The 66,972-nt window shown below is 46.6% G+C and overlaps 3 pseudogenes; 2 read left to right on the top strand and 1 right to left on the bottom strand.

The window, feature by feature from the left end:
* Positions 1 to 8,471: 8,471 nt before the first annotated feature.
* LOC144112926 (collagen alpha-1(V) chain-like) lies at positions 8,472 to 31,388 on the bottom strand (annotated as a pseudogene).
* A 14,394-nt stretch (positions 31,389 to 45,782) lies between these two features.
* Positions 45,783 to 63,672, top strand: LOC144112923 (collagen alpha-1(V) chain-like; annotated as a pseudogene).
* A 2,744-nt stretch (positions 63,673 to 66,416) lies between these two features.
* On the top strand, positions 66,417 to 66,923 carry LOC144112915 (uncharacterized; annotated as a pseudogene).
* The last annotated feature ends 49 nt before the right edge of the window (positions 66,924 to 66,972 follow it).

Genomic DNA, 66,972 nt, shown 5'->3' with positions numbered 1-66,972 from the left:
CATGCAACGACGCATGCCTTTGACTTTCTAGATGATAGCGATAATGATGATGCTAGCAGTGTATCTTTATGAACGCCCGGGGAAGTCTGATATACCGCTACCAATTGAAAAGTTGTCATAATATTTATTAAATATTGTATATTAACCAGCAACCGAAGACAGTTAATGTGCGGGAAAGTAGAAATACCTGCAGCTAATAAATAGGGAAGATGATGTTGATGTTCCTGTGAGGGCAATACCCTCCCCTGTTTCCGCCACATTCATCCAGGTGGTGATAGCAATGGTTCCGAAATCCTGGGAATTCTCCGATGACTCGGTGATCCCACGGCATTTTGAAAGAAAGGGCTAGATCACATCTTTGAACACTGTGCCAACTATTAAAATCGCACGGGTCGAAACAACTGGCGTAGAGTGGGCAGCGTAGACCGCTCTCTGTGTCATGAGTACCACGGCTCTCGGCTCAAATTTTTCCGCAGCGAAATCTGTTTTCGAACCCCCCCACCCCTCAAGGAAGAAAAAAATCGCTGAAATACTCACACGCCTCAACAGAATTCTGAGACAAGCTGCTTTAAGTCAATCACTTGCTTACCTCCCAAACTGAACTAATCAATTACACGCCAGCATCCTGGACGTCTTTTAACCGTAGGCACCGCTTGAGCATTCTGCGAAGCCTTTTAAAGTGAACGATGGGCCTCTGCAAAATAGTTAAAGGAAAGATAATGTTTAGCGCCTGGTCGTCTGCAAGGCAGGCCGCCAACCTAACTGATCCCCCACGAGAAAAGAAAAAAAAGAATGATTAGAAATAAACAAAAATCGAACATTAAAAACAGAAGACAACACTGTGCCCCATTCAACGTCATATTAGAAGGTTTGAAACAGTGACTCAGCAGCACAGCGCGAGCATGTAATCAGTTCTATTCACATATCTTCATTACAAAAAAGGAAAAAGAATCAGCTACCACATCACCATACCTTCATTATAGTTTTGCATATTTTACCGCTTTAACACCGCTATGCTGGTGTGTTCGCCTCGTGTTGCGGTGTTTCGGCATAATAAGCAAATTTCCGAGAAGGAATAAGGAACCGGAGACTAAAAGAGAGGTTGCTCGGAAGGATAAAAATGGAAATTACGTTTGCATCTGATTTCATTACCGAACGGAAATATACAGAATTAGAGTGAGATTCGAAAGGGGAAGTCACTGATAAAAAGCTTCGACGGTGTTTACAGGTTTTTCTGGCTTCGGGCGTTTTTAATAAAATCAGCACATGTCGTCGTCAAGAACAGTATGAATCATATTCTGTCGCCTGTGCTGACTACTGTATTTTATGTTAAGTCAGCTTGTGATAATAATAATAATAATAATAATAATAATAATAATAATAATAATAATAATAATAATAATAATAATAATAATAATAATAATAATAATAATAATAATCAATCTTTATTTTTTTCGGTGCCCAGGAACAACCCAAAGGTCTTTGTGCTGGTACATCATTCACACGCACAAAATGTACATTTATTTCACTACAAAGGAAGACACTCAGGGGAGGTAATGCAGCAGTCAAGGCGATAGAAAAAAAAGACACATAAACTAGGCGTGACAGCAAGCATGAAGCAAAAAAGCGAAAACAAGCAAACAGCGAGAACAGCGGTAAATGAAAACAGCTAGAACACGCAACAGACATATAAATAACTAATAAAACAATAAACAAAGAGAATGAACACAAGAACGACCGATAACAGCTAAGTACAGCATATATCAAAATACAAACAAGAATAAAGCCAATACTATTATGAACGAATAAGAGATATCTGAAATAGAAGCTAGAAATACAATCATACACAATAAGAAATGTAATTAGTGAACGCGTTACAGACAATCAGGCGTGAGTACACAGTATTAAAGAAATAATATTAATGAAAACAAGTACACGTGATATACAATTAAGGAGAGAAAAAAACAATATAATACCGGTGCAAACGCACAAGTGTAGTAAAGACAAAATGCATGAAAGGGGAATTTATGTATGAGAAAAAGAGTGCTCAAAGTGGAACGTCACGGACATTCAATATAAAGGAAGGGAGAGAATTTTCGAATATATCAAGGTGAGGACAAAGAGAATTAAACAACTTTTGCATTCTGTCCAGAGGGGAGAGGGAGTGCAGGAGCACAGAAACTTGGAATGGTCTGAATTCCCTTATGCTCTGTCGCGGTACACGCAAAAGGATACGCGCTAGGAGCTGAGGGCATAGAATGTGTTCATGAAGAAGTTTATACAAGAAAATTATATCTGCCCTCACGCGACGGCAGCTAAGAGAAGGAAGCTGCAGTGAGTTTCTCCGTCTGGGACGAGAGCTGGAAGTTTTGCAAGAAAACCGATGTTGAAATATGCGTAAAAACTTTAGCTGAACTCTGTCGATTTTTTCACAGTTCGACTGGCAAGTGCCGTTCCAAACAACAGACGCATATTCCAAAAGCGGCAAGCATATGAAGAGGTAGAGCTTTAAGAAAGGAAGTTGGGATCGAAACTCTCTCGAAAGCCTGCAGATGAAGCCGAGTGTACGCATAGCCCGTAGAGCAATGCGTTTTGTATGAGAGGAGAAGCTGAGGCTACGGTCGAAAAGTACGCCGAGGTCATTAATTTCATCAACCCTGGGCAGCGGCCTACCATTCACAGAATAAGAGTAGAGAAGACTGTGCGTTTTACGCGTAAATGAGTCAACCTTGGTTTTAGATGAATTGAGAGTGAGCCCATTATTCAAGCACCAATCAGAGAAGGCGGATATGTCCGATTGCAATGACAAGCAATCATGAAGAGTATGTATTGCCTTGAACATTTTTATATCGTCCGCATAAAGGAGAAACGAGGAGTTTTTGACCACGGAGGAAACGTCATTGATAAAAACAGAGAACAGAAGCGGGCCTAATACCGAGCCCTGAGGAACTCCGCTGGTTGGAGTGTAAACAAATGAGGTCTGTCCATTTACACTGACAAAGCAGGACCGATCAAGAAGATAGTTGCGTAAGAGGGCTACAATTGAAACGTCGATCTCAAGCAGCAGAAGCTTTTGAAGAAGTAATGAGTGAGTAACAACGTCGAAAGCTTTGCTCAAATCACAGTACACAGCGTCTACCTGACTCCTCTGAAGGACTTCAGCTGATGTATACGTCATAAAAGTCACAAGGTTAGTTGTAGTAGAACGACCTTTTATGAAACCATGCTGATTATGTATGATTACATGTTTGAGGTGGAAGGAAAGTACTTTGTGCAAAGCTAATTCAAAAAGCTTAGAGGTTGCACAAAGAAGAGAAATGGGGCGGTAGTTCGAAACATCAGATTTGTTTCCTGATTTGAAGACAGGGAAAACACGCGCCGCTTTCCACACGCGGGGAAAGGCAGAATTTTTCAAACAGTTATTAAATATCGTGGTTAAAACAGGGACGAAGGTACTATTGAAGGCTTTTATTATGGCGGCTGGAATGCCATCAGGTCCAGGGGACAAAGATGGTTTCAAACACTTAAGACTCTCACTTACTAACTTCTCGTCAAGAAGAACGGAATTAGGTGCACCAGCTGGAAGGCATACGGAATCGCAACGTGGAGATTTGTACACGGAGGAAAAGTGTTGAGCAAAGCCGTCAGCGACGTTCCGAATTTCATTCCCATGAGAGTCAACTAAGTGAATATGACTATCAGATTTATTCGAGCGTTTGCGAACGTATCTCCAGAATTCAGTAGGACGATTAGAGGCACTATTCTCTAAATATTCAAGATAGGACTCATGATCACACTTGTTTATTCTGAGCATGGCTAGACAGTACAGTTGTTGACTTAATTCTAAGAGATACCTTTTTAACTACTACATTTATATGTGTGTTGGTATTTAGAGATTTGGCGTTACCAATAGCCACAAGCTGTAACTATACCACAACTGGATTTTGTGAGGCGCTGTTGCAGAAATAATATTGGCTCTCCGTACGCATCGAAGCCATATTGCTTGCCGTTATAGATGTGCATACAGCCACACACACACGAGTACAGATCACACTCGATACCTATGGCCAGATGGCGCGCGGCAGTAACCATGGCAGTCGATCAAGCGAATGCGTTGAGCACGCGGTTATCACCGTGCGCCTTGGGCATGACACTTATCACCATTCCTGTTATCGCTGCTCAGCATGCACGAGTTGCTCTCTCACCGTGCCGGGTGTCTTGGCGTGTTTCATGTTGCTTTTGTCCTTACGGTCCTTCTTCCTCTGCCTTCCAAAGCTTTAGCGGGGCGTGAGAGCGGGGGAAGAACCGACAGAATAGTGGCAATAACGCAACTGCTCGCCGAATGCAGGCTAACTGCTTTAGCTGAATATTACCCATAGCAACAATGCGCCGGCGTTTGCGCAGATATTGAATGTTGACAGGAATATAAAAGTAGGGAAGATGGCATATTTGCATTCTCCGCTCTCTGCGACCAGGAATGCCACATGCAATCGCGAAGGCAACAGTCAGGGTGTTTCATCTAAGATTTTACACAATTTTTTAAAATAGGTTTCCTGAGTTATAAGAGCGCTTGTTTCGGCATAGTATTGTCATTGGCAGTGCAGTACATAAAATATAGCTAAGAAGTGCTATCTAGCAGGATGGTTAAGTAACGTTGAATAGTTAACTTTTTAACTATTACAGTTAGGCTCCTTCATTACTGAGAGGCGTGTAGCCCACCACAAGCAATATCCATATAAGTTTTTAGAATTTCGAAAACGCGGTTACCCTCGGCGCTGTGAGCCAACAAAATTTGGCGACATCGAGCCAAAATACATGTGCTTTCTGGAAGATTACAGGCAAAGCAACCTCTCCAGTGCATGTAACTCATCGAAATGGCCAAATTTGTTGGGCTATACAGCCGAGGGTAACAGCGCTTTCGAAATTCTAAAGACTTATATGAATATAAATTACGGTGGGCGATCTCCTCCCAGTAATTAAGAAGCCTAACAGTAATAAATAAAAAATTAACAATTCAATATTAGTTCACCACCTTGCTTGCTGGCACGTAATTATGATGTACTACACCGCTGACAATGCTATGCCGAAAAGAAAAGCGCTCTTCTAACTCAAAAAGCCTATTTTTGTTGTTGTTATTGTTGTTGTTGTTGTTGTTATTGTTGTTGTGCGCTGGCGGCCGTGTGTCCTCGCAATTTGCCCATGATCTTGAACTTCCCCTTTACTTCCTGCAGCAGGCATGACTGCAGCACGCCGGAGTTGGTGCCCAGGAAGCCGGCGCCGTTGCCGCGGCCATGGTTGTAGAAGTCCGTTTGCTTGAAGCCCTCCTCGACCCGCTGGCCCTGGGTCTGCCGGAAGCCGCCGCACTCGCAGAACTGGCCGCCGCCGCCTCCTGGCAGAGGGCCGCCATCCGCATCCAAGGGACCGGCTACAGCGGGGCTTCCGCCGTGCTTCCCTCTGCCCTGGCCGTGACCCTAGCCTTGACCGCGACCTTGGCCGTGACCCTGTCCTCTCCCGCGACCGAGGCTCTTGCCCTGGCCTTGGCCGCTGGTGTTGCGCAATCCCAGCGCCAGCAGAAGCAACAAGGCTATCGCCTGCTCCGGATGAGAGATCAGAACAGGGCGGGCGGTCTTTAAAACTCACAAGTCGCATGTGGCGCGGCAATCGCCTGTAAGAATGACTTTCCGGGTTACTCGTCGACGTCTGCCCCAGGAGGAGGCATTGTTGGGGCATTCGACACAGCCACAATGGTACAAATCGCTGCTTCATGCAGTCGGCCGCAAAATGAACTTGAGTATAGAGTGTTGGATAAGGGGCTCATATCTCATGATCGTGCTGGTTTCTTATAGCGTTTGCTTCGTCCATCACGTCTGTTGCAGGCTCCATCTCTTTATGTCTGTATATCAACAGCACTTCATTGACTTATTATTATTGCTTGACAAGAACGCCGCTTGGAAAATCACAACGATAGTAATTCCAGCTGGTGAATCCCCGTTCTGCACATCAGGAATGCAATATACGTATACACAAACAAAATGAACAAAGGAAGGGGAAACCTCACGGAGCTTGCCAACGTTTCGCATATATGTTAAGCAGAAGCGTTCGGTTACTACAACAGACGTGTATGCATAATGCGGACCGTCCATTCGTCCTCTTCTATCGTGCGCATTCTCTGATCAGTATGCTCAGTTTGGAACAAAAGCCAATTTTGCAAAGTGCAGCGGAGGTGCTCGAAGCGCGTGGGCACGGCACGAAGCTGTAATCAGAGCACAAGCAGTCCTCCTCCATCAAAGCCTCTATGGCGCAATCACAGAGGTTGGGTGAAGAGATTGTTGAGAAGTAAAAATCCGTGTCATGGAGTCATCCAACGTCCCGTTCTGGCTAAAATTTGGTACCATGCAGAATTTCTACAACTCAGCCATTCCCTCATCACAAATTGCAACCCCAGCTCAAACTGGAAGGGACTGCTGACGGTGTAGGCTGATTCAGTAAAAAAATAATAATGGTAGTGATTTCACGACTTTACGTGACTTTATCTTGCGGTGGCCTCTTACCGTACTGTGAACAAAATTATTTCACAGTATTTAGATCGGATGCAAGCGTCTGGCCCTTTAGAATAAACGATCCGGGGAACATTAACATTACAAGTCCATTTCTGTCGTCATTCTATGCACACCTCTACTTCGTTTTTTTTTCGCTTGCGTAATCCTGTGCCGCCATAGTCAATGTTGTGTGTGTGCCCTTGTAGGTAAAACGTGACTGCTACAGACCCAGAAAAATAAACCTGGGCAGGGTTATGGGTGTCGCCATGGGTCACACACAATCGCTCATCCATCCGAGGGCGTCCGACGTGGCAGGCGCAAATACAGAATGTGTGAGGGTGGGGTGCGGCGATGTAGCGGCCACCGTGGTGGAGGATCGAGTTTGAAAGTTTGGAGCAGGGTGGTTCCAGATAAGATCAACCAAAGGGTGCCTGGTCGAGCTTGTACATTTACTTTGATATTTTTGTTTGTCGTTGCCTGATGACTAAGTAATCTTTCGTGTCAGAAGGCAGCAGAAGAAATTTGGATGAATTAGTACACAGTAAGGCAGTGACATAATAAAACATACCTCGAATAATGTTCTAAAATTTTCCTGCGACCCCTAGTGTAAATTGTTTCCCAGATTTCTTTAAGGACTTAGGAAGTGCAAGTATAAAACTAATTATGAAACGGCCAACGCACAGAGATGCATAAAAGCTGAAATGCAGGCTTATGTCTGTTATTTGAACTCTAATTGGTGTTAATAAGAGATAAAAGGTAATTTATCGCCACTTGAAATGCAAGTGAATTCCCTTGCTTCTTTTTTTTTACCGCCACTACAAAGCAATCATGCACTGTCTTCCACCTTTCCGACGGCGGCAGCAGCACAAGTATGAAATTAACTGAACATGGGATTCTTAAGGAAATAAACCTCGTTCCATGGCTGCGGCGTATGTGATACTCTTCCTCAATGTAATGGAGAAATTTTTCAATCCCAGGTCTCAGAAGGATGTAAACACAGCAGTGTTCAAAACAGAAAAACTATGAATTCATTACATTAAGATATAAAAAAAAACATGAAGCCGCTGCAGCACTAATAGGCCTGTCAGAATGTTTGCACCCTACAGGAATTTAAAATGCACTGTGCATTTCTAATGTTTTGGTATATTTGGATGAGATCATTGCCAACTTTCGCCGCGCTGTAGCTGCCAACAATTGTTTTGTTGTCAGAGTAAAAAATGGCACCAAGAGATTTATAGAGAGTTCGCCACAATCCATATTGTGTGCTTTAAAATATGCCTTTCGCTCGAAGAACGAGAATCGCAAGAAGTAGGTTGTTGACAGTGCCCGATCCCGGAATTGCGTTCGAATTGGGAGGATACTAATTTGCACAGGTAAAAGAAAGAATTTCTTTCTCGGACTAGTAATATGAATGCAATGAAAGGGTCTTGATTTAATTGCAAGAAGTGAACACGAGACTTGAGAAAATTACCAAACGCATGAGCCATATTTCAAGAACTGCGCTGGTTCCGCTCACACAATTTTACTGACACGCCCAACCTTTCAGGCGCAGCCAAGAAGTGCCTTTTCTAAAGCTTTTTAGGCGTGTACTTGCTTTTCAGGTTTACATTGGCTGAAAAACACACCGACCACATCTGGGCCTTTTCTTACCTTCGGGAATTAAGGAAATATGTGATCTTGCTGTCTAGAATCTAGGATGAGAGAGCAGGCATAATAATAAAAAACTGCATGTGAAAAACAAAATAAGAATTCTCCCTCCTTGAACATACTGCTGCCGATAACACCAGCAAGCACTAATCCGGAGTCATGTTCTTCAGCATGGTTTCTAGCGATATATATTTATTTCAATGAGCATATGTCATGTGCATATTAAGGTCTTATTTTTTCCCGGAACACGTTAACAGAAGAAGAAAAAAATAAACATGACTTTATTCATTGAAAACAAACGGGTCCAATCTCGAAACCAAAGGATTGTTGTTCTCCGCCGAAGTCGAATGACTGGAAATCTACAATTGGCAGTGTGGCTGTATGCTTGGTCTTGAACACGAACACGGTCTTGCCGTCGCGAAACTGAAACAAAGGCAAACAAAGCAAATCAAAAGCAGGTTATAAACCTCGGTGGGCAGAGCTTCTGCCACATGAACAGTATCTCTCACCAACGTCTGAATTTGCGTCAGCTCGAATTATATGCCACAGCTCGACGCGCCTCTTTTAACTCTAACGTGTGACCCCATATTGGACGCGCATAGACATATGTCGCTTTGCTGCCTCGCAAAAATTGTTTTTCCTCTGATGGTGCCTGCAACCAGAGTTGTGTGTAACGCGTTAGAAGTATTTGATTACTTGTAACCAATTATAATTTCTTGTAAATTTGCAATTAATCAATTATGTTTTCAAACAGTAACGTTCCGGATAATTCAGTTACTTTTTTCTGTGAATGATTGCCGGCAATCACTTACTTTTTCTTTAAGTGTTAGTAACCAACGGCACAGTATTGAGAACCTCAACATGACGGCAAACACTGGTGCTAGCGGGGATGTGGGATGTTTCCTTCGTGAAAGAGCGAGAACGAACTGGCTGCGGAGGAGGATCGTGAAAGATCATGTCCCTACCACAGCCGGGTGACCACCGTCCTCTACGGCAATTCTCGCCCCAGGAAGTATCACGTGCACACTCTGTAGGCACGCCCCGTCCTGTCACATGGCACCGCAACTTCCCTCCCACTAAACCGAACTCGGCGGCTTCTTACAATTTTTTCTTAAAGTTGTTAATTTTCAAGAGGAGTTGTTTTTTGAAGTTGTCTTCTCTAGTACAACTTCAAAAAACAACTCGTCTTGAAAATTAACTTGTAAAAAAATTGGAGGGGCACTGAAGCTCCTCCTTAAGGGTATGACGCGATAGCGTTAAGGGGGCGTTAATTCTCATGTGTGCGGGATTAGTCATTCTCGACTTTACATTCATAGATCACTGGGAATGCGCATACCTCTCGCGGCGCAGGGATTGCAGCGGTTAAGTGATGCACCACTGCCCTGATTTGGCAGGTGCTTCCACCGGTGGCGCTTTTGCGACACGGGCCGGTCTTTCTGAGCAACCTCTCGCGACCTATCATTAATTTAACTGCCATCTGCCGCGGTTGTCGTGGGTTGGTTCACAATCCAGTGGGCAGGTGGAGATAACACGACAAGGTCACGTGACCTAGGTGGCCAATTTAGGTTGCTTCTCCGGTGAGTTTTCGCTCACAGCGCCGACGGTGATGACGCCAGATTTCCTGCAGGAACCGGAGCTTTAACGGTATCGCGTTACCAAACTGAGCAATTAGGTTCAGTAGTTCATTGAAGTCTCAGTAAATATGTGCTATGGCAATAACCGTTCGAAGGCAAATAACGCAACAATAATCAATTAATTTTCTGTAGTTTTTCAGTTACTATTTTGTGGCTGTAATTGACCACTGTAATCATTAATAACTCAGGTGGAGTAACGGTAATCGCCATCGGTTGCTTATTTTCTGTAATGTGTACAAGACTACCTACGACTAGCACCAAAAACTTCTAAATGTTTGCTTATACTGAGTTCGTAATACCGGTCTTGAGTATGCAAACATTGTTTAGTTCCCACAATCAGTTACTAACAAACACCATGTGCCTGGAGAGGTTTCAACGAAAAGTAGTAAGGTTCAACCATGACAAATACAAATATTCTGATTCTTTTACCAACCTTGCAGGCTTCTGTAATCATCATCTAAGGCGAGGAAAGATTGCCTTAAGTTTTTATTCTAGTTGCTACACAATATTTACAACATAAACCCGCTAAAATATGTGTCTCTTTCAAAGTCATGGCAAACAGAGCCTAAACACGAGCATACACTGAACGAATACACATGTCGTACCGACGCCTTCAAGAATTAATTTTCAGCTTTAGTCATTCGCAAATTGAACCAACTGGATTCATACATCACCAGCTCAAGTTCCCTTTTTAACCTCAAGGCAATGGAATCTGTCCCAAAGCGGTAACCCGGTGATCGTCGTCCATCCTTCCAGCCGGTAGTGCAACCTGTTCACGTTCCATCCCCATATGGCCTTTTCTTTTTGTTTTCGTGCATGTGGGTGTGCTGCTCGAAGTGGCTCTTTTTTATTTTTGTTGTCTTATTCATAGATACAGGCGTAAAATATAATACCTGCAGGACTAATTGCTACCATCAACCACCATTATTACATTATCAGTTTACGATTGTTTTCCCACGCAGGGTTTTGAGTTTGATGTTATTGAATGTTAACCTGCTAATTAGTTTGTTATAGTTCTTGACTAGATTATTGCTAATATATAATTATGATGCATTTTTGGTTATTCTCAACTCAAAGTAGGACTCAGTATCGACTTGTGAGGGCCTCATAATTATACTTGCAGTATTGGAAATAAAAAGAAATAATAATGTAATTTAGATGTCTGACGGTTCTCACTGCTCATGTTTGCAGATACATTTCGAGCGAGGGAACGCAAAGCAGTGATCAGGGAGACTACAGCGATTGTCTAGCACCGCCATACAGAAATACACACATTCAACGAACGCACACAGCGCTATGAGCAGCTGAACGCGGGGCATACATTTGCTCGAAGTGGCCTTGTGAGACACCGTCTCAACTCCCCTCCCCCTCCCCCAGCCATCGCCTTTCATACCTTCACCATTTTAAAATGCGACTTCCTCCACAGCTAGCAGACAAATGGCCGTCATCATGACGGACATCACATATGTGTAGGACGAGAGCACGCACCCCATGTATAGGGGGAACTCACAACGCTCCTCGTGTGGCTATATTTTGGATTTCTCTAATCTTTAAATTCAGGTGCAACGAGGCACTGTTGTATGAATTTTCTCAGTGATGACTAATCACTAGCACGAAAAAGTTCATCTTCATCATTTCTGTCACTTCTTACTGCGACAAGAAGGCCTTTTTTTCGATGTCGCCTTGGTTATTCCCTAAATGCCATGTAGTGAAAGGTCAAGCCGGATTTGTAGCGGACGTAGCGCATGTCCTCGATGTGTGTGTCTTATTCTTTATTGTCCGCGTCTTCCCATTCTCCAGAGAAGGCTCTGCCAATGGACATTCCATATCCACGCCATGTACAAACTCCGCCGCACATCATCGCAGCCGTAAGGGCAAAAACTCTCCCTAACAGCTCGAAAGATAATTGCACCGTACGAGGTATAATATCATGCATGCACCATTGTATTGTGGCTCAAGATAGCGTTTTGTTTTGATGTCCCAGGCGCATAATTCTGTCTTTTTGAAAATGCGTTTGGGGATTTTCCGGACGGTGCTAAATGATAACAGCGCATTCATATCTATCAATGCAGGTCTCCACCATTCTGAGCGGGCATGTACCTATCTCTATCGTTGCGAGCAGTCAGAGTACAAGTCGAAACTTACAGCCTTTGCATTGCCTAATACTTTTAAATGTCCAGGAAAGAAAATAACAACTCTGTTCACGCCTTTCACTGACTCCTTTCGGAGCACGACGGAACGTTCACAGAAAGCGCCAGCCATCGCTGATGAGCACGCGTATACATCCTGCCGCGTTTCGTTAAACTTCGTCGCATGTTCGGAATAAAACGGCGCCTTGAAGAGGCATCCAAAAAAGCAGCGTCTTGAAGTCCGCGTCAAGCGTTCCCACCTGGCAATCGTCCACGGGCACCGTGGGACTGTCCTTCGCGAAGCTCATCTGCGCCTCGTTGCGGCCCCGGAAGCGAAGAGCGCGTGCGTGGTCTTTGGTACGCTGGCTGTACCAGGCGTTCACGTTGTTGCACACGAAGGTAAAGTTTTGGTACGCGCCGGTGCTCAGGAGACTGAGGAAGCGCAGCTGCACGTGCCCCACGGTTCAGTAGCGCAGCCGGAAGCCGCCTTTAAGGCTGCTGAACCACGAGGACGCGTTGCTGGCAGCGGAGGCGGACTCTGGCTTCTCCCACCGGCGCGCCTTGGTAACATGGAGGAGACATTGCAATCATACGCGCTGCCTTCAGAGACTCTGATAAGTTGTCCGTGCAACGTTAGCCGCTGAAGTATTGTCGTTTTTTTTTCAACTATCGCCATTTAGCTGGCATCACTCGGGCTTCGCTTCCCTCTGCAGGCAGGGGGCCTAATATTTTTTATTCCCTTTGTTTTGCTCAACAGATTCTTTGTACATACAGGGCGATTTTATTAACCATTGGATGTGTATATATATATATATATATATATATATATATATATATATATATATATATATATTTATATATATTTGGGGGGGTGTTTAAAAACTGAGAAAGATACATCGGTGCGGTCTGTTGAGCTAGACTGTACAGCAAGGTGGATATTGTGTACCTCACAAGGATCCATAGTTAGACAATTAATTGGCTCAAATATAATCATAATCTTCTTGTTTTCTTTTATTTTAGGAGCCAAGATTAAGCTGCGAAATTTATGGCTATCAGCATCAAAGGTGAGCCCTGTTTTTTCATATTTTTATTCGGTAACGTGGTTTGAAATATCCAACGTGAAAATATTCATTTGAAAACCCGTTGAGTTGGCATTCCCGCATTTCCTACTTATATAATGGCGGCGCTGCGCGTGGTATATCGTCATCGAAAAGTTAACTTCTTCTACATCATGAAATACGCAAAATGCGGCTGTTTTGATGCATAAGAAGTGCAAGAGACGCAAATTTATCAGTTTGCAATGCGCAAAAGCCAACTCAACACGCTTTCGAATGCGTATTTTCGACAAACTATTTCGAAAGACGCAGCCTATCAAGAAAATTTTAAAACGCAGCTCCCTTCGATGTTGACGGACATCAATTTCGCAATATAATCTTGGCTCCTAAAATCAAAAATAAAAGTTTATTCGTTAGTGTTATTTAACTAATATGTTATATACTGAGATCTACGCTCTCACGGAAACCCTTTTGGTGGGGAATGTCTAGTCGGGAATAATGAACCACTTCACACATTCTATCCATTTTTTTAGGGGCCAGCCATAGCTCTAAATGACTGTCTTTTCTGCTTATCGCCTTTTCCTGTCACCGTTTTCTTTGCACCTTCTTTGTGACCAATACCAAAGAAAAGGGACCAAGATGAAACCTTTGTATTTTTGTTATCTTGGTCTCCTTGTGATGAAAATGCTATCTTGTAATACCACAACGTTCCGTCCGGCTATATGAGGCACATTCGTTTATCTCGCACACCGAAACAATATCGCATCACACATATAGCGCCAGAAGAAAATTAAACAAGCTGTTCGTCATTCTGAAATAAAGAGCCTATGGATAGAAGGCGAAGGAAAAATAACCTTATTAAACTAATCCAAGAAAGGCCAGGGTAATGCGGCGCTGCACTGGCCAACTCTATTCTCCGGCCGACCTACCTGGACAAGCGCGCCGAGTCCGTGTCCCCGTCGGCGAACACGCAGGTCTCTCCGCCAGCGCGCATGCCGCAGAAGACGCGCACTGCGTCGTCTGGCACGTCCCAGTTGGGGTCCACCCAGTACCAACCATCAGGGGAGTCTGGATGCGCGAGCCACAGGTCGCGGCACGATCGAGACGGGTTGGGCCGGGAGCCCACGGGGCGCCGGATCTGCTCTATCTCGCGCCGCAAGATGTACACTTTAGCGAAGATGTGCGTCAACGTTCGGCTGATTTTTTCGTACGCCACTTCATCGACTGGCTCCGCGGCGGCCGTAGAGTTCTTGTCATCGTCGTCATTGCCGTCGTCTCCGATAATGACCACGTAGTCTTCTTTCGTGCAGGCGTTGTCTACTCTTTCGAGGCTACGTTTGAACCTGTTGTGCAGGTCCCTCTGGAACAGCATCTCTGGGGGAAACTGAAGGCCTTAGCCCGGCGGACCCTGGGAATCACGCACGCAATGCGAGTTAAGAAGAAATCAATTCACCTTGTTTGACTAACCTGTCCGTTACACTGAGTGCCGTACAGAGTGCCTGTTCAGGGCTCTTTGTTCGTACCCCCAAACTTCTCCCCATGCTTGCAAACAACAGTAGTTTCCATAGGATTTGACTCCTGCATGCTGTAACGTTCGTGAAGAAAGTGACATAGTTCTTACAGACGCACCGTATTCACTGATTCACAGCGCTGATTAATGAAAGATGTGTGAACAACCCTGAGACCAGGTCGATTATTTTCATGCTCCGACAAGAACGCGGATCCTGGGCACATATTCCCACAGTGCAGCATGCTGCACCGGGGCGTTTGTCCGGTGCTCTGGACTTCACGTTCTCCAGGAAAGTGCGCTCTCTTCACAGCATTATATGTTCATGACCTTCATGAAGTTTGGTCTCAGGATTACTTTCAAGGTTTGCCGACACAAGCTTCAGCATAATAAGGCTATTTTCTTATTTGCATCCTACAGGTGACACTGCTTGTCTCATATGATTGGGATCATCACCGAGACAAATATAAAGCGGTAACCGCACGAATCGGTGTTCCTGGCGACGTGACATACCATGGCGACGGCTGTCGCCTACCGCGGCCCCAGGTACGCCCGCACGAAGCGACGAGACTTAGCAACAGAGCGGCGCATTTTCAGTGTCGCTATGTTGCCGCCGCCTCACCGTTGTCACCTCGTGTCATCAGGGGACTATTACGATGCTAGTACCCCCCCCCCCCCCCCCCTTTAAGTCTAAACTACGTTAAAAGCCCCGATGAGAATTCCTCTGGCAACACATTGTATTTCTAAGAGACAGGGTGCTGTGGTGTCAAACTACATTCCGCGGTGCTGAGACTTGCAATAAGTGACGGTTCTCTTTTCATTATAGATAACAATGCATACGACACAACAGGCTTTCTTTTTCTATTCTTAAAAATCATTCACTGAACTATTTTCATGCATGGCTCAGACGTAGTAGGCGTCAGCGGCTTCTCCGCTGAAACAATGCTAGAAAAACAAACTTTACTCTCAAAATAGCTAGATTGAAACTTACATACCCTCAAAGCATTCTGTTATTAGCTAGTCTCGCGAGCTGGCTTCGGGCTATAAGCGAAATTTTCTGCAAAGACAGAAACTGAGCGACGCGATGAGTGACAGTGTCGCCAACAATTATTGCCACACGCGGTTAGCGCTTCGCAGCTCTCCCGATATTCTTCTCGTTCCCACTCTACACAATGCTTCTTGAAGAAAAAGCACGGCAAACACTGAGATTGAAACGCTTAGAAAATTCAAGCTATATAGTCATACATCGCTATAACGAAACTGTTTATAACGAAATAATGGATATAACAAAAGAATACCTGTTCCCCTTCGAAGCTCCCTTAGGAGACCATGTATTCAATACCTCGTTTTTACGAAGCGAAATATCCTACGACGTGACATCATGAATAGAAACTGAACATCACTGCCCATTTCATGCTGAGTTTATCCATTTGTAACGATACGCCGCAGTTCGGTAGCCATGCGATGCGCAAAATTGAAATGGCTGCGCATAAAGGGCTCGCTACAACGCCGTACAAGCGTACGGAAAACTTTTCGCATGAGGCCCGCATGAGCGTTTCTCCGGACCCTTCGTCGCCTTCGGCGCGAGATGCCCAGGCACCCATTTTTACTAAAACTCGAGCCCGCAGCCCACTCAAAAATGCCACTTAACACGGCACGAATTGCATGCTGCATCTCGACAGAGTAGCCAAGGTTATTGGCGCACCTCCGCTCTCCAACCCACTCGATGTGCATGGCTCGCTGGGAGCGCGCTGTACTTCTTAGGTGCCGTGTGCAGACCAGTTTCGGTTTTCGCGGCCTGACAATATCAACACGCCGCTTGTTTCAAAAGGTCAATATTAGTGACAACGGCGGAATACAAAAGGCCTAAGACTATTTCCGTTCACCAGAACGCGGCCACAATCAAAACGGTCGCATCGGGTACAAATTGTCAGCTAGCGAGGGGCTTTGATGTCGCTGCGCGCCAGCCGTCTGCAATATTCGGCAACAAAGGGCCAATCACTAGCACCGTCACCCGCAGTGTGCAAGGAACAGGAAAGAAGGTAAGAGACATATGTCTCCGAAGCAATTGTGGGAGCTTTCAGAAATTATAAAAGGTTCTGCGGTAGACCTCAGTCTAGTGTACCCGTCCCCTGCTATACACTTCTGTCATGCAGTGAAGCCAGCAAGGTCATGCGTCATGCAGGGAAGAAAACCACCTCGGCTACTACAGCCGCGGAATCGCCGCCGGGCCCTCTTACACCTGTGTCCGTATCTGCTTCAGAACCGAGAAAGTTGGGCCAAATATTCTGGATGAGTTTCATCCCGTCCTCGATGACAACATTCCTTCAAGACTGATTTGCTAAGCCCGGCGGGAAAAAAAATGCGCCTGCGATTGCACGGCTGATATGTTTATTCGAAGGTTTGACGGCATACCGTCTGGTCAGGAATCATGGTGATGCAGATTGCTGGTCACTGTGCCAAACTCAAAAGATGAAAAGACGTTTCGGGAGCACTACGGCTCCGTTGTTCGCTATATTTATGCAGATTTCTGGTCACTGGCCAAAGTCAAAAGATGAAAAGACGTTTCGGGGCACTACGGCTCCCTTGTCACTATATCTATACGATATAGTGAACAAGGGAGCCGTAGCCTCACGCTGATATGTTTAGATCGTCTACCTATAATGAGCCGCGTCGGGAGCGTTTGGTGCGAGTGTTGGAGACTGCCCAAATACAGATCGGCGGCAGACTAAACACCACACATTTTTCCCTCGGTCAACACGGTGCCTGGATACCCGTTGACATGTGACAGCTGTGGCCAATGTTAATGCGGCTGTAATGAAGTAGCGGTTGTAACGAAATGATCTTGGACCCCCTTCGACTTAGCCATAGTGAAATTCTGCTGCATACCAAAAAAAAAAATTGTTGCCTTCACAGAAAAGGGCTGACGTCATAAAATAAAGGTGGCAGCGGTTATTGACCTTGCACAAGATGTTTTAGTTGCCACCGCAGTGGCTCAGTGGTTTTACCGTTCAAGTTCTGAGCCTACGATCGCGGGATAGTATCCCGGCTGCTGCGTCTATATTCCGGCGGCAGGTAAATGCAAAAATAGTGTTGTGTGGCACACATGGGCAATGAAGGGACGCCGAAGTTGAGGGCCGAGACTTAATTTCGACCACATTGGTCTGTTTAACATGCACTCTCATCGCACAGCGCGCGGGCGCTGTTGCATTTCGCCTTCATTATAGCCAGGTTAGGACTCCAACCCGCTGTTTCGGGCACAGCTGCCGATCACCATAACCACTGAGCCACCGTGGCGGGTCGAAATGCAAGCTCGTGTGGTTTGCGATTTCATGTCTGGTCAAAAGCTTCGGGACGTTAAAGGAATACTGAGTAGGTGCTTTCCTTAGCCGCGAGAGCCCAGAGATTGTCGCTTTAAGCTATGCTCTAGCTCCTGACCTTTCAAAGAGCAGGAGTGATTAGTTGTGTATAAAGAGTTTTCATTATGGTCGTCTACTGACTACTATGTAATGTTTGTCTCGTTATACCACAAATGCAACCAGTATACATCTCTCCTCTTCACGCTTCCACTTTCAGCTCAAGTCAAAAGCTTCCGGCACCCACAGTTTCCAATTGGAAGAAAGGCAACGGCTTGAACCAGTGCTACCTTTCGACGAACAGTTGAATTTTGTAATAATACGGTTTGCATTTTGTAATGATATGGCCTAGTGTTTAAGCGAGCTCCAGGAGTCTAGAATTAATAGCCGCTTAGGTATCTTTAGAAGTAAACTTCGGCGAGTTTACCAGGTCCAATTGGTCCTGCAATGGGCGAAAAGATTTGCAGAGCTATTTCTTTGAATGCCCTGTCCGCTTCCAGATGTTACGTTAGTATAACCTTCAATATACTATTTACGTAACCGTTCTCTTATCCGAGATACGTTTTCTTATGAGGACATATATTATCAGCGCGCCTAAATAATAGATTTTGCCGTTCGGTTATTGTCAGCATCATGCTAAATCTTTTGAGCGAAGTCCATCATTGGTGACAATGACCATGCACACATATAAGAACAAAAAGCAGATAAAAGCAAAAAAAGGTACTTCACTTGGCAACCGTAAGAATTCTTATCACGCATAGCTAACTTGCAAATAGACATTTCTTAAACGGTATATCCACAGGGGACCTCCGGGTCCCTGTAACAAATAAAGAAAGCAGGAAGTTCAAGTTACCGGTTATGGCCGGAGAACCATTGGGGTATTTTTTCGCTAAGATATTATACTTCCTTACGTGAGGCCCAGTTTCACCTTTCATTCCGGCTAGCCCCTGCATCAAAAAAGAAAATGGTAACATTATTTTGCGCCCCAATGCCTGCTGTGCTGCAGTGCCAGCTGTGGAAAATGGTATTTATTTAGAATAACAGCCTGAGGGGTGGGTTGGTGCATGATGAAATGAACGGCGGCGCTAACAATGACAGGAACAAGAAAGAGAGAAATCGCTAGAAAACGGAGGCGGGTCGAATTTGCCTCCCCATTGTAAAGAATGCAAGTGTGAGCCAAGGCTTAACGGAATAAGGATTCTGGGCTGGAGTCGCGATCAGGTGCCACGGGAAATTCTTGAGGCTTTTATGATTAAAAATAAGGGAAGCACTTGTTTTAGCGACCCTTCGGTATCCCTCCGTAGAATTGAAGTATCATTTCTTGATAACTTTTTGTGACATCTTGTACTGTGCGACTTTTCAGCCCTCAATTTCTAGCGGCCGTCTGTTGTGTTTGTTTGTTGTTGTTCCTTACGAGAATGTTATTGGTTTTATCCTTTTTAGTGTTTGTCGTTTTTCGGTTTCTGACTGCTTTTGCTTCTCATGTATGACTGCTTTTGGTACGATTGTTTGACACTGCTTTTGCTAAGAAATGCCCCCTCCTTTTATTTTTTTATTTTTTTATCGTTTTATTATTTTTAGTTTTTTTATTTCTTATCTGTTACTTTATCTGCGGGGATTATATTTTCTTGTTCGTTATCCTGATGTTGCCACTTTTCTCTTCGATAAACAGTTGAGATTTTTTTACCTGAATGCCTTTAGGTCCCGAATTCCTTCGGGTCCCTGCAGTCCCTTGCCCCCCAAACAAATAAATATATATTACCTGCTCGAAAAACCAACGGCATTTGCACACAAGACCCAGCACGCGTACGAAAAAAAAAGCCCAGACGAATATCTGCATTTGAGTAATGGAAATTCAGAGCGACAAATTTACTGAGATATTTATTTGTGCACTGCAAAAACTAGGTCAATGAAATTTTTTTTGTCTTCTTGCTTTTATTATTCGCCTTGTCATTTCAAAACAGAATGATACACGCTACAATTCTCTGGAACCAATATTTACTGAACCTCCTTTCCACAGCCTCATGGAATGTTACGCGATTCCGAGCAGGGGGGGGGGGGGTGAGGGATGAGAAGGGGCACAACCAATTATAATAGCGGGCTTCTTGGATTCGAGAAACCGAAACCATTCACGTCATACTCACGTCATACCCGCCTCTATCCACCATATTGGATCGTGACGTCATCATTGGCACGCGGCAGGTGGTTGTTTCTAGAATGCTATTTTAGATGGCGCTAAAGGTCTCAATGTGAGATGTGCTGTTTTCTAGTTGCAGCCACAGATGGCGCTTTCATCTCGGGGTCGTAGGAGACCTCACGAAAACTCGAATTGTCATGAATAGTTGCTGCCACAGATGGCGCTGGGATCAAGGGTGGTAGCGGACTCCACGAAATCTCGAAACGTGATGAGTAAGAGCTATGGCTCTTTATACGTTTAACGTCGGCTCGAACTGACAGCGAAGACTATAGTCAACATTAAAAACTGACAGAATTAGCTGTTTAATACATACCGGCTCTCCCTTTGGTCCATCCGATCCTTTGGGCCCTTCCATGTAACAGGACTCTGTAAAAGCAAGTTGGACTGATCTGAAACCTTTGCCTGCCTCTCTTTGTTGATAGCCCGACTTTCAGCCACAGCGGTATAAAAAAAGAAAAATATTATTGTGCCAACTCATTCGGATCGAAGGCACGTCTGGTAGCAATGTACACTGTAAAGATCATTTATGCAAATAGAAATGTACTTAGAGAAATATACTACGAAAGAAGAAAAGAGAGTTCTGCTTAACTGGTGAATGAAGGTATATGAAGAAATCTCAATTATGATGCGAAAATTGCATAAAGGCAACAACCTGGCTGGGCTTGCGAGTGCTTGCGATGTCGACGTTAAAGCCGCTCTAAATACTTCAACATTTTTCGGAGTACCCGCCAAAGCGGCAGTGAAATATCTGCAGCGCACAACCCCCGCCCCACCTCTGAACTCGCTTCCTCGTGCACCTATATCACGTGACCGAAGCCGCCGCAATCCCAAGAGCTCCCTCTCCCAGGCTCACAAGGCCTCGTTGCCCGAGTCCACAGGGATAATATTGTCTTTCCGCGAACGCCAGATTTATTGGTTACGCTTTTCTATGACGCAAATGCCGCAGCTATTTACCCTGCAGAAATTACCGCACACAGCTGCCGCTAAAAAATAAAGAGAATAATAGTTCTTCTTTCTGTTTTAATAACCGAAGTGCCCGTTAGGGTATTACATAGGAGGGGGGGACGCATCATGAAAAACTCGTCAAAGCATTGCATCGTCGTCGCAAGTTAACAATACTAGTTATTTAAAAAACAAATAAAAATTATTAGCTTTCCTTAGGCAACACTGCAGAAAACATACGGTAAGTGCGGTATACACTGCAGTATATACAGCGATGCGCATGCAGCCGGGTTACGATAAACACACAAAAAATAAATGATGTATTCAGGGCAAAAGGAAAAAGTATGGATAAAAACAACGAGAGAGAGAGAGAGAAAGAGAGAGAGAAATAAACTGAGGGCGGGGAAACTTCTCTCATTGAAGTCAGTTATCCTGCCTTAACCACTTACTCATAGTAGCGTGACTAAACTGTCTTTTTCATTGCTCGCGAAGCAAACAATGTCTTCATTAAGGTCATTTCATTCATTAAGCCGCAGATAAAGAAATGAAAACCATAATAAATACGCTCGCGCAAATGCATGGCTCCACCTCACCTCACCTCACGCAAATGTATGGTTCCACTTCACGCTGATCTCACAAAAGGTGAGATCAGCGGCTGAATCTCACGCTGAAACTGTATCTACATAGCTACAAAACCAAAAGCAATAAGAACAACTGAATCCAGATGCACTAATCACACATTAGCTGTCATGTATTTTCGTAGAGTATGATTTCAGCAAGAAGTTTCATGGGAACTGCCGATCCAGCACGCGGACTACTGGAAGAATGCAGAAACATTGAAGGTGTTACTATAATCAACAGCCAGTTTCTATACAGTGAAAAGAAATGCGTAAACTCTACCCTCGGCCCAGTAGATCCCCCATATGTCCTGAAAGGCCGGGAACGCTCTTTACCCTTGTGGAGAAAAACATAAAAATGTCAGTGAATTTTTAAGAACTTCTAAAAATACTGAAAAATCATAAATAAAACGTTGTGTACATTATACTCAAGGCATGTTCTCAGCAATCCACAAGTGCCGGCTGAAAGTAAAAGAGTGGAATGGAGACCATACAGATACTGATTTTCTTTCTTAACATACATCCCAGCGTAATCAAAGCTGCGCTGCCGATATAGTTTCTTTTCTTTTCAATACTTCTTTCTCGCTTTATGTAGCTCTGATATTGCTACGGTTGTGCTTGTGCTTGGAACGCTCGTGCTTGGTGCGCTCGCGCTTGGAACGCGAAGAGGACGAAGTGCATTTCTGCTGCTGGGCTTCGCGTGCCCGGTTGTTCGGCTGCGTGGCTGTAAGCTGTTTCCCTGTAAATATATTTTTCCCTTTTGGTGTGCACATCTTCACGTTACATTATTGGTGGAGGTGCTGGGTACAGCCACAGCAAGCACGGAACTTCGCAGCGGTCGTCAGCTCGCCGGCTCTTCAACCATGACCGGCGAAGGGGCCGCTCCGTCGGCGTCCGCCAACCCGGCGTTCATCATTGCCCATCCGAGAGATCCTGGGACCTTCAACGGAACGGACGGCGTCGACGTGGAGGACTGGCTCGCAATGTACGAGCGCGTGAGCACACACAACAGGTGGGACCCGACCCTAAAGTTGGCCAACGTCATCTTCTACCTGACGGGCACTGCCAGGGTATGGTTCGAGACCCACGAGGATGAACTCACCAGCTGGGATCTCTGCAAGCGCAAGCTTTGTGACCTGTTTGGTAAGCCATTCGGGCGTCAGCTCGCTGCGAAGAAGGAGCTCGCATGCCGTGCACAAACGTCCACAGAGTCCTATGTATCATACATTCAGGACATATTAGCTCTCTGCATGAAAGTCGACGCCACTATGTCAGAGTGCGACAAAGTAGGTCACGTGCTCAAAGGCATCGCAGATGACGCCTTTAACCTTCTTGTATACAAGGACTGCGGAACGGTTGACGCAATCATCAAGGAATGCCGCCGGTTCGAACAAGCGAAGAGCCGCCGAATTTCTCCGCAGTTCACGCGGTTGCCGAATACGACTGCGACGTCGTCCTGTGTAGACTCGACTCCACCGAGCCGTCTGCCGACATCTGAGAGCCTGACACGACTTGTGCGCCAAGAAGTAGAGGCAATGTCCCCCGTTGCGTTTCATCCACACGCAACAGACAGTACTCCAGCAGTATCCCTTATACAGGCTGTCGTTCGCAAAGAATTTGCCAATATTGGGATTCAACCTGTTTGCTCAGTTAGTGCCCCATATGCTCGCCGCATGTCCCCGGAGCTCGGTTCTGAACGTGCATACTACCCTCGACGCAGCCGCAATCCAGATGAATGGAGAACACCTGATGACAGGCCCATCTGCTTTAACTGCTCCCGAGTTGGCCACATATCTCGACACTGCCGAAGCCGTCCGTCCTCGACCTACAGCCGCTACCCGCCGGGTTCTGCATATTCCCGCCGCTCTCCCTCGCCCTCGGAAACGACCTCTTCTGGCCACAACGCTCAGACCCCGCTTACCAACCGTTCGTCGTCACCTCAGCGCCGTCGATCTCCATCGCCCCGACCTCGCCGCCCTTCGTCGCCGGCCCCATATGCCCGCTCCCGGTCGGAAAACTGATGGCTGCAGCGTCTGGGGGTGATGCTGCTCTGACGACCCGACCAGAAAACCCTCCTTTAACTCTTCATGCTCATCGGAACATCCTTAACGTCGACGTGGACGGGGTCCCTGTTACCGCTCTGATCGACACTGGAGCGCACGTCTCAGTCATGAATGCTCGTCTTCGCCGTCGCCTAAGGAAAGTGCTCACTCCTGCCCCCTCAACTGTGGTCCGTGTTGCAGATGGCGGTATGTCTATTGTCGTCGGAATGTGTACTGCTCGTGTTTCAATAGCCGGCCGCCATACTTCTGTGCTCTTCACTGTCCTCGAACACTGCCCTCATGACATCATTCTCGGCCTTGACTTTCTCACCGACCATTCCGCCCTTATAGATTGCGCCACAAGCATCGTTCAACTCGCTCTACCTGTTCCTTCAGAGCCACCGGATCCAATTGTTCACCGACTGTGCACCGCCGACTTTGTCCGCCTGGACCCCGATGCCGCCACTTATGTCCGTTTCTCCTCGGTCCCGCCAGTTCCCGATGGTGACTACATCATTACTCCGGTTCCTGATGTGCCCTTTACACGCAGTGTTGCCCTTGCGCATACAGTTGTCACCATGTCGGCAAATCAAGCGTCCCTTCCGGTTCTCAACTTTGCCTCTTACGTTCAGCCGCTCCCACAAGGTATGTCGCTCGCCACGCTGTGCCCTGCTGCCGAATGCGTCGTATCGGCGGTGAGAAGCGTCCCACCCTCGTCGAACTGCCGCGACTCTGACGTCCCACCACCTGATGAATATGCAAAAATGATTGCTGCTGACCTCTTACCAGGGCAAGCCCACGACCTTCGGTATCTTCTGTCGTCTTTTCGCGACATCTTTGACTTCGATGACCGCCCTTTGGCTCGAACATCTGTGGTCACGCATCGCATCAACACCGGTGACGCAGCTCCTATTCACAGACGACCCTACAGAGTGTCCAGTACAGAACGCACCATCATACAGCAAGAGGTGGACAAGATGCTCAGTAAAGACATCATAGAGCCCTCGTCGAGCCCTTGGGCCTCACCAGTTGTGCTGGTTAAAAAGAAGGACGGCAGCTGGCGCTTTTGCGTTGATTACCGGCACCTAAACAACATAACAAAAAAAGACGTCTATCCACTCCCAAGAATAGACGATGCTTTGGACTGCCTTCACGGAGCCAAATTTTTCTCTTCAATTGACCTTCGGTCCGGGTATTGGAAAATCTCTGTTGATGACAATGACCGCGAAAAGACGGCATTCGTCACACCGGACGGCTTATATCAGTTTAAAGTTATGCCATTCGGTCTCTGTAATGCGCCAGCTACCTTCGAAAGAATGATGGACTCCTTGCTTCGCGGCTTTAAATGGTCCACATGTCTATGTTACCTCGACGATGTTGTGGTTTTTTCGCCCACGTTTACCACGCACCTCGAAAGACTGGCGAGCATTCTTTCTGTCTTCCGTCGAGCCGGGCTACAGCTCAATTCGTCGAAATGTCAATTCGGTCGCCGCCAACTCACCATTCTCGGACATCTAGTCGACGCTTCTGGTGTCCACCCGGATCCTGTTAAAGTTAAAGCCGTCAAGGACTTCCCTATTCCCCAGTCGTCTACGGATGTGCGCAGCTTCGTCGGCCTCTGCTCGTACTTCCGCCGTTTCATCAAAAATTTTGCCGGCACCGCTCGCCCCCTGACCGACCTTCTAAAGAAAGACACCCCTTTTACCTGGGGCCCTGCCCAAGAGGAGGCCTTTTCTTCGCTAGTCGACTTACTCACCTCCCCACCTATTCTGGCCCATTTTGATCCGTCGGCTCCGACTGAAGTTCGCACAGACGCCTGCGGTTATGGGATTGGCGCCGTGCTAGCCCAACGTCACCAAGGGCAAGAACGCGTTATTGCATATGCCAGCCGCCTCCTTTCTACAGCTGAGCGAAATTACTCAATTACAGAGCGCGAGTGTCTAGCTCTTGTTTGGGCCGTAGCTAAGTTCTGACCGTACCTGTTTGGCCGTCCATTCTCCGTAGTGACCGATCACCACGCCCTTTGTTGGCTGTCTTCACTGAAAGACCCCACAGGCCGGCTCGGACGTTGGACGTTGCGCCTCCAAGAGTATTCTTACACTGTTTATTACAAGTCAGGGCGTCTCCATCAAGACGCCGACTGCCTGTCTCGGCACCCTGTAGAGCCGCCTGATCCTGGAGACAACGACCTCGGCCCGTGCCTCTTCGCTATCTCCGATCTGGTTAACATCGCGGACGAGCAGCGACAAGACTCTTCCTTGCGTATTCTCATTGATCGCCTCAACTGTGCCAGCCGAGATCCTTCATTGCAACTGTTCGTCATTCAGGATGGCGTCCTATACCGCCGCAACCTTCGTCCTGACGGACCTCCGCTCCTGCTAGTCGTTCCCCAGCGTCTCCGTTCATCTGTCCTAGCGGAACTACACGACCTACCGACCGCAGGCCACCTCGGCGTCTCCCGCACATACGATCGGGTCCGACGCCGCTTCTTTTGGCCTGGTCTGTACCGCTTTGTTCGGCGTTACGTTGCCTCCTGCGACCTCTGTCAACGCAGGAAGAGACCATCAACGTTGCCTGCTGGCCTTCTACAGCCTATTGACGTACCTCTCGAACCATTCTACCGTGTTGGACTCGACCTTCTCGGACCTTTCCCGACGTCCTGCTCCGGCAACCGTTGGATTGCTGTCGCGACCGACTATGCGACCCGGTACGCTATCACGCGTGCGTTACCAACAAGTTGCGCAACCGATGTCGCCGACTTCCTACTGCAGAACATAATCCTTCACCACGGCGCTCCACACCAATTGCTGACGGACCGCGGCCGCTACTTTTTGTCCCGAGTAGTTGACGATATCCTCCGGTCCTGTGGCACGCAGCATAAGCTCACTACAGCTTACCATCCCCAGACGAACGGGCTTACCGAGCGCCTCAACAGGACTCTGACCGATATGCTATCCATGTATGTCTCGCCCGACCACCGCGATTGGGACGTTGCCTTGCCTTATGTCACATTTGCTTATTATTCGTCGCGGCATGATACCACCGGCTATTCTCCTTTCTACCTTCTGTTTGGTCGGCATCCTGCGCTGCCATTGGATACATTACTACCGAGTTCTACTGCCTCGACCACAGAGTATGCACGTGACGCCATCTCCCGAGCAACTATGGCCCGTGAAATCGCCCGAGACCGGCTCACCGCATCTCAGACCTACCAGAAGTCAGTTTACGACCGCCGGCATCGCCCAGTACACTATCCGCCGGGCTCACTCGTCCTCCTTTGGTCTCCTTCTCGCCATGTCGGTCTCTCTGAGAAACTTCTACGTCAGTACAGTGGCCCTTATCGAGTTCTCCGTCAGGTGACCGACGTGACCTACGAGATTACACCTCTTCATGCTCCGACGTCGTCCACTAGCCCTTTGACTGACGTCGTTCATGCAGTCCGTCTCAAACCGTACCACACGCCTGCTACATCATCCACTTAGCACCGGGACGGTGCTTTTGCCGCCGGGAGTTATGCTACGGTTGTGCTTGTGCTTGGAACGCTCGTGCTTGGTGCGCTCGCGCTTGGAACGCGAAGAGGACGAAGTGCGTTTCTGCTGCTGGGCTTCGCGTGCCCGGTTGTTCGGCTGCGTGGCTGTAAGCTGTTTCCCTGTAAATATATTTTTCCCTTTTGGTGTGCACATCTTCACGTTACAATATCATTGGTTCTTTGTCAGAATGTCCACAAGATTGAGCTTTTTTGCGCACAATATTTGCTTTCTAATTCGTCGAAAACAGTACGCAATAATAGCAGTAATAACGATGAAGCGGGAAAGACCTGTGACATATTATGCCAGAGAACTGAATATTTAAGAGAATAAAGTGAAACATGTTAATGGTCCGGCTATATCGGCACCTGTCTGAAACTTGGTGTTTTTGTTTAAAACAAAAAATTATAGTTAGTATGGACGTGAAATTGCCGGGATATTGCTCGAAATTGCAAACAGAATAAAATGCACAAGTATACCACTGAAACTGCCTAGAGCTTTGCCATGTTAACTGCAATTTTCCAAAAATGAGCTTTTTGAGTTAGAAGAACGGTTTTTTCGGCATAGCATTGTCTGTGGTGTAGCACCCCAGAAAACAGCTGAGACATGCAAACTAGTAGGCTGGTTAACTATTATTCAATAGCTAACTTTTTATTTTTTACTGTTAGTCTCCTTACTTATCGAGAGGCGTGTAGCCCTTCGTAAGTAATATTCATATCAGTTTTTAGAATTTCGAAAACTCAGATGCCTTCGGAGCTGTGGCCCAGCAAATTCTGCCTACATTGCGCCAGAGTACATGCGCTTTCGAAAAGCTTTCAGGCAAAGCAACCTCTACATTGCACGTAACTCGTCGAAATAGACAAAATTTTCCCGGCCATAGCACCGAGAGCAACAGAGTTTTCGAAATTCTAATTCTCATACCAATAATACCTACGGCGGGCTACTCGCCTCTCAGTAATTGAGGAGCCTAACGGTAATAGTTAAAAAGTTATCTACTCAATATTAGTTAAGTAGCCTGTTAGCATGTCTTAGCAGCATATTCTGACAGCTGCACCGCTGACGATGCAATGCCACAAAAAGCACTCTTCTAGCTAAAAAAGCCGATTTATAAAAATAGCTGAATATATTAGGTGAAACACCCCGTATGCATCATCTCTAATGCACTGACCTATTCAGCTTTGGTATGGTATGCCTGCAGTATACTGTCTAAATAAAGGCACGATAGCAAGGCCTGTGGCTTGGGTGCTGTTTCCAACCCTGTATTTAGAACCTCTGCTTTACATGCTTTTATACATTTTTGTTAAGCTCCTGTGTAATGGATGGCGTATACACCTGGCGATTCGTTAGGTACTCTGTTAATTTGATAGATTTTGAGGCAAGTTTTAAATTTTGACGAAAAACCTGCAGGTTCTTTTCAGCGACTGAACAAATTTGCCAAACGTGGTTTTTCCAGTATACATCCTGAGATACAAGGATTCCCAGATAAATGTGTAACTTCATCCACTGTGGTTAGTAGGGTAGATCCGAGTACACTGTCGAAATCGTTTCGTATTCGTGAGCGGCAGAGCCACTCTATTTTCTAGTTTACGTGCACTTTCCAATATACTTCGACTCCAGAGCATCCTGACTCGTATAGCGCATGCACCTGGCTGTCTGAGCGTCACTCGTGCTTATCAGCACAAATCGCACAGCCTTTGTCAGGAATTGTTCGCCTGGCGGCGTAATGCATGCGTGCCTCATAAACCAGCACACTTGTATTTTCCCCACTAACCCCATCATTACGGAGCAGCCTTGTGGCATGTTGCATTGTCGACAGAACACAAGCGAACGCGCAACGCCCAGCGGACTGTGTACACGGCGCAAATTCCGAATCTGCGGCTCATAAACATCCTTTTGCTAGTAGGCCTGGGTATCTTTTCAAAGGTACACGTCCGCACAAACGTGAACGGAGCGCGCTATTGCCTTCCAATATTTATCACGCGTTACCTCATTGAAATTACTTGCTGGTGTTGGACGTTGATGCGCTCTCTCGTGGACAAAGTGTTTCTTCCCCTCCGATAGTAAATTCGCGATTGAATTTAAAACGCAACAGAGTGCTCTTTTTGCTTATGTCCTTATCCGTACATTTCTCTAGTAGTTACGCTTGTGTCAATAGTGCCTGTTGTGTTTCCAGAGCTGCGCTTTCCCCAAGTTACTGCGAGCGCGGGTAGTGCTGTCAAGCCGAACTGCACACGCGCACAGGTATCCAAGGTAATCCCACACACCACTGAGAGAGTCAACTGGGCGAGTTTTCCGTCATCTTCCCGTGTCTTTCGTGTCCATAAATTACTGGGCAAAATAAAACACTGAAAAATTAAAATCCGGTCAATCGAAATAAAGGAACAAATATTTCGGGACAAAAATGCATCGAGTTGTATTCCTGGTTATTTTGTAAAGAAGTATAAACGTGCATTTTTGGTTATAACTGGCCGATTGCCTAACGTTTCCTTAGAAAATCATGCAGAAGCCTGATTACTTCCTAGTCACATGATTTCAGAAGAACAATGGCCTGCAGTAGATATGCTTCAGAAACATCCAGGTGCGGATTCGAAAAAATGTGCAATGTGTGGCTTAGGCCACACCAAGGCTAGCCAACGCCCGTTCACAGCCCAGGGGAAGCCCACGCACTTGCAGATTTTACACATGAAATAACTTGTGAACCTGTTTCCCGGCGCGTAAATGAACACAAGAGTGCCCCACCTTTTCACTTGGTTCTCCCGGTGGCCCCTTTTCTCCCCATAGTCCTTCGAACCCCTGCGACAGATTCAACAAAAATGTAGCGCACAAAGCCGGAGAGAAAGCAAAAGGCGAAAAATCCTCTGCTCCAGCAGTGAGGAGAAAAAGGCACGCAGTCCACAGCGAAGGCAATCAGACAGGGCTTCGTTCTGTGCGCTGGCTGGGTATCTGCTTGGGGCTGCTAGATCGGTGCTGGGCCGCCGGGCACCTACAGTTAATCTTAATAGCTTCAAGTTACCTCCACTAAGCCTCGTCGTACGGCCTTCCGAAGGACGAAATTTTCGAAGAATGTGCCATATGTTCTCCGCAGAAGTTTGATTTTTGAATACCCAGAAATTCTGGACAAGCGAATGTGTCATCCCGAAATAGCTTATGAACGCCATTTTTTCATGTATTGTAAGATTTCACTATAAAAATCAACGTATCCGATTATCGCCCGTCGACAGACCTGCATTTTGTTCCTATTAACGTTTTTCTTATTCCCAAAAACGCTCCCCATCGGTTCTCTAAAGCAGTTTCAAGTATTCGATGCGAGCGATGGACAAACTAAAATAAAAATTTTACTCGCATCGGAAGAGTAGACCGTTACCTTCAATATTTCTATAATAGTACCTTAAAATATTTCCACAATTAAAAAAAGATCTCCAAGAATTCTGAACTTCGGAGAATGTGCCGCATGATCCCAGCAAACGCAGTTTATTTATTTATTATTTATTTATCAGCCCCTGTACGCCATTACAGTGGGGGGGGGGGGGGGGGAGTAAAATACTCAAAGCAAGAGCGTAAATACAGGAATTTCGTCAACAATAAAAAATATGCTAACACTGGAATCAAATCAGCATAGAAGCAAGAGAGTCATTTGATACGACAGTTGCAAGAGAGCATCAAGTCGATTCCAATCCCTGATACTTCGGGGAAAAAAGGACATTTTGAAGGGCTCTGTTCTACAGTATATTTCTTTCACTTTGTTCTTGTGATCTGTACGCGACGGAATGTAGTTGGGACTCAGTATGTAACGACCCGGCGTGGCCGGGCTTCCCACGTGGCTTGAAAAATTTCATCAATATGCAAAATTGCACTCGAGTAGGCATAAAGATGGTTTCCTTGGCTCTGTGGCCCTTCAGTACACAGCCGTGTCAGAAAGTTCGCCGAATACGTTCGCTTTTTTTCCTTCCTTGTTGCAAAGTGTCAGTCAAGATCATAAGCGGGAAAAGCAGGCCGGCATCGCTAAAAGATCAAATGTTGTTCGATTCATAAATACAAGCAGTGCGAATAGTGCTTGATGACTATCGCAGCACTGCACCGTAACTAGGCTGGGATAACAGAACAGCTACGCGGCTGATATATACTTGTCTTCGGACCCCCAGGGCCTCCTATACCCTGGACGCCTTCGATGCCCGGGAACTCACCTTGGAGCCCATGGTCGCCTTTCTGGCCGTCGGCCCCGGGTGAGCCCTGTGATAACGGGTAGCACGTGTCATAACAAACGCTCCACCACTTGCACGCGCGTCACCGAGAATGGTAAGACAGGAAATCCATAGCGCTTCAGAAAAAAAAAACATAAATCTCATAACGATAACATTCCTGCCTTTACTAACTACTGTCATAAATTTGTGCATGCGTAAGCCCGAATAAAAAAATAACAAAAGCTCTTCATCAACGTGAAAACTATCCGCTGTGTCGCCTGAAAGACAGTCACTTTGTCACCTTTGTCACCAGGCGGCCCACATGGACCGTCGTCACCCTGCATTTCAGAGGGATAGGAAAGAAGTATAAACAGGAGTCGTCATTCATTACTATAGCACGGCAATCATTCAGAGTCACTGTGGCTCATTCCTGATACAATTTCGTATCAAAGGTACACTGAGGACAAACTGAAGCTGGGCTGCAGCTGTAGCTTACGGCATTCTGACAATGAAGGCGCTACTATGACTGAGAATGGGACTTTTATAAGCTTGAAAAGGTCAAAAAATGAATCACAGGTGTCTCTACCATCGGCCGAATTCGCAGTCGAACAACGGTGCGTAAAATTTTTTTCAGTCAGATCTCTGAGGCTTGGCTACAACGCCAAGCCCTTTCAGTCTACGATCCATGAGTAATTTTCGGTCTTGCCCTATATGAGTAATTTTCGGTCTTGACCACCATAGCCTGAAAAAGCCATGGAATTGATTTTACTCGGTAGAAATGTATGAATTAGTTCTCAGTTTCACTTTAAGACGCGTGTGCAGAAAACCACTTCATACTCACAGAGAAGCGCACACGCGCGCACGCACACACGCACGCACACACTTCGTGTCCGGGCAGGGCAGACCCTCAGCAGAAGCGGACATCGTCCAACCGGTGCGGGGCCTCGCATGCGCTGAGAACAGCACGCATCCAGCACCCGGAAGCGCCGGGTCTATCGTTGGGCGGCGAAACGTGTGTTACGTGGACATAGGCACACCATCACCAAATCTTTATTCATGTCGAAAAGCTGTTTCCACATATATAGTTCATTACATTTGTGACATGAAGCAAATGTCAAAGTAAAAAAAAAAGCGCCAGCAGTACGACGACCCCCTTCTCAGTCGCTAGACCATAAAACACGACCTCTGTACTAATAAGGTGGTGGCTGTTTGCGCCTCGCTGTCAAATCTTTTTGTGCATTGCAGCTCTAGTTACAGGTGCGCGAAAAAAAAAAGAAAGGTCCTCTGAGGCGCGCTGCACGTGCCCTAAAAACGACGAAGTCAGCGACAGCAGCGTCTGCAGAGGAAAAGCCAAGCATAAAAGCTATACATCTCATTCCCCGCGACCAATGGCGTGCAACGTAAAAACGCGAGGAGTGTGCGTACGTGGTATCGTGCATGGAAAGTGCGGTTGGCCTTCCCCGTTAGTGCTCGTAAAAGGTGAGGATCGGGAGGCCAGGAAGGGGTGGCGGTAATACCGAATAAATTTAACAGGGGAAGTGGGGCTAGTTGGTGCTTTGTACTTCAATGCTTATAGTAACCAAGTGAAAGACAAGGGACGAAGGAGGAAACAGGGAGAACGGTGCACGCAACCTCAACTCTGCTTTACTGCACGGACACGTCACATTTATTAGACACGTCACACTGACACTGAAGTAACAGCGGTGGTCGGTGGCGATCCCGCCGGCGCGACTAGCGTCGTTTCTGGTTGCTGCCCAAAACAGCAGACTTGAGTCGAATGAGAGAAATTGCTCAGAAAATTACACAGCCTTGAAGAAACGCCCTTGTCCTGGAAAGAACACTCAGTTATAACATGGGGCTGATGTGACAGCTTCATACGTTAGTCAGCAAACCAGTGATAAACGCGCAGCTTCGCTCAGTGTCAAAAAAGATACGATTTGTCTTGACTATAAAAATCGAAGGAGCCTATATTCGCATCGGGGGCTTCTATGTGGGTTTGAGAAGACGATGAAATGGCTATAGACCAGAACGTCGTCCCTTTGGGTCTTCAGTTTATTCCTGTTTAACGACATTATAGTGAAACCACTGTTTCTTTTTTGGTGACGGTGATGGAAGTGGACGCTGTTGAACTTCAGTCCGGTCGGTCAGCCGCTGCCGCCCAGAGGAAACGTCTTGGCCTCCCGAATGACGCAAGTAGCCAGGCTACCGTGGTGCACTCTGCCACCAGTGATGACTATTCGGCTGACGACGGCTTCATCAAAGTCGTAAGCAAGAAGGCCAAACGGAGACTGCGAAAAGGTGAGGACTCGTCGTCGTCGAGTACGTCTGCGATTACTACGGAGCGAGGATCATGGGCACATACTGTCTTATTTGTGCCAGAGTCTCCCACCGACAATCTCAACCACATCAATATGCAAGCCGCGTTTGCGTTCCGGGAGGCTCGCGTCCCGGGAGCATTTAAAGATGTAAAGGTGAATCGTTTTATGAATGTCGTCGCCATAGATAACATGGACCGGAACGCGCTTGAGAGTTTGAGCAAAATCAGAACGCTCGGCGGCATCAGAGTTCGTTCCTATGTCCTTCTAGGCAGTGACAATGCGGGAGGCGTCATTTGCGACATCGACGTAGCCATCCGCGACTCTGATCTGCCCATTATAATTCAACCAGCTACCGACAGTGTTGCCATACTGCAAGCTCTGCGCCTTGGTAGGACAAAGTGCATCAAGTTGACCTTCCAAGGGGACTGCATTCCAACGTACGCGAAGGTTGGGCACTTTCGGCATGCAGTTAGGCCTTTCGTCCGAAAGCCTCTCCAGTGCCGGAAATGCATGAAGATAGGACACGTGATTAGTGTGTACAATTTCCCCATCGTTTGCCCACGGTGTACTACGCCACACAGCGGCGTTTCTTGCCGGGCAACAGTCCTTGCGTGTGCCAAATGCCGCGGCCCTCATGACGCTGCCTCAAAAGATTGTCCTCGCCTGAAAAGGGAAAGGGCGATACTCAAACAAATGACAAGAGACAATTCCACACAAAGAGAAGCTGCCGCTAAGCTGCTACGCCGTCGTTGCCCTCGCAAAGACATTCTAAATGTGTAGCGACCGTAGGAAAGAATCGTTCAATAATTTCCGCAACCTGTCCTCCCCCTCCGCATACTACATTAATGTTTGGGAGCAATATGAACGGCGAGGCTTAGACGGTTGTCGCCGACGGGCCTTTCCCATCTCTGCCTGAGCTACACACACCCTCTGTGACCAACCAGGTATTGCGTACTCAGAGTCCCGAGCCCATTGTTATTCAAGCACAAGTCGCAACTCCGGTCCAAGACTGGGGCCGACAAGTGACTTGGCCAGTACTCCCGAAGCACCCAGCACCCACCCCAGCACCGCGCACCCAGTGTGTTGAGCCTACTGCTGGTCGGGTAGTAGGTCAGAAACCGGACCTGGTCGCAGACGAGCAAGTGATTGCAATGCTAAAGCCAATCTTGAATTTCATGCGTGTGCTGCTTTCCAGCTTGCAGATACCAGCTGCACAGAATGCACTGCAGATGCTGTACTTGTTGAATACAGTGCTCGCAGCTGTCCAATAGGTGGTACAACGCATCCTTTACGCTCATCCGTCCGAGAGTAAGTACCATGCTTATGCTGGGGGGGAGTCATCAACATTATCAGCCTCAATGGCAAGCAGCCTTTCTTGACACTGAAACGTCTGCGCTGCGTTGTGATGGAGGGCCCACCATAGTTTCCACTCAGGTCGCAGCGATGGAGGGCCCTCAAGGTGTGCAGGCTACAGCTGCGGTGGCCTGTGACTTACAGTGCTTGTGTCATTGCCTATCGTGATTGCTACAGACCGCATTTTTCTACTTCTTATTCTTTTAGGCCCTCTCATCCCTCTCCCCCAGTGCAGGGTAGCCAACCGGAATTTTATACTGGTTAACCTCCCTGCCTTTCCTCTACCAGTTCAATATCGCTCTCTCTCTCTCTATGTGGATTTCATGGCAGTTATAAAAAACTGGATCTGAACCGTGCTAGGAATGCATCCGTTGTCTGCCGCTATGTAGTCATGTGTAGACAGCAAACATTCTCACTAAAGAAACCCTTATGGGCTCGTTTCGTTACGTAAGTAGAGAGCAGTAGCGTGGCAAAAACACTGACGAAGCGTCTATGACATATCATCATTTCTATCTCAGAAGAAAAGGAGTATCTGCCTTTTCTTTTGCCCGGGGATGTCACACGTTCCATGTGAGGCCGGTCAGGCGTACGTAAGGAACGAGGACGGCAGGGTGCGAACGGGCGCAGACGTTTATTGCACGTGATGTGGCAACCAAAACACGCACCACACCATCACAGAAGAAAGGGGGAAATGCGGACACTGCAAGCCCGTGCGAGCGCGGACCCGAGTAAGATCTAAGGTGCCCACACTTTAGCGATGAAAGCAACCCCCTCGCATCCGGGTGGGTGCTGGGTTCAGTCTCCCGCACCGCCGAATACTCACCAGGTTTCATATGTTTAAAAGATTTCCCATTACCTGGAACACGGCTCTTCTGGGCTGAAGTGCATGGGAAATGTCCTTTTTTTTCTTTTAGAGTTAAGCATATCCAACATTTCTTGTGCCCTACAAACATGCGTGCTTACATCTACACAATCAAGTATGCTACATTGCTGTTATGCCGGCAACAATCCAGAGTTCACTGAAAAACAAACCACGTGGTTTTAAATAACCTAGCATACTCAACATGCATGCAGAAGCGAGATTAAGCAATATTTTGCAAAGATAGCTCTAGTGGTGTTGTTTTGCGAGATCGTGACGTCGTCCGCGCTGTCCCCGCACGCTGCAACTCTTAAGTGGATGGATGATTGACCGTGCGTGGCACCGCACGGGATGCACCCATACCCTGGACCCCAACTTACCCCCCTCCGCCCTCCCATCCTGCACTTACGCCCACACCCCGCGACTAATTAGTACAGCCGGTCGCTCGAGCTCTCTCAGCGAAGTGCAATCTTTAAACCTTATCCGTATACGAAACGCAGTTACTACCCTCATACTATAGCCTCAGAGTTTCGCATTGCCTTAGCAATCTCGTGAATCCACATTACCAAAAGGCTAAAGTTCTGGTCTCTTTTGCTTTCAACTTTTGAGGAACACTCATAAACCGAGACGTACTTGTCATCAGTGAGATGGCGGACCGTGAGTGCGAGGTGCGCAGCCAGCCAGCAGGACTCTTGTTTGCGATCAGCAGTCTGCAGCCTGGTGGGTAGCAGTCCGTTATGTGAACTGTCAAAATTGGGGAACGTTCTAGGCTCCGCGCCGAGGAGAAAAGGAAGTGATGGCTGTTGTTTTCAGTCAGTTAGCTGCACGTCTAAACACCACGAAATTTTAGAACGTAAGCATATCTTTTATTTCCACCCCGAACTGTTGGGCGCCCCTATAACCAACACCTTTGATGAATGTTTAGTGCTATAAGTGTACACGTGACGGCTTAATGTGCACGTGCGCCTGCCCCATATTTTCATATCCAACACAGATGGCGCCGGATGAGAATGCTGGCGAAATACGTTTTCGAATTTATTCGGCTAACTGCTATTCAGCGAGGAACAATAATTAAAAATATACTTCGGCAAGTCTCGATTAGAGCGATTTTGAAGTTTCGATTGGAGCGTATGAAAAGACTAAGAAGAACGTGACGTGTGACGAGCCTCATTAATTCGCTGTACGATAGTGCAAGGAGGTGACAATCCGTGGTGCCCACTTGACGCTTCGGTTCGGCGTGCGATGACGTGGATTGCGCGAGGTGCTCTTCTCACGCCAAGCTTTCTCTTTGAGAGCAACAGGGCACCGCGCCAGTCGAGATGTGTCACGCCCTAGATGCCATCGTGCGCTTACATCCACATAATCAGTATAATCAGTGAGGACGAAAGCACAGAATTCCTTCCTCGCCATGAGAGACTTCCGGAGATGGGAGCGCAGATGCGGCACTGCTGACGGTTGTGTTCCCGGTTTCTTTTATCAAAGTCTGCATGCTGTTGATGTTCACAGATCGTAAACAAACGCCTTTTCTCTATTTGTTTCTGTCTTTAAAATCCCACTTGTTCACAATTTTGAATCGCGAAAATTGAACGTGCTCACAACAAGCCCATGCTTATATGACGGGAACTGAAGGGCGAGTTTGTCTGATAAGATGGTGAAACAGCGCAGCGGCGCAAGGACAAAAGAGAGCAAAGATACCGTCGTCCACATAATCAGCGACGGCGACAGCGGAGAATGCACTTCTCGCCATGCACTCCTCTTTTTGGCCTTGTGCCGTTGCGCTTTTTCGACAAAATGCTTAGATTGCGGCCAAGAAAATGTTACCATCAACACAGCGCTCTCTATAACGATCAACAGCTGAACTTGGGCTTGTTAATGCAGCGAAGATGCCCACGATTGAAGCAAGTACCGAACACTTCTGTACGCAGCCGCCGATTTGACGAGTACGCACATTTTCAAAGCGCGTTAGCAGGCAGTTGGGCCAAGGTCACATGACCTGGTGACGTCATCCCAACCTTTCCGCCTAATTATGAGCACCTTCTCAGGATGTGGTTAAATTAATGACTGATTAATGGTTGCTGGGGAAGAGCCACCTCGATTGCACAAGTCCCACCGGAGGCAGCGCCTGCCATCATAGGGCAGTGGAGCAATAATTAACCGCTGCACCTACGCGCCAGGGGCGGTATGAGAACTCCCAGGGATCTATGAATGTTAAGTAGAGACAGACGAAGACTGAATTTAGGGGCATCGACCAATTAAATATCGCGTCACACTTTTAAGCCGGGCTTAAGTGTCCCCTGGAATTTTTGGGTGCCATGGTAGTCTATAATCATACAGACAACCGGAGAAATATGGTTCATCGCGCCCTTCCTTCAGTTCTGGACAAAAATCACGGCTTTCGTGTTGCATAAACCTCGAATCTGGATAACTCGTTCTGGCAAGAGCATTTCTTCTTTAAATCGACTGGCGAAACATTCCTCTTGCACTTGTAAGATTAAAAACTGCGCAAAAAAAAAACCAACACAGGAAGTAAAGAAATGACCACGACACCGCAGGCGCAGACTGCGCCGTCAGCGCCCATGATGTCATGGTCGTTTCCTGCGCCTGTGGTGTCGGGGTCGTTTCTTTACTTCCTGTCTTCAACCTTTTTGCGCGCTCACTAAGAGTCCTCGAAATTGAATCAACACGCCTGCAAGAAAGTCCTACTAAATCGTACAAGAATTTCGCCTTTGCGGAGGGCTTCACAGATAAGGAAACTTGATTCTTATTACCGCTGTGGTGTCTTTCTAGTCACGAGTGGTAGACCAGGATGTGCCATGAAGTGGCGGCTCTTGAAGCGCCATGGTACGAATGTTCATTATTACATCCCTTATACGACCATTGAAAGACTAAATATAGTTTTACAGCGACAACGATGTTAAGGAGGGGTCTATAGTGTTGTGAACGACATCATCGAAAGACGTAACGGAAAACTTCCACGTTGGCTTGCTGCCAAGGAACGTGAGATCCAGGCGGGCTGAGTCATATTGGCCTGGGGATGGACCTGCGAGGGGGAGGCGCCATTATTTTTTCAGAACGCTGAAAGAATCTCTCACGTAGGGGTGGCGCTGTGGGGAGGAGAGTCAGTCCACGCTGATCTGACTATGAGGCAATAGACTAACACTACATGGAAGTTGAACAGTCTAGCTTAGGCCATCTTGGTTCCAGTTTGCGTTCACCACGTATCACGGTTGAGCGGAAGCAGTCAGTGGGCCCGGCTGATCGAAGGCCGTGCCCCAGTCTTTCGCCGCTCGTAAGTGCCCTTGATCTCTCTGAAGCTCCCTCGAAGTTTCCCGTTGCCGTCCTCGTAGTGGCGCACCCCCAAAGCGGGCGAGCCCTTTCTCGTCAGCCGCGTCAGCGTTCGAAGGGAATCTGGTCGTCCAGGCGGTCCTCCATGGATGGTCTAGCGGATTCCGCACCTTCGTCCGGAGTTTCACGAGGGAAGCACTCGGAGCCACCTTCTGGTCGTGGGGGCGGCTTACGGCGTGGGCGCCTCACTCCCCTCGGCGGCAGTGCGCGGAGGCTTGGTTCGCCGATCCTACATGCAGGTTTGCGCGGTGTTCCCCCCACCCGCGAGGGTCCCGAAGCGGAGTAGAGCCGGCAGGTGCCACCAGCCTTCGCCTTCTCCTTCGTAGCGCTCGCAGTTGTCAGCGTCCACTACTTGCCCCGGCTGCCCGGCTGGAGCGGAGGAGTCGGGGCACTCGGAGGGCGGCTTTAATCTTTTGTAAGGGTACCTACCGGTGGCCAGGCGTCGTATCTCTTCGGAATTGTGTTGTATATCTGCCGGTGTCGCTCTTTGATAGAACTCGTTCAAGATGCGCGTTCTCTCTTCTTCCGATATGTACCCGTCGCCTCCCGACGCCATCTTGCTGCGTTGCCTTTTCTGACGTTTGTTTCTTCTTTTCTAATGGCTCTCGGCTCTTCCTCTTAATTCTTGGTTGTTCACATCCGTGCCTCGGCGACGAGGTTCCAACGCACCGCTGTACGCAGCCACTTGTCAATCTATTCAGCAACAGAGGACCGGTAGCACAGTCTGGTGTCTTCACCCATGTCTCACCAACCCATCGTTGCACGAACCAGACTAGTGGAAAGGTAACGGGGCGGATCCCGTCATTTTCTAGCGCGGATGCGGAAAGCAGGATATCGGACTAGGCATTCTTGCTACAGGCCAAAGAGATGCCGATGGAAGGCAATTTACTTGCGCGCTGAAGCATATTTTTATTTATTATTCCTCGCTGAAAAGCAGTTAGCCGAATAAATTCGAAAACGTATTTCGCCCGCATTCGCATCCGGCGCCATCTGTGTTAGATATGAAAATATGGGGCAGGCGCACGTGCAGACTAATCCGTCACGTGTACACTTATAGCACTAAACATTCCCCAGCGGTGTTGGTTATAGGGGCGCCCAACAGTTCGGGGTGGAAATAAATGATATGCTTACGTTCTTAAATTTCGTGGTGTTTAGACGTGCAGCTAACTGACTGAAAACAACAGCCATCACTTCCTTTTCTCCTCGGCGCGGAGCCTAGAACGTTCCCAAATTTTGACAGTTCACATAACGGACTGCTACCCACCAGGCTGCAGACTGCTGATCGCAAACAAGAGTCCTGCTGGCTGGCTGCGCACCTCGCACTCACGGTCCGCCATCTCACTGATGACAAGTACGTCTCGGTTTATGAGTGTTCCTCAAAAGTTGAAAGCAAAAGAGACCAGAACTTTAGCCTTTTGGTAATGTGGATTCACGAGATTGCTAAGGCAATGCGAAACTCTGAGGCTATAGTATGAGGGTAGTAACTGCGTTTCGTATACGGATAAGATTTAAAGAATACACTTCGCTGAGAGAGCTCGAGCGACCGGATGCACAAATTAGTCGCGGGGTGTGAGCGTAAGTGCAGGATGGGAGGGGGGAGGGGGGTAAGTTGGGGTCCAGGGTATGGGTGCATCCCTTGCGGCGCCACGCACGGTCAATCATCCATCCACTTAAGAGTTGCAGCGTGCGGGGACAGCGCGGACGACGTCACGATCTCGCAAAACAACACCACTAGAGCTATCTTTGCAAAATATTGCTTAATCTCGCTTCTGCATGCATGTTGAGTATGCTAGGTTATTTAAAACCACGTGGTTTGTTTTTCAATGCATCTGTGGATTGTTGCCGGCATAACAGCAATGTAGCATACTTGATTGTGTAGATGTAAGCACGCATGTTTGTAGGGCACAAGAAATGTTGTATATGCTTAACACTAAAAAAAAAAGGACTTTTCCCATGCACTTCAGCCCAGAAGAGCCGTGTTCCAGGTAATGGGAAATCTTTTAAACATTTGAAACCTGGTGAGTATTCGGCGGTGCGGGAGATTGAACCCAGCACCCACCCGGATGCGAGGGGGTTGCTTTCATCGCTAAAGTGTGGGCACCTTAGATCGTACTGGGGTCCGCGCTCGCACGGGCTTGCAGTGTCCGCATTTCCCCCTTTCTTCTGTGATGGTGTGGTGCGTGTTTTGGTTGCCACATCACGTGCAATAAACGTCTGCGCCCGTTCGCACCCTGCCGTACTCGTTCTTTACGTACGCCTGACCGGCCTCACATGGAACGTGTGACATCCCCGGGCAAAAGAAAAGGCAGATATGATATATGATATGATATATGATATAAATGATGATATGTCATGGACGCTTCGTCAGTGTTTTTGCCACGCTACTGCTCTCTACTTACGTAACGAAACGAGCCCATAAGGGTTTCTTTAGTGAGAATGCTTGCTGTCTACACATGACTACATAGCGGCAGACAACGCATGCATTCCTGCAGTGGGGTATTCCAGGCTTAGCACGGTTCAGATCGCAGTTTTTTATAACTGCCATTAAATCCACATAGAGAGAGAGAGAGAGATTGAACTGGTAGAGGAAATGCAGGGAGGTTAACCAGTATAATATTCTTGTTGGCCACCCTGCACTGGGGGAGAGGGATGAGGGGGCCTAAAAGAATAAGAAGTAGAAAAATGCGGTCCGTAGCAAGCACGGCAGGCAATGACACAAGCACTGTAAGTCACAGGCCAACGCAGCTGTAGCCTGCACACCTTGAGGGCCGTCCATCGCTGCGACCTCAGTGGAAACTATGGTGGGCCCTCCATCACAACGCAGTGCAGACGTTTCAGTGTCAAGAAAGGCTGCTTGCCATTGAGGCTGATAATGTTGATGACTCCCCCCAGCATAAGCATGGTACTTACTCTCGGACGGATGAGCGTAAAGGATGCGTTGTGCCACCTATTGGACAGCTGCAAGCACTGTATTCAACTAGTACAGCATCTGCAGTGCATTCTGTGCAGCCGGTATCTGCATGCTGGAAAGCAGCACACGCATGAAATTCACGATTGGCTTCAGCATTGCAATCACTTGCTCGTCTGCGACCTGGTCCGGTTTCTGACCTACTACCCGACCAGCAGTAGGCTCAACACACTGGGTGCGCGGTGCTGGGGTGGGTGCTGGGTGCTTCGGGAGTACTGGCCAAGTCGCTTGGCGGCCCCAGTCTTGGACCGGAGTTGCGACTTGTGCTTGAATAGCAATGGGCTCGGGACTCTGAGTACGCAATATCTGGTTGGTCACAGAGGGTGTGTGTAGCTCAGGCAGAGATGGCAAAGGCCCGTCTGCGACAACCGTCTTAGCCTCGCCGTTCATATTGCTCCCAAACCTTAATGTAGTATGCGGAGGGGGCGGAAGGTTGCGGAAATTATTGAACGATTCTTCCCTGCGGTCGCTACACATTTAGAATGTCTTTGCGAGGGCAACGACGGCGTAGCAGCTTAGCGGCATCTTCTCTTTGTGTGGAATTGTCTCTTGTCATTTGTTTGAGTATCGCCCTTTCCCTTTTCAGGCGAGGACAATCTTTTGAGGCAGCGTCATGAGGGCCGCGGCATTTGGCACACGCAAGGACTGTTGCCCGGCAAGAAACGCCGCTGTGTGGCGTAGTACACCGTGTGCAAACGATGGGAAAATTGCACACACTAATCACGTGTCCTATCTTCATGCATTTCCGGCACTAGAGAGGCTTTGGGACGAAACGCCTAACTGCATGCCGAAAGTGCCCAACCTTCGCGTACGTTGGAATGCAGTCCCCTTGGAAGGTCAACTTGATGTACTTTGTCCTCCCAAGGCGATGAGCTTGCAGTATGGCAACACTGTCGGTAGCTGGGTGAATTATAATGGGCAGATCAGAGTCGCGGATGGCTACGTCGATGTCGCAAATGACGCCTCCCGCATTGTCACTGCCTAGAAGGATATGGGAACGAACGCTGATGCCGCCGAGCGTTCTGATTTTGCTCAAACTCTCAAGCGCGTTCCGGTCCATGATATCAATGGCGACGACATTCATAAAACGATTCACCTTCACATCTTTAAATGCTCCCGGGACGCGAGCCTCCAGGAACGCAAACGCGGCTTGATTATTGATGTGGTTGAGATTGTCGGTGGGAGACTCTGGCACAAATAAGACAGTATGTGCCCATGATCCTCGCACCGTAGTAATCGCAGACGTACTCGACGATGACGAGTCCTCACCTTTTCGCAGTCTCCGTTTGGCCTTCTTGCTTACGACTTTGATGAAGCCGTCGTCAGCCGAATAGTCATCACTGGTGGCAGAGTGCACCACGGTAGCCTGGCTACTTGCGTCATTCGGGAGGCCAAGACGTTTCCTCTGGGCGGCAGCGGCTGACCGACCGGACTGAAGTTCAACAGCGTCCACTTCCATCACCGTCACCAAAAAAGAAACAGTGGTTTCACTATAATGTCGTTAAACAGGAATGAACTGAAGACGCGAAGGGACGACGTTCTGGTCTATAGCCATTTCATCTTCTTCTCAAATCCACAAAGAAGCCCCCGATGCGAATATAGGCTCCTTCGGTTTTTATAGTCAAGACAAATCGTATCTTTTTTGACACTGAGCGAGCGAAGCTGCGCGTTTATCACTGGGGTGCTGACTAACGTATGAAGCTGTCACATCAGCCCCATGTGATAACTGAGTGTTCTTTCCAGGACAAGGGCGTTTCTTCAAGGCTGTGTAATTTTCTGAGCAATTTCTCTCGTTCGACTCAAGTCTGCTGTTTTGGGCAGCAACCAGAAACGACGCTAGTCGCGCCGGCGGGATCGCCACCGACCACCGCTGTTACTTCAGTGTCAGTGTGACGTGTCTAATAAATGTGACGTGTCCGTGCACTAAAGCAGAGTTGAGGTTGCGTGCACCGTTCTTCCTGTTTCCTCGTTCGTCCCTTGTCTTTCAGTTGGTTACTATAAGCATTGAAGTACAAAGCACCAACTAGCCCCACTTCCCCTGTTAAATTTATTCGGTATTACCGCCACCCCTTCCTGGCCTCCCGATCCTCACCTTTTACGAGCACTAACGGCGACGACCAGCAGCACTTTCCATGCACGATACCACGTACGCACACTGCTCGCGTTTTTACGTTGCACGCCATTGGTCGCGGGGAATGAGATGTATAGCTTTTATTTTTGGCTTTTCCTCTGCAGACGCTGCTGTCGCTGACTTCGTTGTTTTTAGGGCACGTGCAGCGCGCCTCAGAGGACCTTTCTTTTTTTTTCGCGCACCTGTAACTAGAGCTGCAATGCACGAAAAGATTTGACAGCGAGGCGCAAACAGCCACCACCTTATTAGTACAGAGGTCGTGTTTTATGGTCTAGCGACTGAGAAGGGGGTCGTCGTACTGCTGGCGCTTTTTTTTTTACTTTGACAGTTGCTTCATGTCACAAATGTAATGAACTATATATGTGGAAACAGCTTTTCGACATGAATAAAGATTTGGTGATGGTGTGCCTATGTCCACGTAACACACATTTCGCCGCCCAACGAGAGACCCGGCGCTTCCGGGTGCTGGATGCGTGATGTTTTCAGCGCATGCGAGGCCCCGCACCGGTTGGACGATGTCCGCTTCAGCTGAGGGTCTGCCCTGCCCGGACACGAAGTGTGTGCGTGCGTGTGTGCGTGCGTGTGTGCGTGCGCGCGTGTGCGCTTCTCTGTGAGTATGAAGTGGTTTTCTGCACACGCGTCTTAATGGGAAACTGAGCACTAATTCATACATTTCTACCGAGTAAAATCAATTCCATGGCTTTTTCAGGCTATGGTGGTCAACACCGAAAATTACTCATATAGGTCAAGACCGAAAATTACTCATGGATCGTAGACTGAAAGGGCTTGGCGTTGTAGACAAGCCTCAGAGATCTGACTGAAAAAAATTTTACGCACCGTTGTTCGACTGCGAATTCGGCCGATGGTAGAGACACCTGTGATTCATTTTTTGACCTTTTCAAGCTTATAAATGTCCCATTCTCAGTCATAGTAGCGCCTTCATTGTCAGAATGCCGTAAGCTACAGCTGCAGCCCAGCTTCAGTTTGTCCTCAGTGTACCTTTGATACGAAATTGTATCAGGAATGAGCCACAGTGACTCTGAATGATTGCCGTGCTATAGTAATGAATGACGACTCCTGTTTATACTTCTTTCCTATCCCTCTGAAATGCAGGGTGACGACGGTCCATGTGGGCCGCCTGGTGACAAAGGTGACAAAGTGACTGTCTTTCAGGCGACACAGCGGATAGTTTTCACGTTGATGAAGAGCTTTTGTTATTTTTTTATTCGGGCTTACGCATGCACAAATTTATGACAGTAGTTAGTAAAGGCAGGAATGTTATCGTTATGAGATTTATGTTTTTTTTTCTGAAGCGCTATGGATTTCCTGTCTTACCATTCTCGGTGACGCGCGTGCAAGTGGTGGAGCGTTTGTTATGACACGTGCTACCCGTTATCACAGGGCTCACCCGGGGCCGACGGCCAGAAAGGCGACCATGGGCTCCAAGGTGAGTTCCCGGGCATCGAAGGCGTCCAGGGTATGGGAGGCCCTGGGGGTCCGAAGACAAGCATATATCAGCCGCGTAGCTGTTTTGTTATCCCAGCCTAGTTACGGTGCAGTGCTGCGATAGTCATCAAGCACTATTCGCACTGCTTGTATTTATGAATCGAACAACATTTGATCTTTTAGCGATGCCGGCCTGCTTTTCCCGCTTATGATCTTGACTGACACTTTGCAACCAGGAAGGAAAAAATGCGAACGTATTCGGCTAACTCTCTGACACGGCTGTGTACTGAAGGGCCACAGAGCCAAGGAAACCATCTTTATGCCTACGCGAGTGCAATTTTGCATATTGATGAAATTTTTCAAGCCACGTGGGAAGCCCGGCCACGTCGGGTCGGTACATACTGAGTCCCAACTACATTCCGTCGCGTACAGATCACAGGAACAAAGTGAAAGAAATATACTGTAGAACAGAGCCCTTCAAAATGTCCTTTTTTCCCCGAAGTATCAGGGATTTGAATCGACTTGATGGTCTCTTGCAACTGTCGTATCAAATGACTCTCTTGCTTCTATGCTGAATTGATTCCAGTGTTAGCATATTTTTGATTGTTGATGAAATTCCTGTGTTTACGCTCTATTTTGAGTATTTTACTCCCCTTCCCCCCCCCCCCCCACTGTAATGGCCTACAGGGGCTGATAAATAAATAATAAATAAATAAACTGCGTTTGCTGGGATCATGCGGCACATTCTCCGAAGTTCAGAATTCTTGGAGATCTTTTTTTAATTGTGGAAATATTTTAAGGTACTATTATAGAAATATTGAAGGTAACGGTCTACTCTTCCGATGCGAGTAAAATATTTATTTTAGTTTGTCCATCGCTCGCATTGAATACTTGAAACTGCTTTAGAGAACCGATGGGGAACGTTTTTGGGAATACGAAAAACGTTAATAGGAAAAAAATGCAGGTCTGTCGACGGGCGATAATCGGATACGTTGATTTTTATAGTGAAATCTTACAATACATGAAAAAATGGCGTTCATAAGCTATTTCGGGATGACACATTCGCTTGTCCAGAATTTCTGGGTATTCAAAAATCAAACTTCTGCGGGGAACATATGGCACATTCTTCGAAAATTTCTTACTTCGGAAGGCCGTACGACAAGGCTTAGTGGAGGTAACTTGAAGCAATTAAGATTAACTGTAGGTGCCCGGCGGCCCAGCACCGATCTGGCAGCCCCAAGCAGATACCCAGCCAGCGCCCAGAACGAAGCCCTGTCTGATGCCTTCGCTGTGGACTGCGTGCCTTTTTCTCCTCACAGCTGGAGCAGAGCATTTTTCGCCTTTTGCTTTCTCTCCGTCTTTGTGCGCTACATTTTTGTTGAATCTGTCGCAGGGGTTCGAAGGACTATGGGGAGAAAAGGGGCCACCGGGAGAACCAAGAGAAAAGGTGGGGCACTCTTGTGTTCATTTACGCGCCGGGAAACAGGTTCACGAGGTATTTCATGTGTAAAATCTGCAAGTGCGTTGGCTTCCCCTGGGCTGTGAACGTGCGTTGGCTAACCTAGGTGTGACCTAAGCCACGCATTGCACATTTTTTCGAATCCGCACCTGGATGTTTCTGAAGCATATCTACTGCAGGCCATTGTTCTTCTGAAATCATGTGACTAGGAAGTAATCAGGCTTCTGCATGATTTTCGAAGGAAACGTTAGGCAATCGGCCAGTTATAACCAAAAATGCAGGTTTATACTTCTTTACAAAATAACCAGGAATACAACTCGATGCATTTTTGTCCCGAAATATTTGTTCCTTTATTTCGATTGACGGCATTTTAAATTTTCAGTGTTTTATTTTGCCCAGTAATTTATGGACACGAAAGACACGTGAAGAGGACGGAAAACACACCCAGTTGACTCTCTCAGTGGTGTGTGGGATTACCTTGGATACCTGTGCGCGTGTGCAGTTCGGCTTGACAGCACTACCCGCGCTCGTAGTAACTTGGGGAAAGCGCAGCTCTGGAAACACAACAGGCACTATTGACACAAGCGTAACTACTAGAGAAATGTACGGATAAGGACATGAGCAAAGGGAGCACTCTATTGCGTTTTAAATTCAATCGCGAATTTACTATCGGAGGGGAAGAAACACTTTCTCCACGAGAGAGCGCATCAACGTCCAACACCAGCAAGTAATTTCAATTAGGTAACGCGTGATAAATGTTGGAAGGCAATAGCGCGCTCCGTTCACGTTTGTGCGGACGTTTACCTTTGAAAAGATACCCAGGCCTACTAGCAAAAGGATGTTTATGAGCCGCAGATTCGGGATTTGCGCCGTGTACACAGTCCGCTGGGCGTTGCGCTTTCGCTTGTGTTCTGCCGACAGTGCAACATGCCACAAGGCTGCTCCGTAATGATGGGGTTAGTGGGGAAAATACAAGTGTGCTGGTTTATGAGGCACGCATGCATTACGCCGCCAGGCGAACAATTCCTGACAAAGGCTGTGCGATTTGTGCTGATAAGCACGAGTGACGCTCAGACAGCCAGGTGCATGCGCTATACGAGTCAGGATGCTCTGGAGTCGAAGTATATTGGAAAGTGCACGTAAACTAGGAAATAGAGTGGCTCTGCCGCTCACGAATACGAAACGATTTCGACAGTGTACTCGGATCTACCCTACTAACCACAGTGGATGAAGTTACACATTTATCTGGGAATCCTTGTATCTCAGGATGTATACTGGAAAAACCACGTTTGGCAAATTTGTTCAGTCGCTGAAAAGAACCTGCAGGTTTTTCGTCAAAATTTAAAACTTGCCTCAAAATCTATCAAATTAACAGAGCACCTAACGAATCGCCAGGTGTATACGCCATCCATTACACAGGAGATTAACAAAAATGTATAAAAGCATGTAAAGCAGAGGTTCTAAATACAGGGTTGGTCACAGCACCCAAGCCACAGGCCTTGTTATCGTGCCTTTATTTAGACAGTATACTGCAGGCATACCATACCAAAGCTGAATAGGTCAGTGCATTAAAGATGATGCATACGGGGTGTTTCACCTAAGATATTCAGCTATTTTTATAAATAGGCTTTTTTAGCTAGAAGAGCGCTTTTTGTCTCATTGCATTGTCAGCGGTGCAGCTGTCAGAATATGCTGCTAAGACGTGCTAACAGGCTACTTAACTAATATTGAGTAGTTAACTTTTTAACTATCACCGTTAGGCTCCTCAATTACTGAGAGGCGAGTAGCCAGCCGTAGGTATTATTGGTATGAGAATTAGAATTTCGAAAACTCTGTCGCACTCGGTGCTATGGCCGGGAAAATTTTGTCTATTTCGACGAGTTACGTGCACTGTAGAGGTTGCTTTACCTGAAAGCTTTTCGAAAGCGCATGTACTCTGGCGCAATGTAGGCAGAATTTGCTGGGCCACAGCTCCGAAGGCATCTGAGTTTTCGAAATTCTAAAAACTGATATGAATATTACTTACGAAGGGCTACACGCCTCTCGATAAGTAAGGAGACTAACAGTAAGAAATAAAAAGTTAGCTATTGAATAATAGTTAACCAGCCTACTAGTTAGCATGTCTCAGCTGTTTTCTGGGGTGCTACACCACAGACAATGCTATGCCGAAAAAACCGTTCTTCTAACTCAAAAAGCTCATTTTTGGAAAATTGCGGTTAACATGGCAAAGCTCTAGGCAGTTTCAGTGCTATATACTTGTGCATTTTATTCTGTTTGCAATTTCGAGCAATATCCCGACAATTTCACGTCCATACTAACTATAATATTTTGTTTTAAACAAAAACACCAAGTTTCAGACAGGTGCCGATAAAGCCGGACCATTAACATGTTTCACTTTATTCTCTAAATATTCAGTTCTCTGGCATAATGTCACAGGTCTTTCCCGCTTCATCGTTATTACTGCTATTATTGCGTACTGTGTTCGACGAATTAGAAAGCAAATATTGTGCGCAAAAAAGCTCAATCTTGTGGACATTCTGACAAAGAACCAATGATATCAGCGCTACATAAAGCGAGAAAGAAGTATTGAAAATAAAAGAAACTATATCGGTAGCGCAGCTTTGATTACGCTGGGATGTATGTTAAAAAAAAAATCAGTATCTGTATGGTCTCCATTCCATTCTTTTACTTTCAGCCGGAACTTGTGGATTGCTGAGAACATGCCTTGAGTATAATGTACACACGTTTTATTTATGATTTTTCAGTATTTTTAGAAGTTCTTAAAAATTCACTGACATTTTTATGTTTTTCTCCACAAGGATAAAGAGGGTTCCCGGCCTTTCAGGACATATGGGGGATCTACTGGGCCGAGGGTAGAGTTTACGCATTTCTTTTCACTGTATAGAAACTGGCTGTTGATTATAGTAACACCTTCAATGTTTCTGCATTCTTCCAGTAGTCCGCGTGCTGGATCGGCAGTTCCCATGAAACTTCTTGCTGAAATCATACTCTACGAAAATACATGACAGCTAATGTGTGATTAGTGCATCTGGATTCAGTTGTTCTTATTGCTTTTGGTTTTGTAGCTATGTAGATACAGTTTCAGCGTGTGATTCAGCCGCTGATCTCACCTTTTGTGAGATCAGCGTGAAGTGGAACCATGCATTCGCGTGAGGTGAGGTGAGGTGGAGCCATGCAATTGCGCGAGCGTATTTATTACGGTTTTCATTTCTTTATCTGCGGATTAATGAATGAAATGACCTTAATGAAGACATTGTTTGCTTCGCGAGCAATGAAAAAGACAGTTTAGTCACGCTACTATGAGTAAGTGGTTAAGGCAGGACAACTGACTTCAATGAGAGAAGTTTCCCCGCCCTCAGTTTATTTCTCTCTCTCTTTCTCTCTCTCTCTCGTTGTTTTTATCCATACTTTTTCCTTTTGCCCTGAATACATCATTTATTCTTTGTGTGTTTATCGTAACCCGGCTGCATGCGCATCGCTGTATATACTGCAGTGTATACCGCACTTACCGTATGTTTTCTTCAGTGTTGCCTAAAGAAAGCTAATAATTTTTATTTGTTTTTTAAATAACTGGTATTGTTAACTTGCGACGACGATGCAATGCTTTGAAGAGTTTTTCATGATGTGTCCCCCCCTCTTATGTAATACCCTAACGGGCACTTCGGTCATTAAAACAGAATGAAGAACTATTATTCTCTTTATTTTTTAGCGGGAGCTGTGTGCGGTACTTTCTCCAGGGTAAATAGCTGCGGCATTTGCGTCATAGAAAAGCGTAACCAATAAATCTGGCGTTCGCGATAAGACAATATTATCCCTGTGGACTCGGGCAACGAGGCCTTGTGAGCCTGGGAGAGGGAGCTCTTGGGATTGCGGCGGCTTCGTTCACGTGATATAGGTGCACCAGGAAGCGAGTTCAGAGGTGGGGCGGGGGTTGTGCGCTGCCGATATTTCACTGCCGCTTTGCCGGGTACTCCGACAAATGTTGCAGTATTTAAAGCGGCTTTAACGTCGACTTCGCAAGCACTCGCAAGCCCAGCCAGGTTGTTGCCTTTATGCAATTTTCGCATCATAATTGAGATTTCTTCATATACCTTCATTCACCAGTTAAGCAGAACTCTCTTTTCTTCTTTCGTAATACATTTCTCGAAGTACATTTCTATTTGCATAAATGATCTTTACAGTGTACATTGCTACCAGACGTGCCTTCGATCCGAATGAGTTGGCACAATAATATTTTTCTTTTTTATACAGCTGCGGCTGAAAGTGGGGCTATCAACAAACAGAGGTAGGGAAAGGTTTCAGTTCAGTCCAACTTGCTTTTACAGAGTCCTGTTACATGGAAGGGCCCAAAGGATCGGATGGACCAAAGAGAGAGCCGGTATGTATTAAACAGCTAATTCTGTCAGTTTTTAATGTTGACTATAGTCTTCGCTGTCAGTTCGAGCCGACGTTAAACGTATAAAGAGCCTTAGCTCTTACTCATCACGTTTCGAGATATCGTGGAGTCCGCTACCACCCTTTATCCCAGCGCCATCTGTGGCAGCAACTACTCATGACAATTCGAGTTTTCGTGAGGTCTCCTACCACCCCGAGATGAAAGCGCCATCTGTGGCTGCAACTAGAAAACAGCACATCTCACATTGAGACCTTTAGCGCCATCTAAAATAGCATTCTAGAAACAACCACCTGCCGCGTGCCAATGATGACGTCACGATCCAATATGGTGGATAGAGGCGTGTATGACGTGAGTATGACGTGAATCGTTTCGGTTTCTCGAATCCAAGAAGCACGCCATTATAATTGGTTGTGCCCCTTCTCATCCCTCACCCACCCCCTGCTCGGAATCGCGTAACATTTCATGAGACGGTGGAAAGGAGGTTCAGTAAATATTGGTTCCAGAGAATTGCAGTGTGTATCATTCTGTTTTGAAATGACAAGGTGAATAATAAAAGCAAGAAAACAAAAAATAATTGCATTGACCTAGTTTTTGCAGTACACATATAAATATCTCAGTAAAATTTGTCGCTCTGAATTTCCATTACTCGAATGCAGATATTCGTCTCGGCTTTTTTTTTTCGTACGCGTGCTGGGTCTTGTGTGCAAATTCCGTTGGTTTTTCGAGCATGTATTATATATTTATTTGTTTGGGGGGCAAGGGACTGCAGGGACCCGAAGGAATTCCGGAACCTAAAGGCGTTCAGGTAAAAAAATCCCAACTGTTTATTGCAGAAAAAAGTGGCATATTTAAACATTCCGCTCAAGCATGAGACTCATCGCATACTCGCTCCGAACCCAGCATGTGGAAAAAAAAGCAGCAACATCAGGATAACGAACAAGAAAATATAATCCATGCAGATAAAGTAACAGATAAGAAATTAAAAAACTAAAAATAATAAAACGATAAAAAATAAAAAAAAAATAAAAGGAGGGGGCATTTCTTAGCAAAACCAGTGTCAAACAATCGTACCACAAGCAGTCATACATGAGAAGAAAAAGCAGTCAAAAACCGAAAAATGACAAACACTAAAAAGGATAAAACCAATATCATTCTCGTAAGGAAAAACAACAAACAAACACAACAGACGGCCGCTAGAAATTGAGGGCTGAAAAGTCGCACAGTACAAGATGTCAGAAAAAGTTATCAAGAAATGATACTTCAATTCTACGGAGGGATACCGAAGGGTCACTAAAACAAGTGCTTCCCTTATTTTTAATCATAAAAGCCTCAAGAATTTCCCGTGGCACCTGATCGCGACTCCCGCCCAGAATCCTTATTCCGTTAAGCCTTGGCTCACACTTGCATTCTTTACAATGGGGAGGCAAATCCGACCCGCCTCCGTTTTCTAGCGATTTCTCTCTTTCTTGTTCCTGTCCTTGTTAGCGCCGCCGTTCATTTCATCATGCACCAACCCACCCCTCAGGCTTTTATTCTAAATAAATCCCATTTTCCACAGCTGGCACTGCAGCACAGCAGGCATTGGGGCGCAAAATAATGTTACCATTTTCTTTTTTGATGCAGGGGCTAGCCGGAATGAAAGGTGAAACTGGGCCTCACGTAAGGAAGTATAATATCTTAGCGAAAAAATACCCCATTGGTTCTCCGGCCATAACCCGTAACTTGAACTTCCTGCTTTCTTTATTTGTTACAGGGACCCGGAGGTCCCCTGTGGATATACCGTTTAAGAAATCTCTATTTGCAAGTTAGCTATGCGTGATGTGATTTCTTACTTTTGCCAAGTGAAGTACCTTTTTTTGCTTTTATCTGCTTTTTGTTCTTATATGTTTGCATGGTCATTGTCACCAATGATGGACTTCGCTCAAAATATTTAGCATGATGCTGACAATAACCGAACGGCAAAATCTATTATTTAGGCCCGCTGATAATATATGTCCTCAGAAGAAAACGTATCTCGGATGAGAGAACGGTTACGTAAATAGTATCTTGAAGGTTATACTAACGTAACATCTGGAAGCGGACAGGGCATTCAAAGAAATAGCTCTGCAAATCTTTTCGCCCATTGCAGGACCAATTTGACCTGGTAAACTCGCCGAAGTTTACTTCTAAAGATACCTAAGCGGCTATTAATTCTAGACTCCTGGAGCTCGCCTAAATACTAGGCCATATCATTACAAAATGCAACCGTATTATTACAAAATTCAACTGTTCGTCGAAAGGTAGCACTGGTTCAAGCCGTTGCCTTTCTTCCAATTGGAAACTGTGGGTGCCGGAAGCTTTTGACTTGAGCTGAAAGTGGAAGCGTGAAGAAGAAAGATGTATACTGGTTGCATTTGTGGTATAACGAGACAAACATTACAGAGTAGTCAGTAGACGACCATAATGAAAACTGTTTATACACAACTGATCACTCCTGCTCTTTGAAAGGTCAGGAGCTAGAGCATAGCTTAAAGCGACAATCTCTGGGCTCTCGCGGCTAAGGAAAGCACCTACTCAGTATTCCTTTAACGTCCCGAAGCTTTTGACCAGACATAAAATCGCAAACCACACGAGCTTGCATTTCGACCCGCCACGGTGGCTCAGTGGTTATGGTGATCGGCAGCTGTGCCCGAAACAGCGGGTTGGAGTCCTAACCTGGCTATAATGAAGGCGAAATGCAACAGCGCCCGCGCGCTGTGCGATGAGAGTGCATGTTAAACAGACCAATGTGGTCGAAATTAAGTCTCGGCCCTCAACTTCGGCGTCCCTTCATTGCCCATGTGTGCCACACAACACTATTTTTGCATTTACCTGCCGCCGGAATATGGCCGCAGCAGCCGGGATTCTATCCCGCGATCGTAGGCTCAGAACTTGAACGGTAAAACCACTTAGCCACGGCGGTGGCAACTAAAACATCTTGTGCAAGGTCAATAACCGCTGCCACCTTTATTTTATGACGTCAGCCCTTTTCTGTGAAGGCAACAATTTTTTTTTTGGTATGCAGCAGAATTTCACTATGGCTAAGTCGAAGGGGGTCCAAGATCATTTCGTTACAACCGCTACTTCATTACAGCCGCATTAACATTGGCTACAGCTGTCACATGTCAACGGGTATCCTGGCACCGTGTTGACCGAGGGAAAAATGTGTGTTGTTTAGTCTGCCCCCGATCTGTATTTGGTCAGTCTCCAACACTCGCACCAAACGCTCCCGACGCGGCTCTTTATAGGTAGACGAACTAAACATATCAGCGTGAGGCTACGGCTCCCTTGTTTACTATATCGTAGAGATATAGTGACAACGGAGCCGTAGTGCTCGCGAAACGTCTTTTCATCTTTTGACTTTGGCCAGTGACCAGCAATCTGCATAAATATAGTGAACAAGGGAGCCGTAGTGCTCCCAAAACGTCTTTTCATCTTTTGAGTTTGGCCAGTGACCAGCAATCTGCATCACCATGATTCCTTACCAAATGGTATGCCGTCAAACCCTCGACTAAACATATCAGCCGTGTAATCGCAGGCGCATTTTTATCCCGCGGGGCGTAGCAAATGAGTCTTGAAGGAATATTGTCATAGAGGACGGTATGAAACTCATCCAGAATATTTGGCCCAACGTCCTCGGTTCTGAAGCAGATACGGACACAGGTGAAAGAGGGCGCGGCGATTACGCGGCTATAGTGGCCGAGTTGGTTTTCTTCCCCGCATGACGCATGAGCTTGCAGGCGTCACTGTAAGACAGTAATGTATTGCCGGGGACGAGTACGCTAGACTGAGGTCTACCGCAGAACCGTTTATAATTTCTGAAAGCTCCCTCAATTGCTTCGGAGACATATGTCTCTTACCTTCTTTCCTGTTCCTTGCACACTGCGGGTGACGGTGCTAGTGATTGGCTCTTTGTTGCCGAATATTGCAGACGGCTGGCGCGCAGCGACATCAAAGCCCCTCGCTAGCTGACAATTTGACCCGATGCGACCGCTTTGATTGTGGCCGCGTTCTGGTGAACGGAAATAGTCTTAGGCCTTTTGTATTCCGCCGTTGTCACTAATATTGACCTTTTGAAACAAGCGGCGTGTTGATATTGTCAGGCCGCGAAAACCGAAACTGGTCTGCAGACGGCACCTAAGAAGTACAGCGCGCTCCCAGCGAGCCATGCGTGGGTTGGAGAGCGGAGGAGCGCCAATAACCTTGTCTACTCTGTCGAGATGCAGCATGCAATGCGTGCCGTGTTAAGTGGCATTTTTGAATGGGCCGCGGGCTCGAGTTTCGGTAAAAATGTGTGCCTGGGCATCTCGCGCCGAAGGCGACGAAGGGTCCGGAGAAACGCTCATGCGGGCCTCATGCGAAAAGTTTTCCGTATGCTTGTGCGGCGTTGTAGCGAGCCCGTTATGCGCAGCCATTTCAATTTTGCGCATCGCATGGCTACCGAACTGCGGCGTATCGTTACAAATGGATAAACTCAGCATGAAATGGGCAGTGATGTTCAGTTTCTATTCATGATGTCACGTCGTAGGATATTTCGCTTCGTAAAAACGAGGTATTGAATACATCGTCTCCTAAGGGAGCTTCGAAGAGGAACAGGTATTCTTTTGTTATATCCATTATTTCGTTATAAACAGTTTCGTTATAGCGATGTTTGGCTATATAGCTTGAATTTTCTAAGCGTGTCAATCTCAGTGTTTGCCCTGCTTTTTCTTCAAGAAGCATTGTGTAGTGTGGGAACGGGAAGAATATCGGAAGAGCTGCGAAGCGCTAACCGCGTGTGGCAATAATTGTTGGCGACACTGTCGCTCATCGCGTCGCTCAGTTTCTGGCTTTGCAGAAAATTTCGCTTATAGCACGAAACCAGCTCGCGAGACTAGCTAATAACAGAATGCTTTGAGGATATGTAAGTTCCAATCTAGCTATTTTGAGAGTAAAGTTTGTTTTTCTAGCGTGGTTTCAGCAGAGAAGCCGCTGACCCCTACTACGTCTGAGCCATGCATGAAAATAGTTCAGTGAATGATTGGTAAGAATAGAAAAAGAAAGCCTGTTGTGTCGTATGCATTGTTATCTATAATGCAAAGAGAACCGTCACTTATTGCAAGTCTCAGCACCGCGGAATGTAGTTTGACACCACAGCACCCTGTCTCTTAGAAATACAATGTGTTGCCAGAGAAATTCTCATCAGGGCTTTTAACGTAGTTTAGACTTAAAGGGGGGGGGGGGGGTACTAGCATCGTAATAGTCCCCTCATGACACGAGGTGACAACGGTGAGGCGGCGGCAACATAGCGGCACTGAAAATGCGCCGCTCTGTTGCCAAGTCTCGTCGCTTCGTGCGGGCGTACCTGGGGCCGCGGTAGGCGACAGCCGTTGCCATGGTATGTCACGTCGCCAGGAACACCGCTTCGTGCGGTTACCGCTTTATATATGTCTCGGTGTTGATCCCAATCATATGAGACAAGCAGTGTCACCTGTAGGATGAAAATAAAAAAATAGCCTTATCATGCTGAAGCTTGTGTCGGCAAACCTTGAAAGTAATCCTGAGACCAAACTTCATGAAGTTCAAGAACATATAATGCTGTGAAGAGGGCGCACTTTCCTGAAGAACGTGAAGTCCAGAGCACCGGACAAACGCCCCGGTGCAGCATGCTGCACTGTGGGAATATGTGCCCAGGATCCGCGTTCTTGTCGGAGCATGAAAATAATCGACCTGGTCTCAGGGTTGTTCACACATCTTTCAGTAATGAGCGCGGCGAATCAGTGAATACTGTTCGTGTGTAAGAAGTACGACACTTTCTTCTCGAACGTTGCAGCATGCAGGAGTCAAATCCTATGGAAGCAAACTGTTGTTTGAGAGCATAGGGAGAATGTTGGGGGTGCGAACAAATAGCCCTGAACAGGCACTCTGTACGGCACTCAGTGTAACGGACAGGTTAGTCAAACAAGGTGAATTGATTTCTTCTTAACTCGCATTGCGTGCGTGATTCACAGGGTCCGCCGGGCGAAGGCCTTCAGTTTCCCCCAGAGATGCTGTTCCAGAGGGACCTGCACAACAGGTTCAAACGTAGCCTCGAATGAGTAGACAACGCCTGCCCGGAAGAAGACTACGTGGTCATCATTGGAGACGACGGCAATGACGACGATGACAAGAACTCTACGGCCGCCGCGGAGCCAGTGGACGAAGTGGCGTAAGAAAAAATCAGCCGAACGTTGACGCACATCTTCGCTAAAGTGTACATCTTGCGGCGCGAGATAGAGCAGATCCGGCGCCCCTTGGGCTCCCGGCCCAACCCGTCTCGATCGTGCCGCGACCTGTGGCTCGCGCATCCAGACTCCTCTGATGGGTTGTACTGGGTGGACCCCAACTGGGACGTGCCAGACGACGCAGTGCGCGTCTTCTGCGGCATGCGCGCTGGCGGAGAGACCTGCGTGTTCGCCGACGGGGACACGGACTCGGCGCGCTTGTCCAGGTAGGTCGGCCGGAGATTAGAGTTGGCCAGTGCAGCGCATAACCCTGGCCTTTCTTGGATTAGTTTAATAAGTTTATTTTTCCTTCGCCTTCTATCCATAGGCTCTTTTTTTTTCAGAATGACGAACAGCTTGTTTAATTTTCTTCTGGCGCTATATGTGTGATGCGATATTGTTTCGGTGTGCGAAATAAATGAATGTGCCTCATATAGCCGGACGGAACGTTGTGGTATTACAAGATGGCATTTTCATCACAAGGAGACCAAGATAACAAAAATGCAAAGGTTTCATCTTGGTCCCTTTTCTTTGGTAATGGTGACAAAGAAAGTGCAAAGAAAACGATGACAGGAAAAAGCGAGAAGCAGAAAAGACAGTCATTTTGAGCTATAGCTGGCCCCTAAAAAAATAGATAGAATGTGTGAAGTGGTTCATTATTCCCGACTAGACATTCCCCACCAAAAGGGTTTCCGTGAGAGCGTAGATTTCAGTATTTAACATATTAGTGAAATAACACTAACGAATAAACTTTTTATTTTTGATTTTAGGAGCCAAGATTATATTGCGAAATTGATGTCCGTCAACATCGAAGGGAGCTGCGTTTTTAAATTTTCTTGATAGGCAGTGTCTTTCGAAAAAGTTTGTCGAAAATACGCATTCGAAAGCGTGTTGAGTTGGCTTTTGCGCATTGCATACTGATAAATTTGCGTCTCTTGCACTTCTTATGCATCAAAACAGCCGCATTTTGCGTATTTCATGATGTAGAAGAAGTTAACTTTTCGATGACGATATGCCACGCGCAGCGCCGCCATTATATAAGTAGGAAATGCGGGCATGCCAACTCAACGGGCTTTCAAATGAATATTTTCACGTTGGATATTTCAAACCACGTTACCGAATAAAAATATGAAAAAACAGGGCACACCTTTGATGCTGATAGCCATAAATTTCGCAACTTAATCTTGGCTCCTAAGATAAAGAAAAACAAGAAGATTATGATTATATTTGAGCCAATTAATTGTCTAACTATGGATCCTTGTGAGGTACACAATATCCACCTTGCTGTACAGTCTAGCTCAACAGACCGCACCGATGTATCTTTCACAGTTTTAAAACCCCCCCAAATATATATATATATATATATATATATATATATATATATATATATATATATATATATATATATATATATATATATATATATATATATATATATATATATAATGGTTACTAAAATCGCCCTGTATGTACAAAGAATCTGTTGAGCAAAACAAAAGGAATAAAAAATAATAGGCCCCCTGCCTGCAGAGGGAAGCGAAGCCCGAGTGATGCCAGCTAAATGGCGATAGTTGAAAAAAAAAACGACAATACTTCAGCGGCTAACATTGCACGGACAACTTATCAGAGTCTCTGAAGACAGCGCGTATGATTGCAATGTCTCCTCCATGTTACCAAGGCGCGCTGGTGGGAGAAGCCAGAGTCCGCCTCCGCTGCCAGCAACGCGTCCTCGTGGTTCAGCAGCCTGAAAGGCGGCTTCCGGCTGCGCAACCGAACCGTGGGGGACGTGCAGCTGCGCTTCCTCAGTCTCCTGAGCACCGGCGCGTACCAGAACTTTACCTTCGAGTGCAACAATGTGAACGCCTGGTACAGCCAGCGTACCAAGACCACGCACGCGCTCTTCGCTTCCGGGGCCGCAACGAGGCGCAGATGAGCTTCGCGAAGGACAGTCCCACGGTACCCGTGGACGATTGCCAGGTGGGAACGCTTGCCGCGGACTTCAAGACGCCGCTTTTATGGATGCCTCTTCAAGGCGCCGTTTTATTCCGAACATGCGACGAAGTTTAACGAAACGCGGCAGGATGTATACGCGTGCTCATCAGCGATGTGTGGTGCTTTCTGTGAACGTTCCGTCGTGCTCCGAAAGGAGTCAGTGAAAGGCGTGCTCCGAAAGGAGTCAGTGAAAGGCGTGAACAGAGTTGTTATTTTCTTTCCTGGACATTTAAAAGTATTAGGCAATGCAAAGGCTGTAATTTTCGACTTGTACTCTGACTGCTCGCAACGATAGAGATAGGTGCATGCCCACTTAGAATGGTGGAGACCTGCATTGATAGATATGAATGCGCTGTTATCATTTAGCACCATCCGGAAAATCCCCAAACGCATTTTCAAAAAGACAGAATTATACGCCTGGAACATGAAAACAAAATACTATCTTGAGCCACGATACAAAGGTGCATGCAGGATATTATACCTCGTACGGTGCAATTATCTTTCGAGCTGTTAGGGAGAGTTTTTGCCCTTACGGCTGCGATGATGTGCGGCGGAGTTTGTAAATGGCGTGGATATGGAATGTCCATTGGCAGAGCCTTCTCTGGAGAATGGGAAGGCGCGGACAATAAAGAATAAGACTCACACACTTCGAGGACATGCGCTACGTCCGCTACAAATCCTGCTTGACCTTTCACTACATGGCATTTAGGGAATAACCAAGGCGACATCGAAAAAAAGGCCTTCTTGTCGCAGTAAGAAGTGACAGAAATGATGAAGATGAACTTTTTCGTGCTAGTGATTAGTCATCACTGAGAAAATTCATACAACAGTGCCTCGTTGCACCTGAATTTATAGATTAGAGAAATCCAAAATATAGCCACACGAGGAGCGTTCTGAGTTCCCGTATACATGGGGTGCGTGCTCTCGTCCTACACATATGTGATGTCCGTCATGATGATGGCCATTTCTCTGCTAGCTGTGGAGGAAGTCGCATTTTGAAATGGTGAAGGTATGAAAGGCGATGGCTGGGGGAGGGGGAGGGGAGTTAAGACGGTGTCTCACAAGGCCACTTCGAGCAAATGTATGCCCCGCGTTCAGCTGCTCATAGCGCTGTGTGCGTTCGTTGAATGTGTGTATTTCTGTATGGCGGTGCTAGACAATCGCTGTAGTCTCCCTGATCACTGCTTTGCGTTCCGTCGCTCGAAATGTATCTGCAAACAGGAGCAGTGTGAACCATCAGACATCTAAATTACATTATTATTATTTTTTTATTTCTAATACTGCAAGTATAATAATGAGGCCCTCACAAGTCGATACTGAGTCCTACTTTGATTTGAGAATAACCAAAAATGCATCATAATTCTATATTAGCAATAATCTAGTGAAGACCTATAACAAACTAATTAGCAGGTTAACATTCAAAAACATCAAACTCAAAACCCTGCGTGGGAAAACAATCGTAAACTGATAATGTAATAATGGTGGTTGATGGTAGCAATTAGTCCTGCAGGTATAATATTTTACGCCTGTATCTATGAATAAGACAACAAAAATAAAAAAGAGCCACTTCGAGCAGCACACGCACATGCACGAAAATAAAAAGAAAAGGCCATATGGGGATGGAACGTGAACAGGTTGCACTACCGGCTGGAAGGATGGACGACGATCACCGGGTTACCGCTTTGGGACAGATTCCATTGCCTTGAGGTTAAAAAGGGAACCTGAGCTGGTGATGTATGAATCCAGTTGGTTCAATTTGCGAATGACTAAAGCTGAAAATTAATTCTTGAAGGCGTCGGTACGACATGTGTATTCGTTCAGTGTATGCTCGTGTTTAGGCTCTGTTTGCCATGACTTTGAAAGAGACACATATTTTAGCGGGTTTATGTTGTAAAGATTGTTTAGCAACTACAATAAAAACTTAAGGCAATCTTTCCTCGCCTTAGATCATGATTACTGAAGCCTGCAAAGTTGGTAAAAGAATCAGAATATTTGTATTTGTCATGGTTGAACCTTACTACTTTTCGTTGAAACCTCTCCAGGCACATGGTGTTTGTTAGTAACTGACTGTGGGAACTAAACAATGTTTGCATACTCAAGACCGGTATTACGAACTCAGTATAAGCAAACATTTAGAAGCTTTTGGTGCTAGTCGTAGGTAGTCTTGTACACATTACAGAAAATAAGCAACCGATGGCGATTACCGTTACTCCACCTGAGTTATAAATGATTACAGTGGTCAATTACAGCCACAAAATAGTAACTGAAAAACTACAGAAAATTAATTGATTATTGTTGCGTTATTTGCCTTCGAACGGTTATTGCCATAGCACATATTTACTGAGACTTCAATGAACTACTGAAACTTAATTGCTCAGTTTGGTAACGCGATACCGTTAAGGCTCAGGTTCCGCAGGAAATCTGGCGTCATCACCGTCAGCGCTGTGGGCGAAAAATCACCAGAGAAGCAACCTAATTTGGCCACCTAGGTCACGTGGCCTTGTCGTGTTATCTCCACCTGCCCACTGGATTGTGAGCCAACTCACCACCACCACGGCAGGTGGCAATTAAGTTAATGACAGGTCGCGAGAGCTTGCTCAGGAAGGGCGGCCTGTGTCGCAAAAGCTCCACCGGTGGAAGCACCTGCCATCGCAGGGCAGTGCTGCATCACTTAACCGCTGCAATCCCTGCACCGCGAGTGGGATGCGCATTCCCAGGGATCTATGAATGTAAAGTCGAGAATGACTAATCCCGCACACATGAGAATTAACGCCCCTTTAACGCTATCGCGTCATACCCTTAATGAGGAGCTTAAGTGCCCCTCCAATTTTTTTACAAGTTAATTTTCAAGACGAGTTGTTTTTTGAAGTTGTACTAGAGAAGACAACTTCAAAAACAACTCCTCTTAAAAATTAACAACTTTAAGAAAAAATTGTAAGAAGCCGCCGAGTTCGGTTTAGTGGGAGGGAAGTTGCGGTGCCATGTGACAGGACGGGGCGTGCCTACAGAGTGTGCACGTGATACTTCCTGGGGCGAGAATTGTCGTAGAGGACGGTGGTCACCCGGCTGTGGTAGGGACATGATCTTTCACGATGCTCCTCCGCAGCCAGTTCGTTCTTGCTCTTTCACGAAGGAAACATCCCACATCCCCGCTAGCACCAGTGTTTGCCGTCATGTTGAGGTTCTCAATACTGTGCCGTTGGTTACTAACACTTAAAGAAAAAGTAAGTGATTGCCGGCAATCATTCACAGAAAAAAGTAACTGAATTATCCGGAACGTTACTGTTTGAAAACATAATTGATTAATTGCAAATTTACAAGAAATTATAATTGGTTACAAGTAATCAAATACTTCTAACGCGTTACACACAACTCTGGTTGCAGGCACCGTCAGAGGAAAAACAATTTTTGCGAGGCAGCAAAGCGACATATGTGTACGCGCGTCCAATCTGGGGTCACACGTTAGAGTTAAAAGAGGCGCGTTGAGCTGTGGCATATAATTCGAGCTGGCGCAAATTCAGACGTTGGGGAGAGAGACTGTTCATGTGGCAGAAGCTCTGCCCACCGAGGTTTATAACCTGCTTTTGCTTTGCTTTGTTTGCCTTTGTTTCAGTTTTGCGACAGCAAGACTGTGTTCGTGTTCAAGACCAAGCATACAGCCACACTGCCAATTGGAGATTTCCAGCCATTCGACTTCGGCGGCGAACAACTATCCTCTGGTTTCGAGATTGGACCCGTTTGTTTTCAATGAATAAAGCCATGTTTATTTTTTTCTTCTTCTGTTAACGTGTTCCGGGAAAAAAATAAGACCTTAATATGCACATGGCATATGCTCACTTAAACAAATATATATCGCTAGAAACCATGCTGAAGAACATGACTCCGGATTAGTGCTTGCTGGTGTTATCGGCAGCAGAATGTTTAAGGAGGGAGAATTTTTATTTTGTTTTTCACATTCACTTTTTTATTATTATGCCTGATCTCTCATTCTAGATTCTCGCAAGACAGCAAGATCCTATATTTCTTTAATACCCGAAGGTAAGAAAAGGCCCAGATGTGGTCGGTGTGTTTTTCAGCCAATGTAAACCTGAAAAGCAAGTACACGCCTAAAACCCTCTAGAAAAAGCATTTCTTGACTGCGTGTGTAAAGTTGGGCGTGTCAGTAAAATTATGTGAGGGTAACCAGCGCGGTTCTTGAAATATGGTTGATGCGTTAGGTAATTTTCTCAAGTCTCGTGTTCAATTCATGCAATTAAATCAAGACCCTTTCATTGCATTCATATTACTAGTCCGAGAAAGAAATTCTTTCTTTTACCTGTGCAAATTAGTATCCTCCCAATTCGAACGCAATTTCGGGAACGGGCACTGTCAACAACCTACTCCTTGCAATTCTCGTTCTTCGACAGTAAGGTATATTTTAACGCACACAATATGAATAGTGGAGGACTCTCTATAAATCTCTTGGTGCCATTTTTTACTCTGACGAGAAAAGAATTGTTGGCAGCTTCAGCGCGGCGAAAGTTGGCAATGATCTCATCCAAACATACCAAAACATTAGAAATGCACAGTGTATTTTAAATTCCTGTAGTGTGCAAACACTCTGACAGGCCTATTAGTGCTGCAGCGGCTTCACGTTTTTTTATATCTTAATGTAATGAATTCATAGATTTTCTTTTTTGAACACTGCTGTGTTTACATCCTTCCGAGACTTGGGATTGGAAAATTTCTCCATTACATTGAGGAAGAGTATCACATACGCCGCAGCCGTGGAACGAGGTTTAGTTCCTTAAGAATCCCATGTTCAGTTAATTTCATACTCGTGCTGCTACCGCCGTCGGAAAGGTGGAAGACAGTGCATGATTGCTTTGTAGTGGCGGTAAAAAAAAGAAGCAAGTGAATTCACTTGCATTTCAAGTGGCGATAAAGCACCTTTTATCTCTTATTACCACCAATTAGAGTTCAAATAACAGCGATAAGCCTGCATTTCAGCGTTTCATAATTTGTTTTATACTTGCACTTCCTAAGTCCTTAAAGAAATCTGGGAAACAATTTACACTAAGGGTCGCAGGAAAATTTTAGAACATTATTCGAGGTCAGTTTTATTATGTAACTGCCTCACTGTGTACTAATTCATCCAAATTTCTTCTGCTGCCTTCTAACACGAAAGATTACTTAGTCATCAGGCAACGACATATAAAAAATATCAAAGTAAATGTACAAGGTCGACCAGACGCCCTTTGGTTGATCTTATCTGGAATAACCCTGCTCCAACCTTTCAAACTCGATCCTCCACCACGGTGGCCGCTACATCGCCGCACCCCACCCTCACACATTCTGTATTTGCGCCTGCCACGTCGGACGCCCTCGGATGGATGAGCGATTGTGTGTGACCCATGGCGACACACATAACCCTGCCCAGATTTATTTTTCTGGGTCTGTAGCAGTCACGTTTTACCAACAAGGGCACACACACAACATTGACTATGGCGGCACAGGATTACGCAAGCGAAAAAAGAAAACGAAGTTGAGGTGTAGAATGACGACAGAAATGGACTTGTAATGTTGATGTTATCCAGATCGTTTATTCTAAAGGGCCAGACGCTTGCATCCGATATAAATACGGTGAAATAATTTTGTTCACAGTACGGTAAGAGGCCACCGCAAGATAAGGTCACGTAAAGTCGTGAAATCACTACCATTATTATTTTTTTACTGAATCAGCCTACACCGTCAGTTGTAGAAATTCTGCATGGTACCAAATTTTAGCCAGAACGGGACGTTGGATGACTCCATGACACGGAATTTTACTTCTCAAGAATCTCTTCACGCAACCTCTGTGATTGCGCCATAGAGGCTTTGATGGCGAAGGACTGCTTGTGCTCGGATTACAGCTTCGTGTCGTGCCCACGCGCTTCGAGCACTTCCGCTGCACTTTGCATAATTGGCTTTTGTTCCAAACTGAGCACCCTGATCAGAGAATGCGCACGATAGAAGAGGACGAATAGAGGGTCCGCATTATGCATACACGTCTGTTGTAGTAACCGAACGCTTCTGCGTAACATATATGCGAAACGTTGGCAAGCTCCGTGAGGCTACCCCTTCCTTTGTTCAGTTTGTGTGTGTATATGTATATTGCATTCCTCAGGTGGAGAACGGGGATTCACCAGCTGGAATTAATATCGTTGTGATTTTCCAAGCCGAGTTCTTGTCATGGAATAACAATCAGTCAATGAAGTGCTGTTGATATACAGACATAAAGAGATGGAGCCTGCAACAGACGTGATGGACGAAGCAAACGCTATAAGAAACCAGCACGACCATGAAATATGAGCCCCTTACCCAACACTCTACACTCAAGTTAATTTTGCGGATGACTGCATGAAGCAGCGATTTGTACCATTGCGGCTATGTCGAATGCCCCAACAATGCCTTCTCCTGAGGCAGACGTCGACGAGTTACCCGGAAAGTCATTCTTACAGGCAATTGCTGCGCCACATGCGACTTGTGAGTCTGAAAGACCGCCCGCCCTGTTCTGATCTCTCATCCGGAACAGGCGATAACCTTGTTGCTTCTGCTGGCGCTGGGATTGTGCAACACCAGCGGCCAAGGCCAGGGCAAGAGCCTCGGTCGCGGGAGAGGACAGGGTCACGGCCAAGGTCGCGATCAAGGCCAGGGTCACGGCCAGGGCAGAGGGAAGCACGGCGGAAGCCCCGCTGTAGGCGGTCCCTTGGATGCGGATGGCGGCCCTCTGCCAGGAGGCGGCGGCGGCCAGTTCTGCGAGTGCGGCGGCTTCCGGCAGACCCAGGGCCAGCGGGTCGAGGAGGGCTTCGAGCAGACGGACTTCTACAACCAGGGCCGCGGTAACGGCGCCGCCTTCCTGGCACCAACTCCGGCGTGCTGCAGTCAGGCCTGCTGCAGGAAGTAAAGGGGAACTTCAAGATCATGGGCAAAGTGCGCGGATACACGGCTGCCAGCGCACAACAACAGCAACAACAAAAATAGGCTTTTTGAGTTAGAAGAGTGCTTTTCTTTTTGGCATAGCATTGTCAGC

This window comes from Amblyomma americanum, chromosome 1 (assembly GCF_052857255.1).
Source record: "Amblyomma americanum isolate KBUSLIRL-KWMA chromosome 1, ASM5285725v1, whole genome shotgun sequence".
NCBI classification, from domain to species: domain Eukaryota; kingdom Metazoa; phylum Arthropoda; class Arachnida; order Ixodida; family Ixodidae; genus Amblyomma; species Amblyomma americanum.
Note: the sequence above shows the minus strand (reverse complement) of the source record. Positions and strands in the feature narration are given on the sequence as shown.